The sequence below is a fragment of the Podarcis erhardii genome (genome assembly GCF_964252035.2).
Source record: "Podarcis erhardii genome assembly, chromosome: 5".
Classification (NCBI taxonomy): Eukaryota; Metazoa; Chordata; class Lepidosauria; order Squamata; family Lacertidae; genus Podarcis; species Podarcis erhardii.
This window is the reverse complement of record NC_138509.1, coordinates 76,054,507-76,126,595: the sequence shown is the minus strand read 5'-3', so window position 1 is coordinate 76,126,595 and position 72,089 is coordinate 76,054,507. Positions and strand designations below refer to the sequence as shown.

The 72,089-nt window shown below is 42.8% G+C and overlaps 1 long non-coding RNA gene across 1 annotated transcript; it reads right to left on the bottom strand.

Moving 5' to 3' along the window:
- Window positions 1–40,767: 40,767 nt before the first annotated feature.
- Window positions 40,768–42,770, bottom strand: LOC309342395. Its single transcript, XR_014156771.1, has 3 exons — window positions 42,671–42,770; window positions 42,354–42,413; window positions 40,768–40,909 (listed from the first exon to the last, which is right to left on the bottom strand). It is a non-coding gene; the product is annotated as an uncharacterized lncRNA (long non-coding RNA).
- Window positions 42,771–72,089: the final 29,319 nt, after the last annotated feature.

Sequence of the window (72,089 nt, the reverse complement as noted above, 5' to 3'; positions counted from 1 at the left end):
TTTTGAATCTGCAGATAAATGTGGGAAGCTACTGTCTTGGCAACTGAAAAAGAGACAAAAATTGAACACAGTGACATCACTCGAAGTAGATGGGAAGTCTATTAATAAACCAAATGAGATAAGTAATTGTTTTCAAAGTTTCTTTAAGAAATTATACAAACAAGGGCCAAAAAATGAACAGGAGATAGAAGAATTTATTGGAAAATACGGACTATCAAAAATCTCTGAAAACAACAGAAGGAGTTTAAACGAGAAAATTACAGACCAAGAAATAGAGAGTGCCATCCAGGATATGAAGCTGGGAAAATCACCAGGACCAGATGGACTAACTGCGAGATATTATAAAGTATTGAAGGATTGGTTAATACAACCATTGAAAGAAGTCTGCAACCAAATTTTGGAGGGGAAAAAGGCTCCCGAATCGTGGAAGGAAGCATTCATCTCACTTATACCAAAGACAGAAACTGAGAAACATCAAGTCAAGAATTACCGCCCTATATCACTCTTGAACGTGGATTATAAAATTTTTGCAGACATTCTAGCAAAAAGATTCAAAAAAGTGCTGTTAGAGGAGATTCACAGGGACCAAACAGGCTTTCTACCAGGCAGGCATTTGCCAGACAATGTGAGGAATATTATAGATATTCTAGAACTTTTGGAAACTGACATAAATAGAAAAGCTGTTTTGATTTTTGTGGATGCAGAGAAAGCCTTTGACAATATTTGTTGGAGTTTTATGAAGAGGAATCTCCAAGGAATGGGGGTAGGCAAGAACTTTGAAAATGGTATAAGTGCAATTTATTCTGAGCTAATTTTGCGGTTCTCCTACCAAGCAGTGTTCAGAAAAATGAATGCATCAGGGCAAAGTGTGCCCAAAGAAGAACATATTAGTGAAAATAACAGACAAAAATGAATTATATTAGGATAAGTTGCTTAGAAAAAAAATGTTTACACCAAAACTGCATACAGAAATATGTTTATTGGGAGAAAATAGTAGTAAAGTACTGAAGGCTTTTCTGAGGTTTTTTTCTTTTTTAATTGTTGATTGAACAGAAATTTGGAGAACTGAATTTATGATTGGAAAAATGAGAAACAGGAAACAAAAAGTGACAGGAAATTCCATCTCTCCTCCCCACCACACCTGGACAGGCCCAGGTACTTTAAATCCAATCAGTTTGAGCATAATCAGGCTCTTACTGAGTCTCAGGCCACAGAAGGAGTCCCACTGCCAGTCCATGAGCCTCTTTAGAGCCAAAGAGTAGTGGGTTGTGCTTCCTCACACTGCTTATTTGGATATAAAAGGTATGGACCAGTGGCGTAGGAAGAGGGATGTGGTGGGTGCGGTCCGCCCCGGGTGTCATCATGTGGACACGGGTGGCTCTGTGGGTTAAACCACAGAGCCTAAGGCTTGCCGATCAGAAGGTCGGCGGTTCAAATCCCCACGACGGGGTGAGCTCCCATTGCTCAGTCCCTGCTCCTGCCCACCTAGCAGTTCAAAAGCACGTCAAAGTGCAAGTAGATAAATAGGTACCGCTCTGGCGCGAAGGTAAACAGTGTTTCCGTGCGCTGCTCTGGTTCGCCAGAAGTGGCTTAGTCATTCTGGCCACATGATCCGGAAGCTGTCTGCGGACAAACGCCGGCTCCCTCGGCCAGTAAAGCGAGATGAGTGCCGCAACCCCAGAGTCGGCCACGACTGGACCTAATGGTCAGGGGTCCCTTTACCTTTATGTGGTGGTTCCCCCCCAAATGGGCTCGCAACACTTTTTTTGAAAAAATAACTCCTGCACCCACTGCACCCCCCATCCTATGCCACTGGTAGCTAGGTGAGGCAGGGGGCACTAGGCGTCACACTGTGGGGCCTGCAGCGTGCCTGAACCACATGTCTCTCCTGAGGGGGAGGCGGCGGGCGGGCTGCCTGCAAGTTCTGCACTGCTTTTTTGAACATTGCAGGGCTTGTGTCTGCCCACCACCTCAGCCACCCTACAGCTGAGGGGGAGGTTGCAGAGAGGCTCCGCACAGTGTGCCCTGCCTTGGCTCGCCCTGCCACCATGGCAGCTCGCCCCACCCCGGCTGCAGGACGTGCACGCCGCACTGGGCACTGGCATGAACTGCTTCCAATGTTAGTCCTACCCATTGAAAATAATGGACATGAGTAACTTAGGTCCATTAATTTCAACAGATCTACACTGAATGTAACTTTGAGGGATACTATCCTAGATATCTCTCTCCCTGCTTTATAACAAAATGAATCAGTGCAGATTTGATCATCTCATTTGATCCCTTCACCCCTGAATGTTCTACTTTAAGTGAATTCTGCACAGACAGAGAAAAACTTTGGGACATCAAACTGGAAGATCAAACAACTTCACCTTTGGAAATACAAACTTATAATCCCAGCAATTCTGTGTTAGAAAAGTACAGAGATTTTCTAACATTAGTCTCAAACTAACCTGGTAACTTAAGGCAATAGCCATGTAGAAAAAGGCACAGTTGCTTCCTGGTTGCCAGAATAATGGAAATAATAATAATAATAATAATAATAATAATAATAATAATAATAATAATAATCCTCTGTTTTAGTGTGTCCTGTTGTTTCATCAAGACAAAATATCAGTGTGTTTCATAGTTTGATAATAAGTGAATAGCTTAGAACAACACTGGGGAGCTGTGCCTCAGTGTGTGTTATCATTAAAAACAGCCGTGCCTCGGAGCAGTTCAGCAGTCTTGCTTTGTACAAACTGCTTCGAGTTGGAAAATGTGTCTCTTTAAGCTCGTCGAGTTCTCTGTGCGAGGGCTTGGTCCAGTTTTTTGCACTAGGTCAGCTAATAGTATTATAATCAAGTATTGAATATTTGCTTTCTTTGGAACGTAGTGTTACGAGGAGATAGATTTCAAACACATACTAAAACGGTTCACGTCCGAACTTACAAAGAGTAGTGAAGTAACCAAGAGTCCCCTGTTTTCCCCCCCACGCCTCCCGTTTTTAGAAACGTGTTCTTGTTTGGAAAAGGTTGATATAATTTCATTTTGACAGTGTTCCCTTGCCAGGAACATCTGAGGCACAGCTGAGGCAAATTAACAATGCAACTCCAAAGCTTTATTTTCAATTAGAGATGTATTTTCACTTCTAATAGGGTCCTTCTAATACCATCTTCCATGTGAGCCTCTCCTTTCATTTCAGTAAAAGGATAACACAAGATACCAGCTGATGAAAGAGCCTTTCAGATCCTCTTGAGGGTGTTCTGATGGAATGGCACATATTTGGTTACAATTAGTAAGGCAAACATTTTTTTCTTGTTATCTCCCCTGCACTTGCCCAAATGATATAAAGAGCTTGTTGGAGGGGTGGCAGTGATGGTGATGAACCAGTAAAGCAAATGCTGAAATGTCGTTCTTTGAGCCTCAGCTGACCAGTTACAGGAATCCTCTTTTGAATATGGTAAAATAGAACAACGGCAATGCAAGTCTTATGTGTGTACCAGAACATGGGAATAATAGCTATAAGGGGCAGCTAGTCCTCCTCTCTTACTGGATATCAACCTTACAAGGCATGGGTAAATGGCAATTCACATTAACTGGGACAACTGGGACCTGAAACTAAAAGTTGCTGTGTGAAGTGTTCCTAATTCAGGATACTCCATTCCATTCAATCCTCACACCTGGCTTTCCATTTAATTCCACATTATAGGCATGCCTGATATGAGATATCTGCAGGCTTGAAACCATTCTGTGCTTTGCAGAACAACATATTTTGGGTGGTGAAATCCTAAGAGGATAAATCTCTAAATGAGGACTGAGAGTATTCAGTGGCCACAGAATGTCAGGGTCAAACCAAGAAGAGAGGAGCCCAGGAAGGGAGTGTGTGTATATATATATATATATATATATATATATATATATATATTTGTTTTGTTTTTAAATGTATTTTTTATTAAAGATTTTCTTGATTTACCAAAGTGTGTGCAGTGTCTCTCTCTCGTATTTTTTTCCCCATGTAACATTTTTACAAATCAGTTTCATTTGTTGAAACATTAGGAAGAAAAGGGGGAAAGAGGTGGGGGGGTGGGAGGAAGGGAGTATATTGAAAAAAAGGAGATGGAACTCTGAAAAGGAAGATTCCATGCTGCAACATTTCCTTCCAGGCCCCATTAGTAGGACTGAGACTCCTTCCCTCACTAGCTGGGAGGAAGTAGCACCACACCTATTATTATTATTATTATTATTATTATTATTATTGTTATTGTTATTGTTATTGTTATTGTTATTGTTATTGTTATTGTTATTATTATTATGCCCTATTATTATTATTATTAGTGTTTGTTTGTTTGTTTGTTTGTTTGTTTGTTTAGTTCATGAAACACTTGGTTGTCAAAACAAAACAAAATCCTCAAAGTGGTTCAAAAGATGAACCACGTTGATGTAAATTTAATTATTATTATTTTTTACAAAAGTGAGCTAAAAGCACTTTGAGGCCACTATGAAGCATGTTACTATGTTATTTAAAAAAAGGAGAACATGGAAAAGAAAATATTAACAACGGTCTTTCTGTCTGAGTGGTAGTTTTTTTTAAAACAACAACAATAATAAACAACAATCTAAGTTGATTCTGTGAGTGTGATTTTGTGGGGAGACGGTTGGCTAGGACTGTGTTGGCCCAGGATCGTATCCCCACTCTGCCCTGATGTCATCGAGTGTCCCTGGGCCTGGAATTTCCTCGCAGTCCAATTACCTCACAGGATTATTTTGTGGAAATTATAGGAGGAAGAACAGTGTACGCTATTCTGAGATCCTTGGAGGAAGGGCAGGGTGAACATGTAATAAATAACGTTACTTTGCACTTCTTTCCAAAGGAACTCATATTAAAAACTAGGGATTAATTAAGCAGCAGATGGTAGATCAACAAAAGTGATTTAATTAGCTGGCAGTCCTACTAAAGTGAAGTTTGTAAACTTGAATTCATTCCTTTTCCTAAATTCTCCAGCAATTCCACTTCTGCTACCACGTGTTTTTGTCTTAAAGGAAATACTGACCAAGTGGGAGGAACCCACTTTTATTAAGTTGTAGGGTTCCTGTAGGTTTTCCTTTAAAGATGCGTCTCTATGTGCCCCACATCTGGAATCAAATGTCACATCAAGCTTGAGGCATTGGACTGCAGCTCCCATCAACCTGAGGCCTAGCTTGCTCTAGAGATTTTGGATAACTGCTCTTATCAGGGCTAGTCAGCACTGTTAACATCAACCCTTTTCGTTTTTCCAGAATGTCAAACAGAACTGCCCTGATTTGTTTAGACCATTTATATACAGTGGTGCCCCGCAAGACGAATGCCTCACAAGACGGAAAACCCGCTAGACGAAAGGGTTTTCCGTTTTGGTAGCGCTTTGCAAAACGAATTTCCCTATGGACTTGCTTTGCAAGACGAAAATGTCTTGCGAGTTCCTGTGGGTTTCCCCCCCCTTCCCCCCCTTTTCCTAAGCCCTAAGCCGCTTATCAGCTGATCCGCTAAAAGCCGCTAAACCGCTAACAGCGCTAATCCGCTAAGCTGTCAATGGGCTTGCTTCGCAAGACGAAAAAACCGCTATACGAAGAGCCTCACGGAACGGATTAATTTCGTCTTGTGAGGCACCACTGTAGTCCAAGGAAGATTAACCAGGAATTCTATTTACAAAATTTTCAGGTAATATGTGGGTATTGACCGTACTAACTACATGGATTGGGACACCACAAACCCTCCAACATTTCTCTAATGAAAATAGGGACATCCTATTCAATAATAATAATAATAATAATAATAATAATAATAATAATAATACTCCACCCATCTGAGTTGCCCTAGTCACTCTGGGTGGCTTCCAACATATATAAAAACATAAAAAACATTAAACATTAAAAAGTCCCCATGTCTTCTAAAGGTTGTACAGTTACTTATCTCCTTGGCTTGGGGGTCACATAACTCCATAATCCCTAGTATTTTTGCAATGAAAATGGGGACATCCTACCATACCCGCAAACATTCCTCTGATGATAAAAGGGACATCCTAAGGGAAAAGCAGGACATTCCGGCATCATATTATAAACCGGGACAGCTTCTGTAAATTCGGGACTGTCCCTGGAAGATAGGGGCACTCAAAGGATCTGACAACATAGGATAAGGTGGTTCATGTTGACTGTCTGTGGTATGGGGAAATAAGAATGTAACACATTGCTAGTTATAAAAGTAAGTGCTTTTCCATTGAAGTGCAGTCCTTCACCTTGCTGAAATAATAGCTCCTCATGGGAAAACACTCACTAACATGAAATGTGGGTGAATTCTCCCTCTTCCACCCAGAAAACGTAAAAATCTGTCATTAGCTTAATTTTAAAAACTACCTTCTGCCTCACTTAGCAGAATATATTTTGTTTTTCTCTTTTCCATTTAGATTTTAGCTATAATGCTTCATTTTTTTATTTTTATTTTACCCCATGCTGCAAATTATTGCTCATTATTTAGTTGGGAGATTGAAGTGGGCTAGGTGGTTTAAAGGTTCTTGAAACAGAAGAAAAGGAGTCCTTCAAAACTGTCACTGATTTAATTAACATTCAAGTCGGGAAACTTTTCAGCAACACAAGGGTGACTTTTTATGGTTATCAATATAAAATTACCTCTCTCAAGCTCCCGCTCCCCTGAAGAGGAGTGCAGTTATCGCTGGCACTATGGTAAATAAGTATTGGCAGAGTAATGTCTCAACACCACTCTCAGATCTCCCTCTCCCTACAGATACTTGCGAGTGCCTGTGGGAAGCAGGACATCTCAAAATCCATTAAAATATGCTGACCCAGTGAGCCCCTGGGCTGCTGATCTAAGGAAAGAGGTACAGATTCTCTGAAGGATGCCAAACATAGCAACTTCCTGGACTGTCATCCTAAGAAAAGAGGTGCTGACCTGCTGAAGAAGACCAAGTTACGCCACAGGTAGTGTACTGGGTTTTCCTGCAGAGAAAGCCATACTCAGTGCCTTAACTGATATTACTTCCCAAGATAAAGGGATATAGAGAAGCACATCATCATATAAACTGAAGTGGTAAGGAGGTTCATGTTAGGTGCATTTGGTTCAAGGTAATCATCAGCACTCGAGACCTAAAATCCTTTGTAGCTATGCCAGAATAAGTGCAACATTCTATGTGACGATGGCTACAGCCCCACTTAGCTGGGAGCAAGTGTCACTGAATTCAATGGGACTTACGTCTGGGTAGACACGGTTAGAATTGTGTTGTATGTCTTGTAGCCTGGTTCTTGTGGATGCCCAAATCAGCACAGAAACTTCTGAACATTTACATACAAAATTCAATAATGCAATTCTCTCAAAGCAAAGAGCAGATAAAGTCATTACAGAGCTCCCATTGCAATTCTACTGCGTTATATGTTTGGAAAGAATCTAGACATCCTTATTGCATTCCAGTTAATCCCTGATTATTGTTGAGTTTTTGTTCGAAACTGATCTTTTAAATGTTGAGCTTCCTTTCCCCACTCCGTACCCGTACGCGTCAGCTTTTATCTATACAGCACGTTGTTAGTAGCATTGCAGAAATAGAAGACATCTGACAATTTTCCAGCTTTCAGACGTAGAAGATGCTGGGTTCAACTGAAAGGGCTTCCAGTTCCCTCCCAGTTCAAAGAGATTTATTTGTTTTACATCGGAAATGTGTTTCTTGTTCTTAAGAAATTTGCAGCTGCTCTGTTTTTGATGCCATCATAAATATTCATGATAATACTTTCAGTCCTCTGCAAATATAAGGTGACCTTAGACAACAATTCAGGCATGGGTAGCAGCATGGACCAGCTGTTGCTTTCTCCCTCCTCTCTGGAAGCATTACAGAGGCATCTAATGATTCTGAGGTCAATCCACCAAGCACTGCCCTATGGGGATCTCATGCAAGCTTCACCAAAAATAATATCTGTGTATGCTTGGAATTAGGACCATGATGTAGCATCACCCTGGGGCATTGTGGGAAGTTGACAAAGGTGGGTGGCTCACAGCCGCCCATGGTTAAGTTAAGGTGGAGCCAAAGGGCACACACTGCAAGCAAGGCATGCTTAATTCTGTTTAGACCTTCACATGTTTGGCGCAAATGTCTGAGTAGTTTGTTTCATCTCAGCTGAATGGGCTTAGAAATTCCCCTTGCCTTTGGGAGCTATGTCTTATCAGGGTTCCTGTTCAACAGAACATTCTTAGCAATCTCCTTCAGAACTTTGTACCAAGCATGGGAAGGTCTAAACACAAGCCTGCGTACCTCTAATCTTTGTGGGCATCCCCCACATGCACAATTTTGAGTTTTTGTGTATTCAGGCAATACGGCTATTGTGACTTCAAAATGTAGGGCATTATTTCCCCCTTTGGCAGGAGAAATATACAATTTTTCAGTTTTTGGATATTTATCACAGTTGAGCTGCTTGAGCACCACTTAGTAACTATGGTATTAGGTGGTATCTAAATGAGCAAAATAAATAAATGTACATACATGCCAAAGCTTGATGTCTAGAAGGCTACCTTACCCATGTTGATAATTCCATTAATCACTGAGTCTTATTTATTGGAGGGCACATGTTGTGGTGAGATCACCTAAACTGCCTCCCTGTTGCGGGGTGGGGTAGCCACAACACCCCATTGGTTGCCCCTTTGTTGCTGGGGCAGAAATTTGATAAGTTGGGTTGGCTATTGGCTGCTGAGGGGCTACTTAAGCTGCTGCACCTTGCTGGGAGCTTTCTCTTTCCTGGGAAGTGCATTGGATCACCCGCCCTCCCACCCTCTATTTAGGGTTGGCCTTGCTATGCTTGTCTAGGGGTCATCTCTTTTGGAGCAGGGGCCCGGTAGGAATTTTGCCATTTGGCTGATTGGCTGATGCCAATTGGGTTTTGCCTACAATGTAACAAATCGTCACAACTTTGTAAGGTTGGCGGTTAGGCATTGGTTCAATGTTTTGGGGAGGGGACGTGGTTGTCTGTGCCTGGCCCTCCATTGCTGCTGCTAGATAATTCCATTAAAGGAATCCTTGCTTTTATCTGAATGCTGTCAAGGGGCTAGGGCCACGCCAGAGTCCCTGGGAGCATCTGGGGTGAGCTGTGAGATCAAAGGAGTTCTCACTTCCCCAGGATGCTTTCCCTTACTGACATATGGTGGTGCCCAGTGTCAGTCCTGTTCCTGCCACCATGCGGGTTCAGGTAGTTGGAACCAATGCCTAAGCAACCACTCACATGCTGTAATCAATAAAGTTGTGGCCAAAATTAATGCCAAAAACCTTAAACTAAATTCTGTGTCTAATGTGTCTTTATTTTGGGTGTGGATTTGGGGGTCTTCACACGCAAATACCTGCTGCATTCCCAAACACACTTACTGGGCAGTAAATTCATCTAAACACAGTAGGACTTCCTTCGAAGAAACCAGGCATAGAATCTGGGCCTGAGCAAGTGTGTGTTTATTGGAGCTGTGTCAGCTTCTCCAATCCAATTTGGGCCTGACCCAACCTGGGGCTGCCATACATCTGTTTCAAAGGCAGAACTGACATCCAGGGGTGGGGGTGGGGAGGTGGTGCTTTGTCCTGGATCTTATACAAGTAAATGGAGAGAAAAAAATGCTCAACAATTTTGGTGTCTTCCTAAAGAAAGTTCAACAACTTTCAGGGTGTCCTGTTTTTTTAAAAAAATAATAATGATATGGCAACCCTAATCCAGCCTAACCTGCATCTGGGGCGTGAAATGTACTGGGGGCCTCACACAGTATTTAATTGAGGTTTAAAACCCTAATGAAACATGCAGATAGGAAAGGGGAGGACACACACACACACTTTGTGTGACACCCCTGCCCATGTTTAATTAAGGTTTGAAACCCTGATTCAGCATGCAGTGGAGGGAGGGGGGCAGAAGGAGATGCATGCAGGTTCTCCCCTCTGCTTCCTTGCCACCCAACAGCTCTTCTTCTGACAGCCCAGGATCACTGCAGATGGATCCAACCTAACTTGGGGCAATCCAAAGCTATCACAATCTGCTTCAGCCAAATCCCTGGTCCATCTAACCTGGTCTAGTTTGTTTCAGGATTTCGGTTTTAGCTGGAGCCTCTGCACAGTTCTAGTGTTTATGTATGCATCTGTATCTATCTATCTATCTATCTATCTATCATCTATCTATCTATCTATCTATCTATCTATCTATCTATCTATCTATCATCTATCTATCTCTATCATCTATCTATTATCACATCATGTATACAGCTATGGTAAAGGTTTGTCCACAGACAAGTTTCAGGGTCATGTGACCAGCAGGACTAAACTGCTTCTGGCACATGGAGGACCGTGACAAGCGCCAGGGTGCACGGAAACACTGTTTAGGTAAAGGTAAAGGGACCCCTGACCATTAGGTCAAGTCATGGCTGACTCTGGGGTTGCAGTGCTCATCTTGCTTTACTGACCGAGGGAGCCGGCGTACAGCTTCCGGGACATGTGGCCAGCATGACTAAGCCACTTCTGGAAAACCAGAGCAGCACACGGAAATGCCATTTACCTTCCCGCCAGAGCGGTACCTATTTATCTACTTGCACTTTGATGTGCTTTCAAACTGCTAGGTTGGCAGGAGCAGGGACCGAGCAACGGGAGCTCACCCCGTCGCGGGGATTCAGACCGCTGACCTTCTGATCGGCAAGTCCTAGGCTCTGTGGTTAACCCACAGCGCCACACTGTTTATAGCTATATAAATAGCTCACTTGGTTAGAGCGTGGTCTTTATAATGCTAAGGTTGCAGGTTCGATCCCCATATGAGACAGTTGCATATTCCTGCATTGCAAGGGGTTGGACTAGATGATACTCAGGTTCCCTTCCTACGATTCTATAGTAGCTGTATGTGCAGGTCCTCCCCTGTCCTTTGCGTATGTGACAAAGGCGTGCTTATAACGATGTAGAGAAACAATGTAAAACGAAGCACTTGTCTTTTCTGCGTCTATGGGCTTCGAGAGTCTGATTAGGTTTACAAAGATCTGAACCTGAGTAATAGCTCCATTAGAGCTCTTTACCAAGAGTCAATTCCTGTGGTCTTACTGGGTCCAGCTGCTGCTGAGTCACAGAGGAAATGGCAGAGATTAGGGTGAGCGAGAGAGAGAGAGAGAAACCAACCCAGAACAACAGAGAAATAAAGCAAATCAACCAAGCATTACCTTTTTGTGCAAAGCAGAACAATGACTTAACTAGTAAGGTTTCAAATGATCCATCTTATTCCCCCTCATTTGTGCTGTTCCTGTTGCAAAGACCACCAGGAAACATGTGAACCACTGCAGAATACACACTGTAATCCATGGCACATCTCAATTAATATTCCCTCCTGACTACCGCTAGAACAATACATAGCATCAAGCAGTTTAATCTCCGGCAATAATGCCTTTTATATGGTTGAGAGGGTTTTCCCTTCAATTAGGATTTTAAGCAAGGATTTTCAAAATTAGTTAGGTATTCTATATTGTGTGAAGTGAGGGGCTCCAGGTTTCATAAGCACCAGCATATGGCTAGGTAAAATGCATAGAGACATGCTGGTTGCCATTAACAAACTTGCTATCAGGAAATTCTTCCTTGTAAATGTTAGCATTGGGCTCCCTTTAGAATTAAGTTAATCCTTCCACATGCTTGCTTAGGAGATAACAAGCCCCAAAGTGTACAGTATTTAAACCTCTGCTTTCAGTCTGATTTAATGCTGCCGTGTAAATTATGGATTGGACAATAAATTAATGAAATTGAAACAGGTGGCCTACAACAGGAAGGCTTACGAGGACAATGTTTGGCACTCCGTTGAGCTATTTGCATACAGTAATGGTTTTGGAGTGGCTGAAATCCAATTCATCTCTTCTGAGGTTCCAGTATGATGAAAGTGTAAAATGCACCAGATTAAGTTTTTGAGCAAGCCCCATTGAAATGAAGTATGGTTGCAGAAGGACAGAATTGCTCTTGAAGTAATGTGTTCTTGCAGAGTACTGTGGTTATTCTACACTTTCAGCTTCCAACATGAGGGCCTGTAGCGACAATTTGGCTCTCTTTATGTTCTTGGACTACAATTCCCATTACATCTGACTACTGGGGTGATGGGAGATGGAGTCCAAAAACATTTGGAGAGCTACAGATTACCCATCACTAGCCTATAGTGGCAGGAACACAAATTACACAACTGGAAACTAGGAGGAAGCTATGTCTGTTCCTATTGTGTAGTTAACGGTACACCATAAAATCGTGGTTGTTTTGCAGTCATTCTGTCTCTCTCTGCCCCTGCATGAACAAAGAAGAAAAGAGGGAAAGTATATTAAAAATCATGTTATTTAATAAACTAGACATATATACTAAATCAAAATATCAATGCATAGTAAACAACTTTGATCAATTGGCCAATATAACAGAATGGTGCATATATATCCTCAAAAAATGCAACCTCACTGGCAGCTTATTATAGACCCCAAACTAAAATAGGAAATGCCTGGTAGCATTTGGAGTAGCTGGAAAATATACGAAAATTATATATTCTTGCTCAAATCACTAACCATAATCGTACATGTTAAAGGAAATATACCACCTATATCAGGTTACCAGCTGTTAAGGAGGAACAAAACATTACATATATAGGAATCATTAATTACAAAGTCCTGGGCTGCCCAGATGATGATGCCTCTCTCAGCCTCACTGATGTGGTCCAAAGGAAAGCAGAGCAATACATTTGCACCAGTTTGACTGCAGGAGTTACTGGAAGGAGGCGTACAAGACACCATCTAACTGTCTTAGGGACTCCACTTCGGATTTGTGTGGCCTTTTCTTCTCCTGAAGTGATGCAGGTGGCGCTGTGGGTTAAACCACAGAGCCTAGGACTTGCCGATCAGAAGGTCGGCAGTTGGATTCCCCGCAACGGGGTGAGCTCCCATTGCTCGGTCCCTGCTCCTGCCAACCTACATACGCTTCAGGTTACATACGCTTCAGGTTACAGACTCTGCTCTGGCGGCACGACGGCAGCAGGAGGCCCCATTAGCTAAAGTGGTGCTTCAGGTTAAGAACAGTTTCAATTTAAGAACGGACCTCCGGAACGAATTAAGCACTTAACCTGATGTAGCACTGTACAGTAAGAATCCATAAACAGCAGCATACAAAATAAGACATTCATAGTCCCATTCTACACATCTTCACTCAGACATTTAAGTCTCTTTGAGTTCTGTGGGATTTGCTCCCAGTTAAGTGCATGCAGGTTGACAGCCTTAGGGTGCTTTCGTGTGGAAACCTTCTACCGATTTCTTTTTCTTCTCATTGTAGTTTTATCAGAATACAGCAGGGGTCCTCAGAGTTTCTTTCCCTAGGGCCCACTTGAGGTGTTTGGAAATTACCGAGGCCTGCCAGACACAAAACGATGGCAGGTAGAGGCAGAGTTTGGATATATCAGCTGGCAGTTACAGGCATCACTTTCTACTAATGTCTATTCCATTTTTAGAGATGGCTAAATCATTTCCGACTGTGTTTTCCTTGTGGCAAGGAGTTCCAAAGCTCAGCTTTCCTCAGAGTAAATCCAGACATTTGCTCTGGAAGCATTGTGTCTCAACCACCCCATTTGAGGCAGATTTTACTGATCCAGGACCCCTAAGTGGAGAAGGTTTTGTCTTTTATATTTTTTCCCTTCCCACCCAACATACTTTTCAAAATATCATTACTCATTTTCTGTCATTTCTTCTCCCATTCTCCTTTCACACCTTACCCCGCCCTCTCAAAAAACAACAAAACCTGCAAGTTTATTTCATCCCTCCTTCTTGGTTCCTCTTGCTTTTGTTTCTTCCTCAGATCTTTGATCTTACTTTCTACTTTTCTTCAACATCTCCTCTGGCCCTATACCTGCAGAAAAGGGAAGCCTGCCTTCCTTCCTTTCTTCTTTTCCCACTCCCCCAAATTTACCTGTCTCCAACTTTACGCAGTATGCAAGGAGTTGCCGGAGTTGGTCAAATTTTAATGATGAGATGACGATGATGATAATTGCAAATGTGGAAATGAAGAAAAATGAAAAACAGAGTAAGCAAAATTGACATGCATCCATCCCTATGACTGAACAGGGCTCTTGATTTTAGCTGGCATAGGAGGAGACTCCAAACCAGAATAGTTGACCCAAAGTTATTCCTTCCACTTGAGAAATGCTAGAAGGTGGTGAGCTGAATGTTGCTATCCTTGAAGACAAACACATGAAAGGCTTTCAGTAGGCACTCTTGGGTGAAAGGAATGCTGGGAATGAGCTCTGCTTCCCTGGAGAATTGCATAACTTTGTCCTTTCCCTTAATATATTCTTGCAGTTTAGTTACTACGTGCTCTGAGGATGTCACCTTCAAACATACAACACATGAGGATAAAAGCACAGTTAAGGAACCTCTAAAGCAAAATGGATGGGAAAAAAGGAGTCCTTAGTGGGAGAATTTAAAAACCACACTGTATTCAAGTGCTGCAATATTTTCTTGTTTTTGTTACCTCGTTCAGATTTAAATATGTTATCACAATAGACAGTAATTCATGATCCAAATGCTACTAAAACTGTAAAGTATGGCCCATTAACTCATTTGAAAAGTATCTAAAATTTATGTAGTATTTAAACAATAATATAAATTATATTAAGTATGTGCAGCAACGGGGGCTAATGTTCGCTGAACAGAAAGAATTTCCCCTTGGAGAGCTATGATTAGTTCATTTTTACTAATGAAGCTTTCATTATACCCAGAAGTTTTCCCCCCCTCTTAGTTATGAAGCAGTTTATGATTATTTTAGAAACTTGTGAGCTAATAGCCATTAAGTTTGGAATCTGTCTTTTGAATTGAACAGAACTGTCGCCTGGAAAACTCTGGGCAGGCATGAGTAAGCAAAAAGGCCTGCTCCTTTCACTGAAATCAATGGCACATTTGTCTGCTTTTGACAACTGCAATGGAAACCCCTATTAGGAGGAGTAATTGGCTGACCAGAACAACTTGTGAAAGACCCAGGTGGGACTGGAGAGTGGTCAGTGGCGTCTTTTGCTCCTCATGCATGACTAGCGGGAAAGAATATAAAACCTCTGAGTTCATTAGAAGAAAGAGGACAATGACGTGAGATGAGGGAAGATGATATTGGGAGATCCTGTGTGATTTAGGATATGTTGGCTGAATGGGTCTGTGCTTGACTGGTCACCTGTTTTCATGGCAGTGTGGCCATTTCTCCCCCACCTCACCCTGACAACCCTACATAAGGCCATTTGTTTAATTAGCACATTCGTATCCACTGTGAGCTTAGGGCAGAGCACTTGGGGCTATCATGTGGTAGCTCCTAAAGCTGATTAGGTTGAGAGAGAGAGAAGGTGTTTTCTTGCCCCTTCCACATGGTGGTGTTGTCGTTATTGTTTATATGCCACTTAATGCCAAAATAGACTTCTAAGCAGTTTGCAAGAATGAAAACCAATGACACAAACATTAGGATATGAACATCCATAATTCAAATATTGCCAGGGACTGGGCAGAGGAGGAATGGTGGAGACCACCTCCCCAGCCTGACCCTTCCAGAGAAGAAGAAGACAGTTCAGAATTACAACAGGGGTTTGAGAGAGGTCACAGCTCAGAGGAAGATGAGGGGGAAAGTTGGGAAATAATGGAGGAGGAGGAGGAGGAGGCAGAGCCAGAGTAGCTAGCTGACACGTTATCACTAGAAAGCATCCCAGACCTACCATCTCCCAGAACCCGGTGAGCCTTAAAAATAGGAGAGCAAAGGACTCAGAAGCAAAGGGCCCTCAGCACCAACCATAGAAGCGATGATGAATGAGGAAGTGGGAGAGAAGAGGAAGGGAGATTTACTCGGAGCAACACCATTATTCCGAGAGGCCACATTCTCAAGCCTCTCTATGTGACTATTGAATAAATGCAGATGGCAAAGACTTTCCCTTGTCTTGTCCATTCCTGGCAACCTGCCATGGGGCTTTGTTCCTCTGCTACCTGACAAATATTCAGTAAAACAATCCCATTAATATAATGCAGGCAGCTGAAGCAGGTGGTTCTCCCTTTTCTGCAGGGCGGTCCAACAGTGGCAGGGCAGGGATATCCCCAGAGAGACCAGTCAGTCCCTCCCCTGGATCCAGTTCACTCAATGTCTCCCAGTTCCCCTTCCCCTCCTACCAATCTTGTCAACAGGTTTCCCTGGTGCTTATGGCGGCATCAAGATTTTTCCATAAACCAGGATCCACCAACCTTTATGTGGGTCATGTTTCTGTTTCCGGGTGGGTGTGGTGAGCATTAAGCAATTCACTTCTGTTTTACATTCTTCATCCAGTTACATTGATTCATTCATCACTGCTTAGCCTTCAGGCTGGTTCTGCAGGGACTGCAAATTGGCCCCATTGAACACTGGTTTGGATTAATGCTTTGGTTTCTTCCCATGCCAGCTTTGCTCCTTCTAGGGGCCAATGATGCTGTTAGTATGGGAAGAAGGAACATCATTTGCCTGACCCAGAGGACTCTTCTTTTCTTTTGGTTGCTGGTCTGGTATGGAGCAGCACTGCTACCATGCTACACATGAATCAAGCCTTAGTGCACTGACAATATGTGACACACACACAAAAAGCCTGCTGGCAGTTGTACTGCTTTCAGTTTCCCTGGGGAAATGTGCTCATAGTTCCCTTCAGAATTTGCATAATGATGAAGTTCATCTTATCTTGGCATATTGCATTGTCTGTCAGACCTACACAGCTGCATGGGATTTGTAGTCCATCAAATAAAGATAACCTACTGTGGCGTGTATGTATGTCACAGTATGCTACAGTGCATGTTTGACTGAAGTCATGTGATACTCATAGCACTTGCTATGTGATTGGGACCTGCGGTAGTGCACAATGTTGTACCATGGAATGTAAAGACATCTCCTGTGATCTTGTCAAACACAGGTATGTTAATATATTATAATATAAGAATATAGGTATCACAGAATGGTCATTGGATTTGATGAAAGGCTGCCAAAATATCTTGATAAAATTCAGAATCGCCAGAATCTGATCCACATTCCACTGCTCTCAAAATTTGCATCTCCATGACCATTTGGGTTCTCTTGCATGGCGGAATTGGCTGAACCTTCTGCCATAATAATAATAATAATAATAATAATAATAATAATAATAATAATATCTTTATTGTCATTGCCCCCTCTCGGGGACAACGAAATTACTTGGCTGCTCCATCCACCCAGGTAGGGCACTCCACTCAAAATCAGAACAACTATAAAAACACTAATTAAAACAATATAGTATAATACAGCAAGGAAGATTAGATGACTTTCAAAGTCCAGGTTTCCCATTCAGGGCTGAGATCGCTCTGGAGAAGAAGCTGTTCTTGAGACGGCTCGTTCTTGTCTTCATCGTCCTGTATCTCCGTCCCGACGGCAGGAGCTCGAAGGCAATAGGCACCCGGATGAGGCTTCTTAATCGTCGAAGAGCTCCTGCCGTCGGGACGGAGATACAGGACGATGAAGACAAGAACGAGCTGTCTCAAGAACAACAACATTATGGCAACAAATGAGCACTAAGTGGAGAACAACCAGACCTATACTGGAAAAGAGTTCTCTAAATGGAATGCTGTCACCAGTGGTGATGTTGGTAGTAGTAACAGTATTGTGTATGTGTGTTCCTCTAAGTAAATATGCATATGATCATGCTGTATATTAGGAAAGTAAATACTTAAGAACATAAGAAAAGCCTTGCTAGATTAGACCAAGGGCCCATCTTGTCTGGTATCTTTTTGGTAACAATGGCCAGCTAGATACCTACAAGAGCCTCATCACTGTATGTCCATTTTAAAACATGTTGTTGGACACCATTGGCCTTTGAACTTGGGTGTCTTAGCAGAAGAATACAGGCAGTAGGAGGCAGCTTTTTCCTTTTCCTGGGAATGCAATAAGGGAATAACAAATAAAACTAGAGCATCTGCAAGGCAACCCAATTTCTGATCTACATGATTGCCTCCTTTTCTTCATCTCACATGGGAACTTGAGAGGAACGTGATAGCTACCGATAATGATGGGAAGCCCATGATTCAACACCAAATCATCAAGTCTTATTCTGGGCTTCATTGTGCCCAGTTGTCTGCAGCTGGATGTAAAACCCTAGCCTGGAGCTATTTACACCATGATCAGGCTAGTAATTAGCAAAATGTTTAATATAATATAGAAGCAATTAGGAGGTGATAACATGCAATTAAGATGTGTTTTCAGATTAAAGATTTTATAGTGCTCTCTTTCTTGAAAAGATAAAGTGCCTATCTCAAAATGTCAAACTGCAGTGATTTAATCTGAATTATTTTCAATTAATATGCATGCATTCTTGCGATGTGTTCACCGTTGTTATTGACATTGATAAATTAAGCTTATCCCAGCAGAATTTATCCTTGAGATGCTCTATATTTCCTGAATGTCAGCTCTTTATTTCTATTTTTTTTCTAAATGCCTACAAGCTGTGCACGATCTAACTTGCGAGTCCCAAGATTCATCCCCTGGATTACAGCGATGTGACAGTCTGGGTGGAACAATAATCTAAAAGGGCATTGTTATAAATAGTGTGTTAGAATATAATTGTTTGTCATGTCGTTTGTCCCCTTTAAATCCCTCTGAGTCCTGTTTAAGTAATTTAGACAGCTAGGTTGACAAGAGTCTTGAGACTTCCCTTATAGAGTTGTTGGACCAATCTTCAGCTTGCTTTGTCTTTAGGGACCACCTCAATTGCTGAGCAGGAAGTACAAACAGCGAATATACTGTGAGTTTATTATGAGATTTCAGCTCGGGCTTCAGCTGTCGCTACTGCTTCTTTGCTCTGTTTTACTGAACTATGTAAATGCCACTGATGTTAATTTGCTCAACTCCTCAATAGAATTGCTGAAACAATAGGCACCCGGATGAGGCTTCTTAATCGTCATTAAGGAGCAGTTATCCCAAAGCACATTAACATGGTTACAGCAGTTTGATGAAGAATTATAAATGGCTGGAACTGAAGCTTTGCCTGTCAAAATCTTTTGGACAAATTTGGCAACTAAAAGAGTAAAGTTTAGAAAACCTTTTGAAAAGTGTTCGGATGATTACTAATCATAGTATCATTGCACTGTTCAGTTTGTCAAAATTTGTGGTATTGAAGTTTTAAGAGAACCTAATAGATCACCAAAGTTAATGGTTTTTATTCTCTCTCTCTCTCTCTCTGCTTCATTTTGGCATTTTTCCTTTGCCTAAAATGCCTTCTTAATCACAACCATCTAATAGCTATTATCAATATGCAATTAGAAGTAAGTAAAATGTACAGGCTTATGTATGCTTTGCTCCAAATTTTTTTTTTCTACACCCCTTACCCCCCTCTAAACAACAACAACAACCATAAATAAACCATACTTTCAATTTTAACAATTTAACAGCACAATCCCAACCATGTATTATCATATGTAAATCCTAATGAATTCAGTCAGACATAGCCAGGATTTATTGGGGGACAGGGGCAGAATTGAGCTATCTGTGATTGGTCAGCTAGTTAAATATTTTTATTTATTTACTTGTTGGGGGGCAGCTGACCCCCTGCTCCACCTGACTATGCCCATGGGGCAAGGGCAAATATGCCTCCAAACCAGGGGTCGGCAAAATTTTTCAGCAGGGTCCCGGTCCACTGTCCCTCAGACCTTGGGGGGGGGGTTGGGCGGCGGAGGCAGCAGAGGAACGATGAGCGGTGCACAAAAGGGCTCTGGAGAGGGGCTGCTTTAAATGGCGGCCACTCGAGCGATCACGCTGCTGCTGCTGGCACCAATCAAAGCCTAGCCCCCTTCCTCTGCAGAGTGGGGAGAAGCCAGGGGTAGGGAGGGAGGAGGCACCACCGCGGTGTCTGTGTGTGTGTGGGGGGGGAATAGCGTAGCGCGAACAATCAGAATCAGATCCACACTGATCCACACAGTGATTTCCGGACAGTCCGCAGGCCGGATCCAGAAGGCAATTGGGCTGGATCTGGCCCCTGGGCTTTAGTTTGCCAACCCATGCTCCAAACCAAAGAGAGATTTAGACCAGCTTAGGAGTTGGTCTACAGTTATGTAAGCACCACACATTGAAAGCACATGACTTCCTCTGTACTTGGTTAAGGGTGCTGGGAATTATAGGCCTACGGGGGTAAACTCAGTGTAAACTGGTCCATTAGGGCAAATGAGGCAGTGCCCCACCTTAGCCAGCTACCACCCAACTTCCTCCTTAGCTTCAGGGCTGCTTTTTGTAGAACTCAGCAGGGTGGGGACAAACCTAGTTTTTGTTATAGTTACTGGTAGGTAGCTGTGTTGGTCTGCCATAGTTGAAACAAAATAAACAAATTCCTTCCAGTAGCACCTTAGAGACCAACTATGGTAAGTTTGTTATTGGTATGAGCTTTCGTGTATCTTAAGAAGTGTGCATGCACACGGAAGCTCATATCAATAACAAACTTAGTTGGTCTCTAAGGTGCTACAGGAATGAATTTTTTTATTTTGTTTCGACTAATCTTTGTTAGCTCCACAAGTCACTGGCTCTGGTTCTGTTGTGTGAACTCACTGATTTCCACCCCCCAATCCCAATGGGCACCAGCCACCACTGGATGAGCCAGTGTGGTGTAGTGGTTAAGAGCAGTGGACTTGTAATCTGGTGAACAGGGTTCGATTCCCCGCTCCTCCACATGCAGCTGCTGGGTGACCTTGGGCCAGTCACACTTCTTTGAAGTCTCTCAGCCTCACTCACCTCTCAGAGTGTTTGTTGTGGGGAAGGAAGGGAAAGGAGAATGTTAGCCGCTTTGAGACTCCTTCAGGTAGTGATAAAGCGGGATATCAAATCCAAACTCTTCTTCTTCCGGATAAAGTACAGTACCCAGGATTCCTTGGGATGAAAGTCAGGTGCTTTCAATGTATGGCGTGTATGCAGCCTCTGATTTACGTAGCTCCCTTTGTTCCAATGAAAGGGCATCCTTCCTTTTAGCTTTTTAAAATAAATCTTTCCCCTTTGGTTTCTTTAGAAGAAAGAAGGCTTCTTACGAACTGCTTTCAGGCACATAATTGGCAGCCTTCCCACACCTTCTGATGCTTACAGGAAAGCCCATCTGAAGACATCACAGAGTTTTTAGGAAGTGTGGGCACCCAGGAAAGCTGCAGAGTGCTGATGATTTGCAGAATGAAAAAAAAAGGACACTCACAAATACCCCTTGGCTACTTGGAAAGTAAGGTAACCTGCTCCCCACCCTTGAGAATTTCACTGAGGATTTTTTTATCCCCTTTTATATATTTTGGACACAATTTATTTACTCATTAATTGCTGGAGAATAGTTAGGGGGAGGACTCTGGGAAAAAATATGGCACAGTACTAGTTAATAATATTTGGTAACTGAGTCTCAGTTCATGGATGTTGAAAGCATCACGTGGAAAAGAAGCAGAAATAGGATTTTAAAAATTTGAGCATGGTTTGATAGAATATGATACATTCTAATGAATAAATCACTATTGGCAACTCGGTAGTGTTAATTCCACTGGCATATCAAGTAGGAAATGCTTTTTTAATGCAAGATTTGCTTTATTTGAAAGGAGATACGGGCCCATTTGTCCAATGTTTTTATTTGTCATGTTTTCCGTTACAGAGAGTTCTATCAAATTCCCGTACAGAGCTTAGTGAAAAATGCCAATTGCATATTTAATAAAGAATAATCCTTCCAGGAACCATTATGGCTTTAAGTGTGATTATAGAACAGCTCACCAGTAGTTTCTTTAACTTGTATAAACATCCATTTTGTAAAGCTGGAGGCTTAATTGTACTTTTGCATAGATCCATGCCATTTTCAGATAGGCCTCTAATGAATTCCCAACCCTGGAAATTAAAAAGTGATGTATGTTACAAAGCTCTGCTCTAATAAAATTTATACTCCTGTAACTGTTGGATTATTCTACAACTTATAAAATAATTGGTCTTCAATATTATGGTGAACTCTTACGGACTACATTATGGTCTCATGTGTTGACTTATTCTGGGTTTCTTCTAACCTGTTTGAAACAGTAATGCCCTATTTTTATATTGTTTTGACTCATTTGTCTTTAAACCATGTGCCTTTCTCTCTCTCCAGCATGTCAAAAAGATGAGCCTTGCTGGATCAGACCAAAGGCATATCTGTATAGCATTCTGTTTCCATAATGGCCAATCTGCTGTCCGTGGAAACCCACAAGCAAGATTCCCCTCTCTTGTTGTCATTCCTCAGCAGTTGGTATTAAAATGCATGCTGGTGTTGATCTTGAAAGGATCCTATAATCATTGTGATTAGTACCCTTATCCTCTCATGTAAGGTAAAGGTAAAGGGACCCCTGACCATTAGGTCCAGTCATGGCCAACTCTGGGGTTGCAGCGCTCATCTCGCTTTACTGGCCAAGGGAGCCAGCATACAGCTGGTCATGTGGCCAGCATGACTAAGCCGCTTCTGGCGAACCAGAGCAGCGCACGGAAACGCTGTTTACCTTCCCGCCGGAGTGGTACCTATTTATCTACTTGCACTTTGACGTGCTTTTGAACTGCTAGGTTGGCAGGAGCAGGGACCGAGCAACGGGAGCTCACCCCATTGCGGGGATTCGAACCGCCAACCTTCTGATCAGCAAGTCCTAGGCTCTGTGTACCTAACCTTATTTCAACCTAAGAGTGTAAGAAGAGCATGCTGGATCAGGTCAATGGCCCATCTAGTCCAGCATCCTGCTCTCACAGTGGCCAACTAAGTTGATGGCCACAATTTCTTGGGAGTGAGTTCCACAGTTTTACTAATTTCTGTGTGAAGTACTTGTCTATCTCCAACTCTTCAGCATATCTGAGAGAGCACTTTCACTTAATTATGGATTATCCACTTTCACCTAATGATGGATTATTTAATAATACAACTCCATCATGTCCTCTTTTACTCCCCTTTTTTCCTGAACTACAAAGCCCCCAGTGTTGCTGCAACCACCCCGCCCCACCTCGATAATTTTGGTTGCTCTTTTCTGCATCTTTTCCATCTCCATATCACCTTTTTTTAGTTATGAGTCAAGTACTCCCACCTACAAAATAAAATTTCCCTTAGCAGAAAAATGGACTAGACCAGCATCTAAACAGAATTGGCCAAAGGGTTGCCTTCACCTTTGACTGACCCTCAAGGGGTTAAATGCTAGTGGTGAGTGTGGCCAGACCATAATCTCACACACAAACACAGAGCCCCCCCCATCTCAGCTGACCTGTGCAGCTATGGATTCTAGTTTATTGGGCATGAGTTTAAGCGCTTCCTCTTGGCCCAGCCTTTTTCAGGTCTGTACACAGCTCAAGTACACAGAATAGTGTCATTCTCTTGCACCTTCTGTTGGTTTCTGTTTGTGCTACTGTGCAGCTGCTTAGATTCACAAGACTCTGTTTACAATCCAGAGACATTCCAGGCTGTTGGAAGCCTCACGGGAGACGGATGTGACGTTACTGGTTTCCTGTTCCTTTGTTTGTTTCAGTTGCTCTCTGCTCTCACAGAGAGAGGATGTTTCTTTTCTGTCTGCGTAGCAAGAAATAAAACTCTTTAGCCATGTAGCTCATACTATCTCGTCCTTCCGCATGCTGCTTTGATACTCTGCTGAATGGGGAATGTGCCTGGAGCCTTATCAAAGGCTCAGGTCATTAATCATCGTCAGAGGCGATTCCGGAGGAGCTCGGTCGATCGCAGGTTCCGAAACTTTCTAGGGTTGCCATATTTTGAAGAGCAAAGAAAAGGACACATTTGCTGACTTCTGCTTTTAACTATGGATCACTATGGTGGCTCTACCCATGAAAAAAGAGGACATGTCCCCGAACAAGAGGACATATGGCAACCCTCAATTTACTACACTGGGCTAGGAAGCCAGTAGTGGGGGCTCTGTGCCAGGGTCTCAGCTGGCTAGGGCTGAAAAGAATGGGAATAAACAACATCTGGAGGGCCACAGGTTCCCCATCCCTGGGACATGACAGTGCTCAGGAAAACCTTCATCATGTACACACAATACCTTTAAAGCACATGGAAAGCGTTTTCCCCACCCCCTCAAAGAATTCTGCCCCCTGTTGTAGTTTACCTTTGACAGAGTTACAATTCCTAGGAACCCTTAAGAAACTCTGGTGCCCAGAATTCTTTGAGGGGCAAAATGTCCCTCCTGTCTCAGGAGCGTCTGATAACTGGTTTGTTTGTTTTTTAACTCAATTTTATTAAAGATTTTCAACATTTAATGCAATAAATTCCAAACAAAGCTACTATCTGAAGAGAACAAAATAATAACAAAGAAAAGAAAATGGGGAGGAAAGCAAGGAAGAAAAAAGTAACACACAAAGACAAAGTTTTATATTCTGGTCTGGATGAGGTCAGTTCAAGGTCTGAGGATATGCTATAGGTAGACCTATTTTATAATTTATTGGATTTATATACTGCTCCTCATCAAAAGATCTTGGGGCAGTTCACATAATAAGGTCTCATTGTCATGGACTGGGTGCCCATGAAGAAGAGGACAAAATTGACTACCTTCCGGTTCTATGAATCTATGACTTCCAAGTGATTTGTTCTGAAACAGTAATTTCTTGTGCTTCTTCCTTTTGTTTGAACAGGTATTCAAAGGATATTTGAGCAGCAAAGGAAGCACAGATTTCGCACAGCCACCTTTGAACCGTCGTGCTGCTTTAAAAGATGAGTCGCGTCACTAACAAGCCACAGGTGTACACTACAGGAGCGGGTGAAATTGTAATTGAGGAGTATGATGGCAGTTAATTGTCTTTAATGTATTTATCCCAAGATGCACTTATGCATCTGCTATATGTCTAGGTGTTTGTTACCAGGAGCTTTCCCCAATACTTACGCAGTGGAGGATCTATATCTAAGAGACAATAAAGATGGTGAAAATGCTATCAAGGGACTCTGATGTGGCAGGACAAAGAAACTTAGCCTCCCTCTACGTCTTGGAAATAAATGGGCCTATTTATTTTGATGGGATTTTTTTATGCATTTCCCCATATTATGGTGTAAATACTAAACACTTGACAGCCATTTTCAGGCAGTAATCGTTCAGCTGAACTGCCGTACGCCGAAGTATTTTAGTGGGCAGATAGTTTGATATTTGCCTTTCTGTTAAGAGGTACTTCTCTCCGCCGTGGGCTTATTGCTCTAATAAAATAGCTTCATACTGTAGATTAAAATAATGTCTAGCCTGCCACTGACAATGGAGGATTTATGTGTGGGAGTAACCCACAATACTGCCTCCATGCATGCATGGAGAATAGATGTGATAATTAGTCATACACTGTCATTCATTTATGCAAGCAATACAGAAATGTAAGATGAGAACAACAGTGAGGCATTGCTGTGCAATAGTGCCCTGAATTCTAAATGTACTAAAACAGTGGGAGCGCAGAACTGATTATTAACCACGCTGTGGCCAAATTTTGCTCCTGTTTTTGTTCATGGTAGCTTTATCAATTTATCTGTTTTAAACGTGTAATCTGTCCTCCCTGTATTCCAGATTAGGGTGTGTGTGTGTGTGTGTGTGTGTGTGTGTGTGTGTGTGTGTTTAGATAATTACAAACTTCTTAGTCCTGGCAAATGAAAGCATGTGGTCTATGGTCTAAGGTCCTGTACTATGTATAAATACTGAACATAAGAAGACAGAAAATATATGTACAACATGTTTTAAATCAGGGATAGGGAACCTTTTTCAACCCAAGGGGCACATTCCTTTCTGGGCAGTCTTTTGGGAGAGGCACATGTCAAGGGCAAATGTGAACAGAGCAATGAATGCAAATTTTACACTCATTGTAGGCTAGTTAATGCATAAACTCTTTATGTTCCTCTCTATGCTCCATCCAGAGGGGAAAGAGGCATTATCCGTGTTCAAGGGCACATTCCAGACAGGGAAAGAGAAGACACTCAAGAAAAAGCAGGGTTAGTATGAGGTGCAGCTAGGGAGTGTGGCCTTGGGAGAGTCCCCAGGGCCAGAAAGACAGGGGCATTAGGATGCTCGAGATGGCTAGCAATGCCGTACCAAGACATTGTACTGCCTAAGGTACATCTAAATGCACACACAAACTCACAGAGACCTAGGATGAACACTTTTAAAATACTTGCCACACCTTTCGGGCACTTCAGGGTACCACCTGAAGCAGGGCCCACTCTAGCAGCTAAGAAAACCCCATTGACATCAGTGGTAGAAAAGAGTGCAAAGTAGGGAAAACAGAAAGGTCTGACCTTTCCCATCTGCTACTGACACTTGGTGTTGTAGAGAAGATGTGGCAAGGGATGAGAAGTGGTCTCTCCCTCTGTGTGCTTTCTAGAAGAGGGCACGGGAAGCCAATAAGATTCCAGCAGCCTCCCTCTTGCAGCAGGCATACACTGGGCTGGCCCAGCATATCTTGCTGCCTAATGCCAAAGATGGCAGCCTATTGTATGTACAGACGCCAACTGGACCGACGGTTGAATCATATTTCAACACTGGCAATGGGACTAGTCTTGGACATGGGACAACCAATCAGGAGTGGCTGCCTCTTGTCTTTCTTCCACTGTGGCTGAGCCGATGAGGAATCAACCCTGAGAGCAGAAATACATTAACATAAGAAGAGACTTGCTGGGTCCGACCAAAGCCCCATCAAGTCCACCTCCCTGATCTTTCAGTGGCTAACCAGATGTCTGTGGGAAGCTCATGAGGACGACATGAGAGCAACAGGACTCTCCAAATTATCGAGCCCCAACAACTGGTATTCAAAGGCATATTTCTTCTGAGCCTGGAGGTAACATGTAGACCATGGGTAGGCAAACTAAGGCCTGGGGGCCGGATCCGGCCCAATCGCCTTCTAAATCCAGCCCACGGACGGTCCAGGAATCAGCGTATTTTTACATGAGTAGAATGTGTCCCTTTATTTAAAATGAATCTCTGGGTTATTTGTGGGGTATAGGAATTCGTTCATCCCCCCCCCCCAAAAAAACCATAGTCCAGCCCCCCACAAGGTCTGAGGCACAGTGGACCGGCACCCTGCTGAAAAGTTTTGCTGACCCCTGATGTAGATATTGTAACTAATAGCCATTGATCTCATTCTCCGCCTCCATGAATCTGTCCAGTCTGCTTTTAAAGCAAACAAAGTTGGTCGCCATCCCATTGGCCCTATTGGCCGTATACATTTGAAGCAGTATCATCCTGCTTTAAACAGCCATGGCTTCTCACAAAGCATTCTGGGCGCTGCGGTTTGTTTGCTGAGAATAGTTAGGAGAGCCCTACTCCCCTCACAAGCTACAGTTCCCATACCTCACTGGGAAGAAGGGTTGACTGTTGAACCACTCTGAGAATTATAGCTCTGTGAGGGGAATAGGGCTCTCCTTAACAACTCACAAACTTCAGTTCCCAGGATCCTTTGGGGAAGACATGATTGCTCAAAATGGTACGATATTGTTTTAAATGTATAGTGCAAATGAGGCCTATATCTTTTAATGGAAAATGCCATTATGCTCTGTGTGAAGAAGTATTTTGTTGGGAGAGAACCTATCCTGAAATCCCAGAGAGCTACTCAGCTAATGAGGTACAAGGCACTTTTCTATGCTTCTGTACTAGATATCTCCTATCCATATTTTCACTGACACTCTCAACTCTACAAGGTTAGTCAGACCTCTTAAGGAGACAGTGCTGTTGAGTTCGATTCAATTAGAGTAGAAGGGCTGTGGGCTGAAAACCACACAAAAAACTTATTTGGGAGTTTTTAATAGCGGCTTTTCCAGAGGTCTAGAATTCTCCCCATGCTTACTTTTCATCAGAGAGTTAATTTCCTATATATTCAAGGCTACTTTGAAATTTTTATTCATTTGTACTAGATAACCTTCCACCAATTCCATAAGGCCTATGACAATTGCCCCAATTCTGCAACTTGCGTAAGGATGATAAGTGCAGCTCAGCAGTGCTACAAGAAAATGTAGAACCTTATATACTTTTGGGGACATTGTTGTTGTTGTTGTTGTTTTAAAAAATGGGGAATGAATATGTACTATTGATTTTCATATTTTAATTGTGTTATCAAAAACACAATTAATGGTTTTTCCCCCAAGAAAACAAGTACAACGCTATCTCTCTCTGTATATTGGAAGCATCGAAAGAGGGAGAAGAGGTGTTGTAAGAGCACTGCTATGTCTCTGAAATGTATTGCCTGTATCAGCTCTTTCTTGCAGGAATCGCCATGCAGAATTATGGCTGTCCTTCCAACGTGGATCCAAATTTATATCAGGCTGCTGCTCCCGCCATCTGATATAGAGCAAATATTAGCATTGTCTAGAAGCGCCTTCTGTCCCTTCTAGTAATCTGCTTCTCCCTCAGAGGAGCCTAATAAAAATGCGGTTGCTGTGGTAATTGTTATATTATGTTCAGAAAAGTGCCAAGAATATAATTACTTGCAAAATGACTTCACAGTTCAACTTTAATATACACGGTAGAACTGTTGGGTAGTAAAAGACAAGGAAAACCGGGTAAACAAGTCTATTTAGTGGTAGTGTCTTTATTAAATTAAACTTTTACAGTACATTAACTAGTCACAATTTTCAATGTTTGCCGTTAGTTTTGTTATATATATATATCCCAAGCCACCAGAAGATGGATTCCTTAAGAATGTTCTCCCAGGTATGTGCAGAATATTAATTAGGACTGTCTATTTCGGTCGGATAATAACAATGTCCAACAACTGAATGGAATCTGTGACCTGTGAAAGAACCATTCATATGCTTTAGACTGCTTTGGAGCATTATTTAACAAGTGAACATGGAACTTTTTCACAGTGATCCCAAACGTTTCAACTGTGTATTTCATGGTTTGGTTGTTGTTGTGTCTCCAAAAACACACACAGAGATTCCCTCTCCACCCCTACCTCCACGCTCTTGGGAAGGATTCCATGCTTGCTCTCACTTAAATAAATGCTTTTTAATGCTTTTTTATACGATCGTTTCTGCTATGATACCTATGGGCTTTCGACTGTAGTACTGGTAACCAGAGGATGTGTTCCAGCAATTGAATGTCTTCATCTTAAATCTTTAGGGCTGCACAACACCACCTTTAACAATCAGCCGTAATTAAAAAGCCACTGTTCAAATTGTGTAAGGGATAAGTAAATTTCATTTTAAATACTGTAGTCAGGATTAAGGGGTTTTCTCACTGGGAAGCCTGTGGGCTCCCCCCCCCCCGGTTCCTTCTCCTCCTCCTTGACTTCAGGCTGTATCATTTTTCAATGGAGAGCTAAGAATAATGGCCATTTACTGTAGCAATTTCTAGAAGTATTTCAGTTTATCAAAGATGCTTCTCACGACTGACAGAAGCATATGGTTCACTTGCAGTTCCTGTAAGCATCCCATGGGGCATGTTTCTCCATCCACAAAAGCACCATCAGAGGTCTAACTAGCTGATATTTGTCCTAACTAGCGGACAAGTCAAGTCCCCATAGGGAGTAGGGATTCAATGGACAGGGAGAATCAGCTGTCTCCAGCTATGTGGCATGGGCTCTCAAGGGCAGCTTAGCGAGATACAACAGGCACCAAAAATGACCCCCTGTCCTTGCCTTCTCAAATATGTTGTTCCATCTTTTACAATGTTACACTGAAATGAAATTCTGGGCACGGTGTGTGTGTTAATTTGCATTGGGAAGTACAGCAATTACTGGTTTTGGGGGCTTAATGGTCTTTCAGATCCCTCATCTTTAGATGGTAATATGCATAACTTTACAGTAGTACCTTGGGTTACAGATGCTTCAGCTTACAGACTCTGCTAACCCAGAAATAGTACCTCGGGTTAAGAACTTTGCTTCAGGATTAGAAAAGAAATCGCGTGGCAGCAGTGGGAGGCTCCATTAGCTAAAGTGGTACCTCAGGTTAAGAACAGTTTCAGGTTAAGAACGGACCTCCAGAACAAATTAAGTTCTTAACCCAAGGTACCACTGTACTTCCTTCAAAAGGGAACCCAGCCCTGCTGCCTTTGGAGAGGCCTACTCATTCTCTTGACCTCTGCCCACGGATGGGAAAAGTTTCCAGAGAACCATGCTGCCAAAAGGTATGTTTTGCTTCATTGTAAAAGACACGTTGAGCCCCTTTCAGATCTTCTTCTCAGCGTGTTCACTCTATGCATGGGGAACAGGACGCGGGTGGCGCTGTGGTCTAAACCACTGAGCCTCTTGGGCTTGCCGATCAGAAGGTCGGCGGTTCGAATCCCCATGATGGAATGAGCTCCCGTTGCTCTGTCCCAGCTCTTGCCAACCTAGCAGTTCGAAAGCACGTCAGTGCAAGTAGATAAATAGGTATGACTGTGGCGGGAAGGTAAACAGCATTTCTGTGCGCTCTGGCTTCTGTCACAGTGTTCCGTTGCGCTAGAAGAGGTTTAGTCATGCTGGCCACATGACCTGGAAAGCTGTCTGTAGATAAACACCGGTTCCCTTGGCCTGAAAGTTAGATGAGTGCCGCAACCCCATAGTCGCCTTTGACTGGACTTAACCATCCAGGGGTCCTTTACCTGATTGTGCCACCAATCCATAATGGCTGTGAGTCACTGTTAGAGCCTTCTACAGCTGTCATCCCCCTCATGGGATCATGAGGCACAAGCTAGCCCAGCACCCTCCATCGTACCCTCATTACCTGCCCCCGCTGCTCCCCACATATTGGGGGCTGCATGTTTGCTGTGAAGATCCTCAAGAACATAAGAAGAACCTGGTGGATCAGCCAATGGCCCACCTAGTCCAGCATCCTGTTCTCGCAGTGGCCAACCAGATGCCTGTGGGAAACCTGCAACTTCATTGGAATTCTAGTGCTCCAGCTGGGAGTCAGTAGCACATGAGACTCTTAATCTCAGGGTTGTGGGTTCGAGCCTCACGTTGGGCAAAAGATTCCTGCATTGAAGGGGGTTGGACTATAGATGACCCTCGTGGTCCCTTCCAACTCTACAATTCTATGATTCTGTGAGAGATAGAGAAAAACCTTTATCTGCTCCATGCCAGGCATCATTACTGTATATAATTTCTTTCATATCACCACTTGCTTTCCTTTTCTCTAAACTAAAAAGTCCCACATATTGCAACCTCTCCTCATAGGGGAGTTGCTCCATCTTCTTGGTCTTTTTGGTTGCTCTTTTCTGAAAACTTCTCAATATCCGTTTTGAGGTGAGGTGACCATATCTTCTCTGCTCATGTATTCTTCCTGTGCAGTTTAGAATCCTGATTATAATAATAATATAATAATAATTTATTATTTATACCCCACCCATCTGGCTGGGTTTCCCCAGCCACTCTGGGTGGCTTCCAACAGAATATTAAAATACAATAGTCTATTAACATTAAAAGCTTCCCTAAACAGGGCTGCCTTCAGATGTCTTCTAAAAGTCTGGTAGTTGTTCTTCTCTTTGACCTCTGGTGGGAGGGCGTTCCACAGGGCAGGTGCCACTACCGAGAAGGACCTCTGCCTGGTTCCCTGTAACTTGGCTTCTCGCAGCGAGGAAACCACCAGAAGGCCCTCGGCACTGGACCTCAGTGTCCAGGCAGAACAATGGGGGGTGATTGTATGGCAGGCTCCTGGCAGGAGACATTCACTCTACAATGTGTGGAGTGGGAACAGGAGACAAGGATGTGATGGAAGGGACAGGGTCAATGGCCTTGTCTCTTCCCGCCCCCCAACATGATTCTAATCTTGTGGCTTGTGAGCAACCAGTGTCTTGAAGACATGGAGTGGTTAGCATACATTTGTGAGTTTGCCCATGGATCTTCTCTTCTGGGATGACATTTGCTGGATCACTTTCAGCCTTTTTCCTAGTTCACATTTCCCCACTGTCACAAAGCAATAACAGCCACGCGATAGGCCGTTTCAACCCCCCTTTCCTTATTCTCGCTCCTGCTTTAAAAAACAGAAAACAAAAACAGCAACCATTGCCACTCTCTGTTCATTAAAGAAAATGTTGCAAACCCTGTGATTCTGCAGAAGAGGAACATATGAAAATATTTGTTATAGCGATCAGATTTGTTTTGGATTGCCTTGAGAACAGAAGGTCAGAGACATAAGGGTCTGTCTGATAATATTAGTTTGGAAAGTATTACAAAATTGCTGTGTATGTGTGTGTGTGTGTGAGAGAGAGAGAGACGGGAAGAGAGAGTGAAAGAGAGTCAATGCTGTTAACTCTGTGTTTTCCATGACATGTTAAAAAGGAAACTGTTGTATTGAAATGAAATAACTGACTCCAGGCAGGTCAACGCGGTCAATTTTGTCTCTCCACCATGCTCTCCAGGGATGCATCATGCAGAGAATGTTTCATATTAACCGAGCTTTCAATGGAGCCAGCTGCTACTTCTCAGGAATGATTCCTGTTATCACGGTGGCTGCAAATTGTGTTGCTGTGATTACAGAAATTGCCGCTAAAAAAGTGCAAGTGTTATCAGTCGAGATTCCAGTCCGTATGGGAGATTTGCTGTGTGTGAATGCATCCCCAGGGAACCTCAGGGAGCCTTTGCGTGGAGACAAAACTGACTGTGTGAACAAGCAACCCCTCGGTCTGTCTGACCCAATATCTTTGGTGTATATGCATAGGATTGACTGTGCACATAGAATAAGACTTTAGAAGCAACTGTGTTTCAGGAGACCTCTCTTTGCTAATTTGTTGCTTTTCACTAGGGAATGAAAAGTCTTTCCGGTCCACAAAGAATGATAATCAGTTGTTAATTCCCAAAGATTGATCCATGTATTCCAGATGAGAGTTGTGATGTGGTGCTGCTTGGTGCATCCCTCAGAGATGTACCTTGTTCTCCAGCTGCTGCAGCAACAGAAGATTCAGTTATGCTCTAAGATTTGGGGCTTTATTGCTGGAGCTGCCACTGAACCAGAAAGCAAGGAGCATGAGATTGTTTCCAGGCTGGTAGTTTTCTACATTTCTTCTCTAGCATCTGCAACTGACCATAAATGGAGATAGGATGGATCATGGGCTTGATCCAATTAACATGTTCTCATCATACAACCTAAGAAGAGCTGAACCCTTACGCTACTGCTTGCAAGATGTATATATTATTTTTTCTGAACTCTTTCAAGTTTCACCCCTCTTCTCTTCCTCACAAAGTCTGAAGGGCTAGGCTTATCCCTGATGCAACTGCTATTTTTATGTTGAAGCTGACCAGTACCTTGGCAAAGATAAATGCAGCCCTGTTGTATCTTTGTGTACTATTTCTTTGTCTCCATATAGATTCTCCGGATTTCTAATGGGAATATCTAACAGGGAATGCGTTTTGTTGACTGTGGCTCATAAAACATGTCCTTTCCTACCCCAGTTATTTTTGTCACTTGTGAAAGCTCATCGTGCAATAGATAAACTGTCAAAAATAATTAAGAAAAATGCTGATATACACCCATGGCAAAGAATTATACTTTTTGATGGTGGCTGTTTTCATCGTCCAGAGTCAGTCCCTTGGCAGATATAAATACAGGTGTTATCACCTCATTGCAGATGATGATGATGTTCTGAATCAATGCCGAGAAAGGCTGCTGTTTGGGAGACATTCAGTATGGAGGAAAGTGATATATATTAGGAAGGTGGGGAGAGGAATGCAGAACAGCATTGAAACAGGTCCATAAAACTTATGTATACTGTAGGGATTGCTGGTGTGTTTTTTTTAAGTGTAGACAATATTAAATTATCCAGTTTGCATAATATGCCCGTTGACAGTAAAACTGCACTGATGATGAAACCCTATAAAATGCCAAATTCTGTAAGTATGCGAACATACTTTATATTTTAGGCGATTTACAGTTTGAGGTTTAGTTTCTGAGCTAATAAACTGCCGCATGCAGACCTTAGTTGCTATTCAGATCATTGGGTTTCTGCGTTTTTGAAGTAAGCCCTTCCACCCATGAGGGTTTTTTTGTTTGTTTTTTTTAAACCCTACACAAATCTATACCATAAATTCTGAAAGGAAATGGGTTTTTGATTGGATTTATGGCATCAGATTACAGTAAATGGCTAAACAGTTATAGGATTATAGCCTTTTGCATTTGATAGGAAATACTGGAAGAGAACCCATAATTCCAAAGGGAAGCCTTGAGTCTTAGGGGCTTTAATCTCTTACCAAAGGATGTTAGAAAATTAAAAAGCCAATGGATTTACAGCTGGAATCCAAGAGCCACTGAACTGAGGCAGCGGTTTAGAGGAACGAGTGAAAAGAAAGGTTCATTTGGATGTGGGAAATACTGCGCTAGTGTCCTTGTGGCTATAACGCCAACACTGCGCTAGTGGCTATAACGCCAACACTTCTGTCCTGTTTCCCAATGTCCACTTGACACTGCTGAGTGACAATGACTGGCAGTGGCTCTCCGGGCGTTCAGGCAGGGGACACTCCCAGCCCAACCGGGAGCTCCCAAGGTTTGGATCACTGAGCTACAGCCCTTATTTGCTGCACCTTCTTGATAAAGGCTTCGTTGTTCTTTTACCTTCTTGATAAGGGCTTCCTTGTTCTTGATAAGGGCTTCTTTGTTCTTTCCACTGCAAGGAGCTCGTGGTATTGTACATGGTTCTGCCTCCAGCCTTTCACAACAGCTCCATGAGTTAGGTTGGGCGGACAGATAAGTGACTAGGGGTTGGGGTGGTGGTACCCAGGTTGAACCAGCGTGGGTCAACTTAATGTCACCTGTATTGTAGCCACAGGACATATAATGTTGTGTGTGTGTGTGTGTGTGTGTGTGTGTGTTCAGAGACTTTCTTATATTTTTACCCATTTTTATGATGCATTGAACACTTTAAAATACAGAACGATTGAATGTATAAAAAAGAAATAAGGAGTGATTTATATTATTATTATATTATATTATATTATATTATATTATATTATATTATATTAATAATGTGTAATATTATATATATTCTGATATATATGTGTATATATGTGTGTGTACACACACAGGAATATATATATATATATATGCACACACACATACATATACATATACACACAACTATAAATATACATATACAGTACATATAAATATACATATACATATACTTCACTTATTAGCACTCAGAACATTTGGGATGTACAGTTTTTCTCACTTCTCCTCCTTTCATTTTCGTATCATGAGCTTGTTTATTTTTGAAATGCACCCTTTGGTTGGAAAATGTGCAGACAATGAATGAAAGCATCTTGAGTTCAAAGTATTCTTGTTTTCATTTAAATCCTTCCTATCACCTGCTGTTTGTTGCTCTTTGCTTACGGCATGAATCCCCCTGGATTTCAGGAAACCTAACTGGTCCTCTATAAACTGCCATGACTATTCGTTTCCCATGTATTCTTCTGTCCCCATAGCTTCTGATGTGAAACAGATTTTACTTTTCTAGAGAGTAGAGGTCAACATGAAAGCTTCTTCTTTAAAAAAAGAAAAAAAGAAAAAAGAAATCACTCTGGCATTCAACTTTTCAGTTTGTTATGTTCTGCTTTCTACTATACTTTAGAATTATGTCACAAATATAAAGCAAAAATTCTGCATTAAGTTCTAAATTTCATTTTTGGGTGGGAATGTTGCAATTACCATGCCATTCAGGTGGTAAGTTTATGAGATTTTGAAGTTTATGAAGTTTATGAGATCTCATGAGATTTTGAGAAAATGTCATCTTTGATGTTCATCATAGCATTTTATAGAAACTAATTGGGAAACACAATCTCTTTGTAGACTTTCATTCATTCCTCTTCCACATTCCAAGGGACCACAGGGAGCTCTGATTGTGTGACCACTTTTGTCCTGCCTCTGAGGAAGTAAGTAATTTCACTTCTATTATCTGGTGGTGTGACTGTTTGTATAAATACCTGCTCATCTGGAGAAATAAGGATCTCACACTTTCTATTTGTAGAACTTTTTTACTGGACTATTTCTCTCTTTCTCCTTCTCTCCCCCCCCCCCATCTCTCTCACACAAAAAACAGGGTGTGATATAGGGCATTTATGTTGTACAATGTCAGTAGATAAGTTGTATTTGTCCCAAATTATCCACGAAAAATTAATGCAATTTTCCAGGGCATGGGGAATACCAGGCCCAGAGATGAAATGTGGCCCTCCAGTCTTCTCTACCTGGCCCTTGGGACACTCCCCAAACCACATCTCTTCTCATCCACACCCCCTCTTCCCAGGCCAGACTCTTAAACCAGACCTACTTCATAGAATCCTAGAATTGCAGAGTTTGAAGGAATCCAGAGGGTTATCTAGTCCATTTGCATGTGTTGCTGCACCCATATTTGGTCTAAGAAAAAGTTCCCCATCCCTGAAGCATACCATGTTTTCATTATTTCCTTACATTAGTTCATTCTTTATTTTTTCAGGACTCTTACTGCAGGCCTGTAAAAATATTTTGCAAGCAGGTATAAGTGGCTGATAGATAGAGGCAGACAAATATGTCAATTTTGATTGTTCTCCAATCAAAATTTTGTTATTTATTCCGAACTGAAGTTTGGTTCTACACCTTTCCACATCAAGTTTTGTGAAAATAAAAAGCTCACAAAAATTCACTAGCAGTTTACTGTGAATAATATACACATTTTGGCAAAGCAATTCCCGCCAATATAATGCATTCTTCTGTGTTATTTTTACTTATAGATGTGACATACACAGTTTCTTCTACTGCATTTTTGCACACATTACACTGTAAAAATTGGAGACATGCAAATTTCAATGTTTCAGTTTGCTAATTGTTTTGGAAAGTGAGAATTAGGTAAGAATACATTTAAATGCTAACTGATTTCTCTCTCGTCCCTTCTGATAATATTAGCAAGTGATATTAACAAGCCACAGGGTTGTTTCTGGGGACTTAAGACACTGAGACATAGGCCCATAATGCAGATTTCCATAGGAAAATTTATACATAGAGATGCTTCTGGTAAATGAAGATGGTGGCCGACTAGGGTCTCGCCAGGCTGCAAACTGAAGTGTGTCCAGCCACCTTAGAAGCAAAGAGGGGAGAAATAAGTTTCAAAAGGGGGGGAAGGGTCAAGTGATCTGTAGCCCACTGCAGATGACCCAGGGCTAGCTCTCTATTGTGTGTTTAAGATTGCAGCCCTAATCTCTTCCAGAAAACAAAACAAAACAAAAACACCACTTCTTGCCCTTCCACTGCTGCCTTTGTTGCACAAGTGACAAGGGAAGGTATTCAGCTAACTCATCCTCTTTCAAGGTTTCTAGTTAGCATGCAAAAGAAGGAAGTTGCACATCTTGTTCATGGGAAGATTATATGTTCCGGAAATGAGTACAGCACATAAAGGGCAGCGAGCGTTTACATTAAGCAGAAAGATGGTGAAGGCCCAGGTCACTTTGGTCAGTGCTTCTGCTGCAATACATGAAACTTCCTGAGCAAATGTTTAGCATGGAGCTGTTTCACAAATGACCTTAATGAAATGAATAATATTTTCATGCCCATAAATACATATACATATAATCTGAAATGAGCAATTAAGTGTTTTTTTGTGTCTCATCATGTTCCAAGGGAAACTTCATAATTTTCAAACCACATGTGAACCAGTGTGTGTGTGTGTGTGTGTACACACACACACTTATACACACACACACACATATACATACACACACACACACACACATATACACACACACACACTGGGTATATGTGTGTGTGTGTGTAAATATTTTTAATATATCTATATATCTATATATGGGACGCAGGTGGCGCTGTGGGTAAAACCTCAGCGCCTAGGACTTGCCGATCGCATGGTCGGCGGTTCGAATCCCTGCGGCGGGGTGAGCTCCCGTCGTTCGGCCCCAGCTCCTGCCCACCTAGCAGTTCGAAAGCACCCTTAAGTGCAAGTAGATAAATAGGTACCGCTTTATAGTGGGAAGGTAAACGGCGTTTCCGTGTGCTGCGCTGGTGCCGGCTCGCCAGAGCAGCTTCGTCACGCTGGCCACGTGACCCGGAAGTGTCTGCGGACAGCGCTGGCTCCCGGCCTCTAGAGTGAGATGAGCGCACAACCCTAGAGTCTGTCAGGACTGGCCCGAATGGGCAGGGGTACCTTTACCTTTACCTATATCTAGATATATCCCATAATTCGCCTTTGACTGGACTTAACCATCCAGGGGTCCTTCACCTTTACGTTTACCGTGTGTGTGTGTGTGTGTGTGTGTGTGTGTGTGTAAACTAACAGGACAAAACTTGCCTCTTTCTTTTGCTCTCTCTCACTCTCCCGCTTAACAAAAACACCACCATCAACACCAAAAACCTTGAGTCTAATTAAAATCCACCACATTAAGGCCCTTTGGTTATGAAGCAGACATGGCTGTCTGAAATTTGGGAGTCTTGATATGTTTTTCCAATGATGTGTCAAGCCCATTATAGTGGAATGAGCTACTAATGTGACATTACTGACATAATGTGATGCATCTAACCACCTGAATGATGCATCAGGCAGAAGGAATTTCCGAAGGAGGCTGCTCACTCTTGCAAAATGAAAAGGGGGAAAACAATCTGGAAGAAGTGGGACATAAATCCTTTTATATAGTTTAACACAAATTTAATTATCAAGTGTTTGTAAATGTTCAACCAATTAGGCAGCTTGATTGGCTGAAGACTCCTGGATTTATAGCTTTGAAGATAGATTATCTTGTGCGAGTGAAAGGTCTACATTAGACAGAGTGGTTTGCATGAGAAGCCGTTGGTTACAATGCTTGTATTAAGAGGATGAGCACTGCTCCTTTGCCTGACGAAAGGGTTTTGTGTTGTTGTTTTAAAGTCAAGTTCCCGCAAGTAGAAAATAAACAGAAGTACTACCGTCGTGTAGAAAATACATAATAACACATAATATATATATAATATAACTTAATAGGAAAGACAGATACAGATAGAGAGATACCTAGAGAGATCCGTTTTTCCATTTGAAATGGATTGTTATGGGTGCCGTCCAGCCCAAGTGAAGCTGAAGATCCCATTCAACAGAAACCAGTGGCTATTGGTTGAAATGGCTACATACTACCTCAATGTGATGGTTTTTCTTGATCCAAAGTATGGAGGATGCCTACCAAAGGAGGTGGCCTTTTCAGCAGTTACCCCCAATTGTGGAACACACACCCTAGAGAGGCTTGCTGGGCACCCACCTTTCAGCATAATGGAAAACCAAGATCCACTAGGATGAGATAATTTGGACTTGGGCCAATCTTGGGCTTTAAGTCCCCTCCCAAAGGGGTTTTTCATGGGATTGGTGAGGGTGACGGTCAAGGGAGACCTATTCCAAACCTATTCCAAACACCATTCAGCTGAGTACTGTGACCTAGGGCCCAGTCCTCAAAACTCCAGCCAATGCTCACCTGTCAGCGCAGGCTGAAGTAGCCCTTGCCAGAGGCTGCTGGAAGGAGTTTGGAATAGGGTAAATTATCCCAGCTTCTTATAGTTAGGATTGTTCTACCGTGACCTTTTCAGAACAAGGTAAAAGTGTGTTTCCCACCCAGCTCCCCGGGTCTTCTAATATCATTTGAAAATAATTTAATATTGTTTTGATATTAGTCTCTTCTAATTCATATTGCTTGGTTTTAGCTCCCATGAGATTTTAGCTCCTTTGAGATGCGGTTTTTAGTTTTCTTATGTGTTAAAATGTTTTGTTGCTACAGCTGGCGTTTTAGTCTTTTATGCTAGATGTGTTCATTGTATTTTTATTGTGTTTTAACCTTGTTTTAGTTTTTATGCATTTCACATCACCTACATATTAATTTATTCATTTTATTAAAAAGAGATAACAAATAATAAATGTGATGCTGTGGGCTTCCCAAAGAATGGTCCAACACTTGGGAAACAGGATACTGATGGACCTTTGGTCTGATCACACACACAGCTTTAGGGGGTACCAAATTTTGTCCTCGCTGAGGGTGCCATATTTGCTCACCCCACCACTTCTGCCGCCACCAGAGAAACAACCCAGGTAAGGGAGGCTGCAGCAGTGGCAGAATGGCATGGTATTCTGCTGCACAGCATTGCTTGCTGGTCTCCCCCACCTCCAGGGGTAAAGAGAGACCAGCAGCAAAGCCTCGCAGAACGGCCTCCTCTCACTGCAAGAGGGAGGTGTTTTGGTGTACAGCCTTGCTGCTGGTATTCCCTGCTCCTAGGGTGGACAGAGACCAATAGCAAAGCTAGCTTTGAGGAATGCCTCCCTCTCACAGAGACTCTTTCTTGCCTTAAGGAAAAGCCCTTCTGGATCCTTGCTACCCACCAGAAAAAGCAGGAGAAGCCTTTGCAGGGTTTGTACCCCACCCTGCCCCTGCATAATAGAGATATAATTAAGGTGCTGATGTATTTCTCAGGGTTATTTTTAAGCTGAGATGTGGCTGCCCCTTTAACTCGTACTTCCAACTTGTACCTATTCTGCGGTCTGAAAAGAAGTGCATGTGCTGGTACCCACCAAAAACCATCTGGAACTCTACACAATTGACGTTACCAGCCGTGCGGATACCAATACAGTGGTACCTCAGGTTAAGTACTTAATTCGTTCCGGAGGTCCGTTCTTAACCTGAAACTGTTCTTAACCTGAAGCACCACTTTTGCTAATGGGGCGTCCCACTGCCGCAGCACCGCTGGAGCACGATTTCTGTTCTCATCCTGAAGCAAAGTTCTTAACCTGAAGCACAATTTCTGGGTTAGCGGAGTCTGTAACCTGAAGTGTATGTAACCTGAGGTACCACTGTATGTGCATGCAGGTACACATTTTCAGATGTCCTGCTAAACAGCACACCAAAACAGTAAGTCTGGGTCCCAAAACCAGTCAAGAACAATTAGTTGGGTAAGGATAAAAAAGTAAACTTACTGCTGCAAAAATATTGTTTTCTTGTTGAGAGCTGAGTCACTGGGGCATAGTGATGCCTGTTGATGCTGGAAAAGATTTTCCCCGCCCCCTCTACACAGAGTAAGCAAGTGAAAGAAGCACACAGCTGAAGGATGTTTAGCGCCATAAAAATGATGTGTGGTTGCACCCTATGGTCTCTCAAAAAATAAGTATGCTCCGAGAAACTGAGAGAGTAGCATGCCATCAAAATGTGATCCTTCCAATCCTTGGGGCACCAATCTGACTCACACCTTCCTGGGTGTAAACCTCAATGACATGGTGTGACGTCCTTCTGGCCAAATGTGTATAACAGTCTTCCCCCAATCTGGTGCTACAAGTCCCAAAGCTGTGCTGGCTGGGACTGATGGGAATTACAACTGGAGGACACCAAACTGGGTGAAGCGAATGTATAGGCTTGTTCTGCAAGTTACTACGTATTTGCAAAAAGTTTTATTCTATCCAATTTTGAATTTCTGGCTCATCACGCTTGGTGGGGGGGGGAATAATTCTGTACAAGAGTGAGTTTTGTGCACAGCCCACAATAGAAGAACATGCAACACTAGCCAGTAAACACAATGGTCCTCATTGAAAAACACAAACAATAATTTGGCTGGCAGATGAATATTTTCTCTTGTACATGCATGTTGTATTTTCTTAATTCTATCATTTAATCTCTCTGCTTCCTTTGTTGTACTATATGGCAAATCGGAGGAAATGAACAAAAATCACTGGAGGTGAGGAGGGAAAAGAGAATTTGCATATCAAAGGGTATTATTTTCAAGTGAAAACATAAAAAAGTTTTTTTGGGGGGGTTGCGGTTGTGTGGGTAACTCCAATTGACTTCTGAGTGTACTTTAGATCAAGCCTAGTTTCTTTTGTGAAACTTCCCAGGGAGGATAGTAGAAAACCTGCCAGCCATCATCTCTGCATGAAAAAGATGCTTCTGAAATGCCTGAATCACAATCTGAAGCCAGTCATGGATTGATGGCAGTGTTCACCTGAAATATGGCAACCTCTTTCTAAACCAAATCTAACACCTTTTGCTAGACAGTCATTAAGCAATTGCAAAGGACTTAGCAATGTTATGGCTGGGCAACCATGAGTGACGTGGATCTGTTTGGAATATTACCTTTGAATCCTTGCAATTCCGTCAGACCCCAGACTAGCACTGTGCTTCATGACATGACGTTTTGCAGCAATAATTCTGTTTGCTGGTGGCTGGGATGCAGAATGGTGGCTGGGATGCAGACACATGGCACAACATGCAGAGCTTTAATACATTAGGAAGAGATGCCCCATCCTTTAGACCCAGTTAAGACTACACAATGCTAGGAAATAACAGTTGCAGGTCCAGTATATTGAGTGGGAAAATAAGGAAATCACACACACCCCACCCCCAGAATACATAGTCTTAATGAAATTGCCCCTGTTGGAGAATACAACACATATTTTCTATTTATTTATCTCTCTCTCTCTTGAGGAGATAAAAAAAGATAGCCATGTTAGTAACTGTCACCTGGGGAACAGAATCCTTTCCAGCTTTGAATATCAGAACATTCTCTCCAACATTTTGCACCTGGCATAAAAACAAAGAAAATAAAACATTACAACACATTCAGTTGCACTCCAAACTTTTCATTCATTCCATCAGCACTAGTCTTCCTATCTAGTGCCCAAACCTGCTCTTTGTATTCCAGTCCCTTTGTCTTAGAAAGAATATATTCCATGTTCATTTCAATGGCTCTCTCTCAGCATTACCTTAGCCTGCCTCCTTGACATTCTAGCTATCCCTCCACCTTTCCCTGAAACATCTGATATAAATATTAAGATTACCTTGGCTTTCTGTCAGCCCTGCCACTGCTCCTTGTGTCTTTTTATGTATGGGGAGGGAGATGCTGCAGAAAGCAGAGCTCTCGCCAAGGATGTCAGCTGTCTCTCAGATGCACCGCATGGGGAAAAAAACCTCGCTGTTGCAAGCTGCCTGCAGGAGCAGCAGAGAGTGCGAGACAAGCAGGCTTCAGTTGCTAGAGGTGTGTGCCACTGCGATCGAAGTATCCCTTTATGGAGCAAATCTGTTCCTGTATCCCCCAACAAATGAAACATTGGAAATGTTGTGCCTTCCTGCTCATGACTACAGCAAAATTGGTGAACTTTCCATTGATAATGGCAACAATTGGATTAAATAAATCCATGCGGGAGGCACGTTCGCAACCCGCAGCGTTCACAATCTGCAGCACCGCGCCTGTGCATGCGTGGGTTGTGCTTCAGCGCATGCGCAAAGCGCCGAAACCCAAAAGTAACCTGTTCCAGTACTTCCGGGTTCACCGCGGTGCGCAACCCGAAAACACACAACCTGAAGCGTCTGTAACCCGAGGTATGACTGTATCCATTTTCCTATCACCAAGAGGGCAGAGAAGACCCTATGCCTTCCCTTCAAGAAAAAGAGCCAGTTAATAAGGCAGTATGTCGCTCCTTCACAACACAACTGCCCAACAACTCCTGCTTCCAAGACATCAATTTAACCCAGGGGTCAGCAAACTTTTTCAGCAGGGGGCAGGTCCACTGTCCCTCAGACCTTGTGGGGGGCCAGACTATATTTTTTTTTGAGGGGGGGAGAACAAATAACCCAGAGATGCATTTTAAATAAAAGCACACATTTTACTCATGTAAAAACACGCTGATTCCCAGACCGTCCGCGGGCCGGATTGAGAAGGCGATTGGGCCGGCTCTGGCTCCCGGGCCTTAGTTTGCCTACTCATGATTTAACCCATATCTGTTCTATCAAGCCTGTGCTCATAGAAGAAGGTGCTCCTGTGTTCCTAATGTGTGAACAGATTATGGGTCACCTACAGACAAACCATCACAAAACTTGCCTTCCTTTCCTTTGCCTGTCCAGGGGCCTCTTCAGAAATTACCAATAAAGGTTAAATTTCCACATGAGCTGTGCTGGCATGCCAGAGACAAGCTTATTTATTTTATTGTTATTTATTAAATTTTTGTACTGCCCTTCATCCGAGGATCACAGGGCGCTTTACAGCAGAAAAAAACAAAACAAAAAACAAAAATGCATAACAGAATAACAAATGAAACAATACCCTGCCCTACACAGTTTAATTAGCCAAAGGCCTGGGAGAAGAGGAATGCTTTTGCCTGGCGCCTAAAGATGAAGATGCCCGGTGAACCTCCTCTGTTAGCTGCACCATCCTCTTCATCACCATTGTTGTTGCCCTCCAGTATGGAGAAATTTGATCTTCTAAAGCAAGGAACTTTCTGTATCAGTGGATACAGTCATTTTAGAATCCTGATTTTCTGTCTCTGCACCCAAATAGAATGTAGAATAGGAACAATTTACGCCAGTTTAATTTAAGCTGGCATATGTTATGTTGGCTTTCTATATTTAGGATTGCTGTTCAGAGGGTGAAGATGATAACCAGCTGGTGCATGTATCTGCCTTCTTGGTCTTCTTTTGAGGTATGGACTTTGGATAAGCAACTTCCAGGCCTCGCTCGTGTTTCTTATGATTTTCATCTTTAAACTGAACTTTATTTGTTAGATTACTGCCACACCTTTTCCCTTCAAGGAGCAAAAGGTGGCAGTGTGCATGGTTTTCCCTCTTTCAATTAATCCTCACAACACCCTGTGAAGTAGAATAGGCTAAGAGACAGTGACGGGCTCAAGGTCCAAGGTCACCTTGTGAGCTTCATGCCTGAGTTGGGGACTGAACCTTTTTGTCTCCAAGATCCAAGTCCAGCTGCCTAACCACTAAGCCACATTGGCTCTCAACTTGGACCAGACAACCCTTCAAATTTCAGTGCTGCCCTGTGCAGTGTCAAAAGTCTATGCCTCCTCTCGCCCTGCCTCTCCTCTCACCTTCCATTCTAAATCATTGCTGAAGTGCTCCCTGTGGTGACTTCTTGGCTCGGTGCCCAGTGTGGGCAAACCACTCACGCTCCCGTGAATCTGCTTCTGATGGCATAGAGGAAGATGGGCCAGATTTCCCCATCTAGTTGTCAGCCATCCTAAACTGTATCCTTGGGAGATCTAGCAGAAGATACATGAGGCCTTGCTTAGGGGAAATGGAGAGAGCTACTGAGCAATGTCCTTTGTCATGCCCTTTTCCAAGGAGTTCTCAGATCCGTTGCCACCTTTGTTCTGGCAAAATACTGGACAGGGTGGAGCAGGGTAGTTGGGAGAGGATTCCACCCCACCCCCATGATCTGGTGCTTCAATCCATTGCAGCTGAATAGGATGGCCTGTCTGGAATTTGTCACGCATGCGCACACACGTGTGCACACACATGAATTTGTAAATATGTCTGTGCTTGGCTACCCAGAGTTTAAATACATGACCTTTCACACAACCTTTCAAACACTTGCATTTGGAGATGATCCCTAACTTGGCAGAGAGAGAGAGAGAGAGAGAGAGAGAGAGAGAGAGAGAGAGAAGGAGAGAGAAGGAGAGAGAAGGAGAGCGATGATAGATGATAGATAGATAGATACAGTGGTACCTCAGGTTACATACGCTTCAGGTTACATATGCTTCAGGTTACAGACTCCGCTAACCCAGAAATAGTGCTTCAGGTTAAGAACTTTGCTTCAGAATGAGAACAGAAATCGTGCTCCCGCGGTGCGGCAGCAGCAGGAGGCCCCATTAGCTAAAGTGGTGCTTCAGGTTGAGAACAGTTTCAGGTTAAGTACGGACCTCCGGAACGAATTAAGTACTTAACCTGAGGTACCACTGTAGATGATAGATAGATAGATAGATAGATAGATAGATAGATAGATAGATAGATAGACAGACAGACAGATAGATAGATAGATAGATAGATAGATAGATATAGATAGATAGATAGATGATAGATAGATAGATAGATAGATAGATAGATAGATAGATAGATAGACAGACAGACAGACAGACAGACAGACAGATAAGACCTGAAATACTGGACAAAACTGTATCAATACAGGATGTAGCATTTTGCATTGAAATATGGGACAATCCTGTATTATACAGGACAGGTGGCAACCCTAAATCCTGACCTCTTTCTGTGCACACATTACCCTTGCTATGTCTACGCTCTGCCTCCACTGTCAGAGGCAGTAATGCTCCAGGATACAAGTTGCTGAAAGTCACAGGACAAGAGAGTACTCTTGTGTTTGGGTCCTGTTTCAGGTCGTAGGAGCCAACTCCTAGGGGCCAAGGTCCCTATAACCCTCCCATAAAATATTTGAGGGGTCAGGGGTTCCCCAGCGTTGATGGACATTTCCATTCAAATAGTGTTTGCACCACATCTTGTGATTGATCATGTGGGGTGGGGCTTACCTGCCCCCCACAATATTTTATCCACAATATTTTCCCACAGGCATCTGGGTGGTCAATGTGAAAGCAGGATGCTGGTCTAGATAGGCCACTGGCTCTTATGTTCTCATATTGCTTGGATTGAGGTGAATTTAATTCACTCTTATTTATTTATTCGCTACCAAATAAATATGTATTAAAGATTATATTAATGAAACAGTGATGTAGAAAAGCAGGCCTGTTATTCTTCTGTCCATTTTGCTTCTCTTTATCTTCCTGTGAGGTGGGCAGCGGGAGCTCAGCAGCTCTTTGTCCAGAAGTCTTTACAGAACGGGATTTAAGATACAGTAAGTTCATAACTCACCCATTACATAAATACTCCCTCTGCTAGAGAAATATACACATACACAATGTATGTTAATGCTAGAAAAATACACAGACCGGAGGCACTTCATGTGACTGCAAAGGTTTTGTGGTCAGCAGACCGATAAAATTCTATCAACCATTCTAGGGATGAGATCACTGATAAAAAAAGAGATGTTTTCACAGTTGCAAAAGTAAAATAAAAATAAGCTTGTCAGCCCTGCCTCTCAGAGCTGCTACCCTTTGCCCACATTACAATTCCTAATGCAGACAAACACAGCACAAACACAGCTCAGGAAAACTCAGGGAGCTTATATCATGCATTAGGTGACTTTGGAAAATTCTGTTACGATTCTGGAGTTCTTTAAACAACAGCTCTTAGCTAAGTAATAAGGACCCACAGAGCAGGGTCCTAACCAGGACTACTCAGAAGTGAGCTCTAGTAAATTTGATGGGGCTTACTCCGAGGCAAGATTGCACCCCGGTCACTATTATTCCCTTTGATCTGCCAAGTTTGGGGGTAGATCACCGAAATGCATTCAGTGTGGTGTGGGGATGTCCCTGAAAACGGTTTGGAAGCTGAAGATAGCACTGAATTCCCTTGACCGTACCTTGACCAGGTGGGACTCCAGAACCTCTCACATTGGTCATTAGGCAACTACACTGGCTACCATGATGCTTCTTCCCAGGTTTGGTTCCCAATGTCTTAAGATGTGTTCCCATTATTGTCAGCAGTGCAGTTGTTTTTTCAATGCATTTCGCAGTTCTTTCCTACGTCTCAGCTGTTCACATGAGCACAGCTTCAGTTCATTTCTGTTTGCATACACACCAGGAGGTGTGGATGAGGGGGGGGTTATGTATTTACCCTGTGCAAAGGTGTTCACAAACAAATTAGGAACAGCATTTTCTTCTCCCCTGCCATCTCCATTTTATCTTCACAATAACCCTCTTAGGTAGGCTTTGATAGTGAATTGCCCAAGATCACCCAGTGAGCTCAGCTTCATTAATGTGTGACCCCAAATTCTGGATCCCACTCCCAACTGATGCCAAAGTTTAGTGCTAGTTTAATGCCGTTTTGTGCCATGAACCCCACGTTTCACAATGTCCCTCCAAACCGAGTAACTGACACAGCAAATCGAGGTTAATGCCAAAAAAATCCAACCTTGTCTGATTCACTCCAGACAGGTGTCAAAGTTTTGTGCTAGTTTAGTGCCTTTTTCAGGGTCACATATAATGAAGCTCCATAGGTGGCTGAAGCTTTGAACCCAGATCTTCCCAGTCCAACACTTTAACCACTATACCACACTACACAACTCCACCACACAACTTTTGCTGTGATTTATATGCTGCTTTGCAGTGTTTTTGTCTGTCTGTCTGTCTTTCTGTCTGTCTGTCTCTCTTTCTCTCTCTGTGTGTTTTTAAACAGAGCTGTTGTTTTAAAAATCTGCCAAAGGTAAACCAGATTGGAGCAAAACCCCAATTATTCCCCATGTGCCTTCCTGAGCTTATAGACAATTGAGTTTAGTAGTTATTTTAATACATGGCTTGCTTGGAAGAATTGTTGCTGGCCTTTGGTGGGTGGGTGACTACATTGTACTATGGGTATCGTTTAATATTAATACTAATTGTAAACATAAATCAGAAAATGTACACACTAAATGAAACAGGCAGAGGTGGATCTGAGAGAGTGGCATTCAAGCACCACTTTCCCCCTGGATGTACATTGTGTGACCTCTGACAAGTCTCTCTGATGTAAAAAATGGAGTCTGGCTTCTGCTGCCCAACTCCCATGGGACTCTGAGTCCCCTAAGTCCATGATCGGTCAGAGAAGAATGGATGGAGGCAGGATACTTTATTTTTCTGTTGCAACAGAGTTCTCTCCCCTCCTCGCAAGCAGGGAGAGATCCAGAACAAAAGTGTGCAGGAACCATTAAAGACTTTTGACATCACATCTGTAAATGAAAACAACAAAGATTTATCTCAAGGGATGCTATGAGCACAAACACAACAGGGAATGCAAAGCACTTGCAAATTAACAGGACATTCCTACACAGGTTCACTTAAAAGAAAATCCCACTAAGTTCAATGAGTCTTACTCCCAAATCAGCATGCATAAAACTGCAGCCTAACAAGGCCATTCTATGCGTGTCTCTTCAGGAGTAAGTCCCTTGCATTCATTGGGAATTACTCCCAGGTACACATGCATAAGAATGCAGAACTTCGCTGCATCTGAGTTCCAGCTGAAAAAAAAGCCCTGTAAAAAGTACTTCGTAACTATAGTAATAGTACCAATTAATTGATACAAAAAAGATAAGATCTCCTTTAAAAAAAAATGGGGTGATGGAATACTGGTGATAATTCTGTGTACTGGAAATGGATTGGGCTTTCCTGTTCAAAGTATAACTAGCCCATTGAGGACAAAATTGTGCTGAGGTCATAGTTTCTACCATCACTGGAGTGAGCGCTAAGGGAGATAACTTACCAACAAAAAAATTAAAATGAAAAGTGTCACCAATATTTTCTACAGCAATACCCTGTGGCTATGCCACTTTGTCTCCCATTCACACATAACAAATATGGTTTTGAGTCAATTGTCCATGTGGCATAACCAATATAACCTCAAGTACAGCAAGCCTGATGCTTTATTATTTTCTTTTTGTGTTATTATAATACAAAGGGTACAGTTGGCTGACTTTCATGTAAAGGGAGAAGGGGAGCAAATAACCAGAGTAATTCAAGCATACAGTTTTTGATATTATTATTATTATTCAACTGAGCCCTTTACTTCAGATTAGGATCATGCCTTCACTACACGATGCACATTACTTTGAGTTCTTAGTTCAGTACTGAAAAACTAACACTTCTCGACATCCCTGACAAGTTAAAATAAAAAGCCATTAGACTCTCCTGAGCATAGATCTCACTAGGAAGCAAAGTTTTATGTAAATGCCTATCGTTGGTGTATATTTAATTCCTACAGGAAATCAACAACACAAGAGCTAGAAAAGCGAGCATGACAAAAGTAGCATTCAATAGTGGGCATTTTTTGCAGAATAAAAAGTAAATGTGTAATAGAGGGACATGATACTGAGAAAAGAGAAGTAGTCAAATGAATACAGTAAGGGAACAGAAGTAGCCCCGACAATGCAGAAGATGGGTGTAAATTAAGAGATTACTACTGCTGGAGACAATAGAGGCTCCAGGTAAGAAACTACACAGTTTTGACTGTATTCTTTTCATTATCTTCTGTATTTTTATAATGAATATCTTGTCTGTAAACATCAGGGTCGGTTCTAGCAATAAATGCAAAATGATCAAATATTTGGTTGTTTTAAATGACAGTAAGCGCTCATGATATCAGAACATTAGACAAACATATACTTGCACAAACGTACAGTGGTACCTCAGGTTAAGAACTTAACTCGTTCTGGAGGTTTGTTCTTAACCTGAGTTACCACTTTAGCTAATGGGGCCTTCTGCTGCCGCCGCGTGATTTCTGTTCTCATCCTGAAGCAAAGTTCTTAACCAGAGGTACTATTTCTGGGTTAGCAGAGTCTGTAACCTGAAGTGTTTGTAACCTGAAGCGACTGTAACCCGAGGTACGACTGTATGTGGTTTCATTTATTTTTTAAAGATTGTGTTTCGTTAGCGTCTCTCTTCTTCTTTTTTTACAAGTACTTAGAAAGAAATTCTTGGAAGCAAGCTTGAGTTATAGAGCAGCTTCTAGGGCAGTGAATATGTTGACTGGGGGAAAGAAGGGAAGAACAAAAGACGGCAATTAATAACCCCACAAGTGTTTGCAGTTATTTCCCCACCTCTGCCACTTTTGGCGGAGCGGTCGTCATTAATAAAGACAAATGTAACTTTTACCGGGCCTTAAGGGGCTGCGGAGGGAAATAAACAAGCCTAGGACCCATTGCATCTAAGTAAACAGAAAGGTTGTAAACCCTTCAACCTCAACTGTCAAGAGTGCTGCAAATTAACACCGTGCACAATAGGCCCTTTGGAAGCCAACTTAATCCACCCCCATGTATCTACATGAGGGCCATGCATAACAATGGAGGACTTTGGGCTTCCATTTAGAGTTGCCACTACAGGCTGTCAGTCGTTTGAAGAAATAACCATTTCCTAGGCATGACAGCTCCCCCCTCCCCCCCCAACAGAATGTTCCCACTGATGTGTAATAGAAGTGACTTTACTTTTCTTTTCTTTTTACATATGCCCCCTCCCCCTCTTCCACTCCTGCCCTCCTTTTCTTCTCCCTCCCCACACTCCCTTCATCTGAGATATGGCTTTGGGGAGAACGGAGGGGATGTACTTAGGCCACTGACCCCCTGCCAGTTTACTTTGTGTGGATTATCTATGCAGGTGTTAATATAATTGAAGGTGTGGTAGCAGATACAACCCCCTAATCGCTTTTCCTATATGGAGATTACCTAGGTAGAGAATGCTGAGCTGTACCTGAAGAATAGGCATGTGAGTGCCTTATTAACATATCACCATTCAGAGGCAGCTGCATATCTGGGAAGGGGGGGGGGCCTTTAAAGAGCCTATTCATCTATGTTAATGGGCCCATTGCACAGTACATTGTGTGGGAAATTAAGTCTCTGGCTGTGAACTTCCTGTGCTATGCAAGCTGCTTTGACTCCTCCCCCCTTCCTACATTTTATTATTGCTTCAGTCTTATTATCTCCTCCTGGAAATAAAAACATTCATGTTCTTACATTGGAGAAGCCAAAACGTTCTCAGATAACAAACTACTGATGCTGGTTGAAAAGTTCCTTTGGTTTCCGCTATTAAGTGGGGAAACAAACAAACGTGGGGGGGGGGGGATATGTTTGCAAATTAAAGCAAACCTGAAATTAACATCGCGGCCCATCAAATTAGCTGAGCTGTCATGTACATGACAGTGTGGAATCCTGACCCACCCATTCCTCATTTTCTTGTAAAATATGTACATTTTAAATTGGTTTTCCTATTTATCGTTCTTGCCTTGGAATTAATTCTCTCCCTACAACATTATTCTGCTGAGATATGATTATTGTTGTTGTTTACGATGTTGTTGTTGATTATGATGATGATGATAAGGCATGGGGATAGAACCGTTTTTCTGTGGAAAGCTGTTGAGTGAAAAAGAATAATTGGTTGATGCAGTAGAAAAGGTATACCTGTATGTAATGCATATCCCCCCCTCCCTTCTTTTAATGTATATACTACAGTGGGTGTCTGGAATTAAGTGACTATCATCATCCCTGAGTGGGAATCCCAGATGAATCTATGAAATTCATTCCCGACCTCTGATGTACCCCAGGATAAGTGGGCAGCTACCTAAATGCAAGCAAATCTGGCGAGGAGAGAGAAGGCGTACCTTTTGTGCACACTGATTTGAACTCAAATCATACGTACAGAAATGTCAGCCTTCACCAGTTCTAGGTGTTCATTATTCTATCGTAAACATCCGTGAAAATAAATAACTTGTTATTCACATGTGTGTGTGTGTGAAAGTAATTTTCACACATATACGCATCGACAAATGCATATTTCAATATAGATTCAGACACACGCATATGAGGATGAGGCTGGAACGCTCTTTACGCCCTTTTCTATATTGCTCAGGCCATATTCTGAAACAAGTAATTATCATCAAATATATTGTAACAAACCTTCATCTTTCCTTTATGACCCAAATGCTGAGCATTGAGTCATCACCATCACCGCTACTGCGGTCATTATCGTCATTACCATCATCAGGCTCATAAAAGAGAGCCTTTAATGATCAATACTAACTGATTACAACTCAATTAAGAGAGACCCTTCCAGAGTTTTTGTTTTTTTTTAATCTGGCCTTCCCTCACCCCCCCCAACCCTCCGCTATTTTCAAGTTACTATAATATGTCCCATTATTTAACATATTAAATGAATGTGTGAGAATGTACCACTGCCACTGTTCCATTTCCCACTAGCCTTCGGCATCTTTCTCCCTCCAGAGCTCTGTGCATGACCGAAAATGTACTTGATAGTGCTGGGAAAAAATTACGTGAAGGAGCAAATTGTCAAGCAGCGTGCAGTCCAGTGGTTACAACTGATTTCTCCCCCTGCTATTTTGCTAACTATTTTTGACCATTAAGCATCCGATCCCTGTGCAAAACCCTGTTTCCATGTACAACACACTCTCAGATAGATGAGGGAGATATTTCAGAGTGGGGGAAGGAATTAATGTAATGGTGGGAAGGGCGGAGTCTAGTTTTTCAGAGTGAATAATGTGAGTGCCTCCAGATTGTCAGTATTTTGCTGGAGGGGTTAAAGTGGGACATAAGAAGCTGCTCTATACAGAATCAGACCACTGGTCCAGCTAGCTCAGTATTGTTGACACTGGTGGCAGTGGCTCTCCATAGTTTCAGAAAGCATTTATTTTGGAGGAACTGAAACTGGGCCCTTCTGCATGCAAGGCAAATGCTCTGAACCTGAGGTATAGCCCGTCTCCTGGGATAGGGGATACCAGAACTTTAAAGGTAAAGGTAAAGGGACCCCTGACCATTAGGTCCAGTCGTGGCCAACTCTGGGGTTGTGGCGCTCATCTCACTTACTGGCCAAGGGAGCCAGCATACAGCTTCCGGGTCATGTGGCCAGCATGACTAAGCTGCTTCTGGCGAGCCAGGGCAGCACACGGAAACGCTGTTTACCTTCCCGCCAGATCGGTACCTATTTATCTACTTGCTCTTTGACATGCTTTTGAACTGCTAGGTTGGCAGGAGCAGGGACCAAGCAACAGGAGCTCACCCTGTCGCGGGGATTCAAACCACCGACCTTCTGATCGGCAAGTCCTAGGCTCTGTGGTTTAACCCACAGCGCCACCCGCGTCCCACCAGAACTTTAGATTTGCACATTTAGAATGGATTTAAGGGCTCTTTTGCACCAGCACAACAAGAAAGAAAGAATTTGTATTTTTGTGGTTTGGGAAGCAATGGGGAAATGCACTGAAAAGTTGGGGGTGTATGATGATTAATGGGAAAATGTATAAACACCATGCAAACTGGGAAAGGCTGTGGCAGAGACAACTCTGGTTTATATAAGTGCCCCTCATACAGGGGTGGGTGATCTGTAGTCCCAATTTTCAGGCAAGTGGGGTGAGTCCAGCAGGAGAGGAGGGTGGGGGGGAGGGGGAGGGCAGAAAACCCAAAGGGATGGAGCTATGGAAGGAAGAGAGGGGAGAAGGGACTTCTGCAAGCAATCCATTCATACTGCTAATAAGAGCAACCTGCCTTTCCCTGGCAACCCACTGGGCAGGGAGGAAGGGGTTGTGGGGAAGAGAGGAAAGGAGTTGCAGAAACAGCAAATACAGGTAGAATGAAGGCCCAATTTGGGATTCAACCTCCTCCATTGCAGGGTTCAGCACCATCTACCTCTGGCTGCTGCCCCAGGTGCCACCAGTTCTGACTCTCAACAAATTGCTCCCTCCCCAGTAAATGCGATCCCAGCTGGGGAGAAAAGGTCACCCATCCCTAACCCATTGAGTTTGTAGCTGAAGCAGCTTTTGAGCCATTCTTAGTTAATGCCCAAAGCTAGGATTATACCACAAAGCACACTAAAAGACTTCCTCAAAGTAAATTGCCAAAGAGGGAAGATGCATTTTCCCTGAGAGTTTGTGACATCCCACCTTACAATTGAGGGGGAGAGGGGGTTGGGAGAGAAGAATACCGAAGGGAATGTGTATATACATTGCAACAGTAGTTTGTATTATGCACATTGATACTTCAATCACAATGTTAGCAAATTCTGACTCTCTCTACTGTAAAAAATGGGTCTTGAATAAGAACAGAGACCTCTCTTGTTTTCAACCTTAGCTCATCCATAGGCAGATGAACTTGCAAAAAAAGCTAAGTTTTCTTTTTATCCCTCTTTCTCTCATCGACATTTCGTGCATTTATCAGCATTTATTTCTCACTAGCCACACTGTGATGTTTTTTGAAGTTGAAACGAGCCTTTGCAACTTCTTTCTGTCTCATACAGTTAACAATGAAAGCAACAAAAGGACCTCCAGAGAGCTTCATATTTCTCGACAAAAGATAGCTGATCTACATAGAAAAAAGGGCTGCTTGGGGGGGAGGAGAAAGCCATTCATATTTAAATGAAGCTTGCTTTAGCATTAAATTTCCATCTTTCATGTTACCTTGTCTGTTCTGTTTTTGTTGGTGTTTGTTTTCTGTGATCTGGCGGCAACCAAATCTGCATACTGAATATTCTTGGTGTTTTCTGACTTCCCAAAAAGAACGAGCAGGCACCTGAACAAAATCTGATATCCAAGATGGAAAGAGTTATCTCCTAAATGGTCAGTTGCCTCTGATAACACCGAAGCCTTTTTTCACAGGGGAAATATGTGGCCTTATTGTAACCTTTCACTCTGATAGAAGCTCCAAGTGTGAGCAAAGTTTCACAGATGCCATTCTTTCTTCCGTGGAAGGTGGGGAGACTGTATCCGCTGTGTGATTTGAAAGTATATAAATCATGCCGATATTACAGCATACGTATTCATGTTTGGAAGCTAATGCTCCCCATAAACACACATGAAATTTTCTCACATCATGTTCAAATCCCATCCCCCCCAAAAATTACACCCATGTTTGAAAAACACCATGTGTGAAGCAATCATAATTTCTTCCCTAAGTAAAGTTTGCAAGATGGAGCCCATCTGCCTCTTTCAAATGATGAGAGTTATAAGAGGAAACGTGAAGTCTTTACAGCTGCAGTGTATGGAATATTCTATTACTTCAGTGGCAAAACCATTAGAAAAAATATGTATTTTTAAATGCTCTGACAGCTTACTATTTTAACATTTCGGTGAGGAAGCTATGGTTATGTCTGTCTTTAAAATGTTTATCTGACACTGAGATAAGAGTCCTGGCCCAGGGTATTAGTAAGCGTAAAAGCTGCACCTTAGGTTAAAAAAAAATTGTAATTTTGTGTTATTCTTTTAAAGAAAACTTAACTAAGAGTCATGGAATCGGACTGAGACTGTTGTAAGCAAGGACAAGAGTTTAAAAATCCTTTCCTCCCATCCTGTGGTCCCAATGAAAATCACACACACACCCCCATTGCTATTTGCACCAGGAGGGAAGCTGCCAGTGGCATCTGTGTAAATGGTAACTAGGGAGCCATTTTTTATTAGCGCCACTCCGCAGGAGAAAGGGGGTTCACAACCCTCCACCCAGGTCCTGATTTCTGGTTGTTATCTGAAGCCAACAAACGATGCTCCACACTGAATGTAGCATGTAGTTTGGCCCCACATCTGTGACTGAGGCACCTCTGGAGTCCTCATTTCATACAGCTTGAGCCTAACATCAATGGGCCTGTTCCTCATATTCATTGAATTACAGAGCTGGGCCTGTTCCTCATATTCATTGAATTACAGAGCTGGGCCTGTTCCTCATATTCATTGAATTACAGAGCTGGGTACTCATCCTCTGCTCAATGCATGTTCTGCATTTCAGAACTCAAGCACAGTGTCTCTGTCAGGAGACTCTTCTGCCTCTGCTTCAATACCTCCAGCTCTCCTAATGTTTAACCAACATCTACTCTTCCCTGCAATTTGCAATTTGATTCCAGTCCTGCCCCCCCACCTCCCACCCCAAGCATCAAAAGGACTAGTTTCCTCCATCTACTTACCAATGGATGACTGCTGCAACACCATGTGATGACTTGCATGTCTGAATGGGCCATGGCACATAACAACAACACCGTGGTCCACTTTGCATTGGTCCAAACATGATGCTTTCCAGTGGAATCAGCTCATAGATTCAGCTGAATTGAGAAGAGATGCTGACTCTTACCATCTTTCATCATTTAGATGCAGTTCTACATATTACTTGATAGTATGCTAATAATAATAATAATAATAATAATAATAATAATAATAATAATAATAATTTACCGGTATTTATTTTCCCTGCCACTCTGTGCGGCTTCCAACAAAATATTAAAATACAATAGTCCGTCAAACATTAAAAGCTTCCCTAAACAGGGCTGCCTTCAGATGTCTTCTAAAATTCTGGTAGTTGTTTTTCTCTTTGACATCTGGTGGGAGGGCGTTCCACAGGGTGGGTGCCACTAATGAGAAAGCCCTCTGCCTGGTTCCCTGTAACTTGGCTTCTCGCAGCGAGGGAACCACCAGAAGGCATTGGACCTCAGTGTCCGGGCAGAATGATGAGGGTGGAGACACTCCTTCAGGTATACTGGGCCGAGGCCGTTTAAGGCTTTAAAGGTCAGCACCAACACTTTGAATTGTGCTCAGAAACGTACTGGGAGCCAATTTAGACCTTTCAAATATTACTTAATTGCATTTCTAGTCAAGGATACGTGGCTCTCTTCTTCCTCTTTCTAAACTCACAAAAAACCCTGTGAGGTAGGCTTGGGTGGTGACTGGCCCACAGTCTCCCAACAGACTACCATAGCTGAATTGGGCTTTGAACCAAGACCTCCCCAGTCCCAATTTGATGCTCCAATCAGTACAGCGACTACACCATACTTGAACTCAATCCATTGGGATGTTCCTCTGTGCAAACTCCACTGGCAGAAATGGAAGCTGCCCAAGAGCAAATAGAGAATGTTCAAGGCATGTTGTTTCCCCCTTCTATAATTAGAGCTGCCAGACCGAGGTTATTTCCAGGCTGTTGCTATTTTAGGGTGAGTTTCCAGCAGATTCATACTAGCAAATTCTGGTTGTGCAATTAACATTGATTTGGCACTTTTTTGCAACAAATATATTTCCCTCCTTCCCTAAAATAGGACTATTTGTGACAAAGAAAATGGGGAGGAAATGCATTGGAAAGTGTGGGGTACCAGTTGCTTGATATAATGTTGCATAACCTCCCACGAACAAATCAGGATAAATGCTCAATAAATATCCGATGGCGTCAAACCTCTACACAAACAAATCGGGATGGATGCACAATAAACAGGTCAACTGGAAGCAACCAGGCAGCAGCAGTAGTGGTAGTAGAAATACAGTACTATTACTATTGCTACTACTACTATTAATTTTCATTATATATTTTTAGGTGCCAGGTGAAAGCGTTCCTCTTTAACCAGGCCTTTGGTGGATGAATATCTTACAGTCTTTTAAATGGATCTGTGGGAAGGGGGAGGGTGTTGCTTTGTTGTTTTGGTTTAAATATTTACTGTGTCTTATCTTGTATTTTATTCCGTGAACTTCCCTGAGATCTTTTGATGAAGGGTGGTATGTATATAATTTTTAATGATGATGAACTTAAAAACAACAACTGGAGGCTCTCTAAAGAATTCAACCGAAAGCATCTGTCTGGTTATCTATTGGATCACCATTTAACTATCAATTTATAATGACCATGGTATTCCGCCCCTGCTAATCCTTCTTGCTTGTAAGAAAGTGGCTCTAAGCAGACAGGTAGGACAACTGGCATAACCACAACTCTCTCCAACCAGATGTTGTTGGGAGTGGTGACTGGGAGCGGCCACCGAGACCATATAACACCGGTTTTGAAAGACCTACATTGGCTCCCAGTACATTTCCGAGCACAATTCAAAGTGTTGGTGCTGACCTTTAAAGCCCTAAAAGGCCCCGGTCCAGTATATCTGAAGGAGCGTCTCCACCCCCATCATTCTACCCGGACACTGAGGTCCAGCACTGAGGGCCTTCTGGCAGTTCCCTCATTGCGAGAAGCCAAGTTACAGGGAAGCAGGTAGAGGGCCTTCTCGGTAGAGGCTCCCTCCCTGTGGAACGCCCTCCCACCAGATGTCAAAGAGAACAATAACTACCAGACTTTTAGAAGACATCTGAAGGCAGCCCTGTTTAGGGAAGCTTTTAAGGTTTGATGTATTGCAGTATTTTAATATTTTTTGGAAGCCGCCCAGAGTGGCTGGGGAAGCCCAGCCAGGTGGGCGGGGTATAAATAAATTATTATTATTATTATTATTACACGTCAAAACCTGGGCTTGACCACTCCTTGGCGCCAAGCATTTGGCACAGGTTCTTCCATTATGTGCCCATTGATCATTTCCCCTCTACTGAAGCCCAACGAAAGCAATGCCTCCCCTTGTTTCCTTGGCCGGCCTGCTTCATCCCCCTCTCTCATTACCCCGGGCGACTGCGACTAGCGTTCTCACCATGCGTGTGGGTGCAACGACTTGTTGTGTCACTAAGGACAGCACTAACAGCAGCTTCATTAGTTCTTTTTACAACAAAAGCTAGAGGGTTGGGTCTCCCCCCTTTCTCTGCCTTCTCTTTCTTCCCCTTAGTTGGCATGCGGGTTGAATTTTCCTTGGACCCCCTGCTTGACTTTTTTTTACAGCTCCTTTTGAACAGCGAGGCAGCGTGAACAACTAAGAATTGTAACTGATAGACTGTTTGCATGAGAACCCATGAAAGTCCCCTTTGTTCCTTTCACGTCAGCCAGGTTTAAGCAGACCCTCCCCCCCCCAACCCCTCGGCTAAAGAGGAGGAAAAAGGAAATCCACTTTTAATTATACATTGATGGAAATCGCTGCATAGTGAAGTTACATCAAGTGGAGAATGGCCAGTTTATACTCTTTTATCTCAGCAGCCCAAAGAGGCGCTGTCTTCAAAATAGATATGTCAGCACAGAATGCCAGTTCCCAATATGTGGACAGCCTTGCCTAATTTAAATCAGATTACCAGCTTCATTTATAATCATGAAAACATTTTCAGAAGCGCAGCCATATTACTAATGGACTGGTTGACACCTTGAGCCGGCAAGCACTTACTTATGTACATGAGCAAGCTTGACTCAGATGGGGCGCAATGAATAGGACTGCAACGTAAACTGGGAAGTCAAATGATGGACAAAAATATGCTCCACTGTTTGTCATTAAGAAAACAAAAAGGTGGGAAGTAGGGGCCTTTGCTGATGGCAGTCAATGACTTATTTTTGTATGCTGCAAGATATAGATAAGATAATTTACAAATCAGCCGTCTTGCTTGAGTAAAATGTTGGCAATCCCCGATAAAGTGGAGCAAGGCTTTTGCAGTGGGTTGATCTAGTGAGGCCAGTCACTAATGGGGGTTCTTGCCTTCTGTATTATCAGAACTGCACACAGAATTGTTATCTGATATTTTTAAAGGTTTGATATTGCCATGGTTTTAAGATCCTGATTTGTTGTGCACATTTTATGTGCATTGAAGGAATTCAATCAGTAAATATGTCCATATGTTTATGTCAATTTTAAATAAATGATAAATACTGTACTTGTTGGATGATTGGGAAAACCATTTCTGTGTTATCTGAGTTCTTGGATCAAATATGAAATCTGTGAGTGGGTGAATAGGTGCATGTGTGTCTGATGATTTTTAGTAAAAAAAATAAAGTTTGTGGTAGGTTGTTATGAGGAATGCTGATGTTCAAGCATTTTGCTTTTTCTCCCTGATTTTCAGAGTTGTCCAGGGCTGGGTGAGTTCCATGATCTCATGTCAGAAGCTATAGGATCTGGCTGCAAAATCCAGGAACCTAGGAAGCATGCATTATGAGGTAATAAACTTTTATTCAGAAGTAAGAAGAAGAAGAAGAGTTTGGATTTGATATCCTGCTTTATCACTACCCTAAGGAGTCTCAAAGCGGCTCACAATCTCCTTTCCCTTCCTCCCCCACAACAAACACTCTGTGAGGTGAGTGAGGCTGAGAGACTTCACAGAAGTGTCACTAGCCCAAGGTCACCCAGCAGCTGCATGTGGAGGAGCAGGGATGCGAACCCGGTTCCCCAGATTACGAGTCTACTCAATATGATTTTCAGGTCTAACCCCCAAATTATAGAGCAGTTCTAACCAGTGGCCAGGGATGATCAGAATGGCAGAGACACCACCATATCTGAAGCCTTGCCAGCTTGTGCTAGTTTTCTGGGGGGTTTTTTAGTATTTTTTAAAAAAACTTTGCTAGCTCCAGGCTGATGCAGTCAAGGGGCTGAGTAGTTAGTCCCTCGGGGATCCAAAGGGGATTGGATCTCTGCCACTACCAGCAGGAGAACCACCAGTAGCAGTTTTCTACCCATCATGGCAGAGCCCCTCCCCATCACTGGCAGAGGCCAGCACAGAGAGGTGCCAACATGCTAGATTGAAATGCTGGATCAGAGCTTGGACGAAGTGATAGGCTGGATGTGAGCCAATCAACTGAAGCTGAATCTTGGAACAGGTACTCCTGGATCCAACACTGTCACTGGAGGATCAGGTAGCCTTGGTGGCCAGGAGTGCCTTTTTCCATCTCTGCCCCCCCCCCCCTTGGGAAAATATGACTTGGCCACCGTACTCCACACTCTCCCAACCTCCAGATTGGACTATAGCAAATGCACTCTACTTGGAGCTGTCTCTGAAGACGATTTGGAAACTTAAACTGATCCAAAATGTAGGGGCCTAATTACTGGACAAGGTTCCATTCAGACCTCATACAACCCCTGTTTTAAAATAGCTGTATTGACTGGTTGTCAGTCTGTTTCCAATTCAAGTTGTTCATGTTAGTGTTTAAAGCCCTATATGACTTAGGCACCAAATATCTGATACACTGCCTCCATCCCCACCAACCTGTTAAGATATGCAGAGGTGGCTCTCTTGATAAGTGTCGCCACCCTCAGAAGTGCTGGTTTTTGGAGTCATTCACTTACGTGAACTGTGTGAATGGTGTGTGTGTTTTACAAAAGGGCCATAGTTATGTTTGGGGGGGGGGGAGAACGTGACTCTATACAGAGATGCTCACGAAACGATCACTTGTGCATGAGCAAGGAGCAGTGGGATTCAGTTTTAACTTTGCTACTTGCCTGTAAGATGGTGAGACATCTGTTGGAACTTGGGCTGAGCTGGTAGTAATAATAGGAATAAATATTCCTTTGCGTCAGGATGTGCTGAATCACTCAGAGGAGCCTTAAGTGACAGACTAGTCTGGAACAATTGACACACAGCAGGGGCAACTGGAAGTGGTCCCGCCCAACCCGTTGAGAAGAAATCTTTCAAGGGGAAGAAAATGAGAATTAAACCGACTTGAGTAATGGGTGGAACAGACCGAGAGAACTAGGACAAGGGGAAACAATATGCACATGTACAAATCTTTTAATTTTGTTTGCTTTTTTAAAGTATTTATGGCAGCTGTGCATAACACACCCTTATTTATTTTAACAGGCCTGTGTGCATCAGAATGTTTGCATAAGAAAAATCTTGAGTAAAAACGAGATTACCATCTGAGAAAAATCAGAAGATGTAGGCAACTAATGTGATAACAACATGGTTATTTATTTGTTATGTGGCATTTGGGTATCGTGGACTAAACTTAAGGTTAGTAACTGAAAGGCCCTGGAAGAAATCTGACCCACTGACTCTCAAGTTACCAACATAGATGAAGAAGGAATTTGGATAAAGTTGCATATGTGGCAATAAGAGCTGTTCAACAGTGGAGTGGGCTTCACCACTCTGGCGAGACAGTCTGCAGGCAGATAGGGTCTCAGCCTACGTACCAGATGAAGCTGGTAAACAGCTGCCCTGGATACAGATTTGACCTGTGCCTCCATGGACAGCTGTGAGTCCAAAATGACTCCCAGGCTGCGCACCTGGTCCTTCAGGGGCACAGTTACCCCATTCAGGACCAGGGAATCCTCCATACCTGCCCACCTCCTGTCCCCCAAAAACAGTACTTCTGTCTTGTCAGGATTCAACCTCAATCTGTTAGCCGCCATCCATCCTCCAACCGCCTCCAAACACTCACACAGGACCTTCACCGCCTTCACTGGTTCTGATTTAAAAGAGAGGTAGAGCTGGGTATCATCCGCATACTGATGAACACCCAGCCCAAACCTCCTGATGATCTCTCCCAGCGGCTGCATGTAAATGTTGAAAAGCATGGGGGAGAGGACAGAACCCTGAGGCACCCCACAAGTGAGAGCCCAGGGGTCTGAACACTCATCCCCCACCACCACTTTCTGAACACGGCCCAGGAGGAAGGAGCGGAACCACTGTATAACAGTGCCCCCAACTCCCAGCCCCTCAAGACGGTCTAGAAGGATGTTATGGTCGGTGGTATCAAACGCCGCTGAGAGATCCAGAACTAGGAAACAACTCTCACCTCTGTCCCTAGCCCGCCGGAGATCATCAACCAGTGCGACCAAGGCAGTTTCAGTCCCATGATGAGGCCTGAATCCCGACTGGAAGGGATCCAAATGGTCCGCTTCTTCCAGGCATGCCTGGAGTTGTTCAGCAACCACTCGCTCAATCACCTTGCCCAAGAATGGAAGATTTGAGACTGGGCGATAATTGGCCATCGTGGCCGCATCTAAAGATGGTTTTTTAAGAAGTGGTTTAATAACCGCCTCTTTCAGCGGGTCTGGGAAGGCTCCCTCACGGAGGGAAGCATTCACCACCCCACGAAGCCCATCGCCCAGTCCTTCCCGGCTAGCTTTTATAAGCCAGGATGGGCAAGGATCCAGGAGACAGGTGGTTGGCTTCACTCGTCCAAGCAGCCTGTCCACATCCTCGGAGGTAACAGATTGGAATTGATCCCACACAACTTGACTAGACAGGACTCTAGCACTTTCCCGCCCCGGCCCTGCTCCCACAGTGGAGTCTACCTCTTCCCGAATCTGAGCGATTTCATCTGCAAAAAACTTTGCGAAATCATTGCAGGAGATCATGTGGCCCGTACTGGGCCCCGATGTCGCAGGTGGTTCTGCTAAATTGTGAACCACCTGAAAAAGTCTCCTGCTGCTGTTTTCTGCAGATGCAATAGAGGCGGCGAAGAAAGTCTTCTTCGCTGTCGCTATCGCCACTTGGTAGGCTCGATGTTGAGCTCTAACCTGTGTCCGGTCAGATTCGGAATGAGTTATCCGCCACCGGCGCTCTAGCCGTCTCAACGATTGTTTCATTGCCCTCAGATCCGTGGAAAACCACGGGGCTGCCCGGGCTCCATGCAATCGGAGAGGGCGCTTCGGAGCCAAACAGTCAATAGCCCTGGTTAACTCCACATTCCAGCGGGCCACCAGGGAATCGGCTGAAAGGCCATCAACATGGGATAAAGCATCCCCTACCACTCTCTGGAAACCATTTGGATCCATTAAGTGGCGGGGGCGGACCATCCGAATCGGTCCCACCTCCCTGCAGAGGGGATGGGTCATCTATCTATCATCTATCATCTATCTATCTATCATCTATCTATCTATCTATCATCTATCTATCTATCTATCTATCTCTATCTATCATCTATCTAATCTATCATCTATCTAATCTATCTAATCTATCTATCATCTATCTATCTATCTATCTATCATCTATCATCTATCATCTATCTATCATCTATCTATCATCTATCATCTATCTATCATCTATCTATCTATCATCTATCTATCTATCTATCTATCTATCTATCTATCTATCTATCTATCTATCTTCTATCTATCTATCATCTATCATCTATATCTATCATCTATCTATCTATCTATCTATCTATCATCTATCTATCTACCATACAGATGATCTTGTGCTGAGAATCAGTGGCATCTCCATAGGATCTCTGCCCAGAAACCCAGCACCAATCAGAGCAGACAACCCACATGTGGCTTGAGCACCAAGTTGTCTTCAGCCTAATTTCTTTTGGAGTTGGAGAATATTGGGGAAAGGAGGTAGCAGAGAAAGGCAGTGCTCAGCCTACCACTGGCTTCAGCCCTGCCCATCATGTCAAGTGGCCTCCATCAGATTATCATTGCGTGAATGTGGCCCTTGACAGAAAAAGGGTCCCCTCCTCCTTGGGTATTTTAACAAATAGCATGACCAGGTACAAGGCTGCTGCCTGTGCTTCTCCCTCTTCACAACCTTTCTTTCTCTATCTCTCTCTCTCATATATATATATACCGTATTTTTCCCTCTATAACACGCAGATTTTTTCTCCTAAAAAGGAAGGGGAAATGTCTGTGCGTGTTATAAAGCGAATGTGTGGTCCCTGGAGCCGAAAAATCAAGCAAAAATCACATCGCGGCGCTTCACGGAGAAAGGAAAGCTGAAAAGAGGAAGCGGCTGCTTTCCTGCATTCTGCCTCAGGGTCTTACTGCCCACCCATCTCTGTTTCGTTGCTGTGTTTGCTGAAACGGAACAAAGAGCAGGGAAAGCCCCTCCCTTCCAGGCAGGCAGAGGGGAATTCCTCCAGGCAAGCAGAGGGGAGAGAGAGGGGGGAAGGGAGAGAGAGGGGAGAGGGGGGAGAGAGAGAGGGGGAGGGAGGGAGAGGGAGAGAGAGAGAGAGAGAGAGAGAGAGAGAGAGAGAGAGAGCTGGCTTGGCTGGGGGGAAACTTTTGCCTTTCTTTCCTCCCTCCCGTTAAATCCCTCTCCTGCATTCTTAGCCAGCTGCTTCTCTGCACACCCCTCTCATGTCCCTTATTTGTTTTTCCTTCGCTCCCCACTTAAAATGTGGTTACAAAGCATAGATCCACATGGATCCTCAGGATCTTTGCATTGGGTCACCCCAAATTCACCGTCAGATCACATAGCATGTCCATGGCTACAGCCTGCCCCCCCAAAATCATGCACCCACTGTTGCCTGGGGCTGCAATGGTGCAAAAACGTGGTTAAAAAGCATGGATCCACATGGATCCTCAGGATCTTTGCATTGGGTCACCCCAAATTCACCATCAGATCACATGTCTGTGGCCACAGCATGAAGCCCAAAAATGATACATCTACTGTTTCATTCAGAATGTTTTTTCCCTTGTTTTCCTCCTCTAAAAACGATGTGCGTGTTATGGTCAGGTGCGTGTTATAGAGTGAAAAATACGGGATATATATATATATATATATATATATATATATATATATATATAACATATATAAAACATATATATAAAACATATATTTATATATATATATATTTATATATATATATATAAAACAGGGACAGATTCTAAAGATTTTAGAGGTATTTGTTCCGTTAATTCCCTGCTGGTTCGTTCTTTGCCCACTTCATGCTGGTTCCCTGATCTATTATAGTCAACTTACCTTTAAAATAGCCTTTTCTTTTAAAAAATAGTTTTTAAATATTTGGCAGAAGTCTCTCTGTGTCTGTCTCTGCAGCACTTCATGAAATACAAATGAATCTCTATCAGCAAAAGCGATTCCTGTGAACATTTATCAATTGAGATCACTGGGCTAATCAAATATGAAGGCGAATACTCCACCCCAGAATGCAGACAGAGGTTCGTTCTCAGTAGGGGTAGGCATGTCACAAGCAGCTTGTCCCAATTAAAAGGATTCTGCTACCACAAAATTCCAGGATTTGGAAAAAAAAAAAAAAGATTAGGGATGAGCAGATTTCCTCACACCATTTCCTAATTGTTTTGTGGGTGCTCTTTGGACAGTGCTCCCTTCCTTCTGTACAGTACTCCCCTCCCCTGAAGGCTTTCTGATAACAATTTAACAGGTTTTTGAACTGATGCACATGTAATTTGCTGCAGTTCTCATTTCTTTGGGGAGCAGTCGCTACTGATGAAGAAAAATGACCTCCCCAATTCATGGCTTTGCTGGCTGAGGCTGAAGAGTGCAAAAGCACCTGAAGGGCACCAGATTGGCAAAGTTTGCGCTAGGTGGCAGTGAATGGGAGAGGGTGTTTAGGTGCTCAGGAAGGTCTCGTTTTTAAGTTTGCAGAATCTTACCATTTGGTGGAGCAGCAGTATGGCAGACTCCACCCACCCCTTTTAAAAAACAAAACAATGATTGGTAGTCACTTCCTTCCTTCCCTGCTGGGCCCAAATACACGAATTCTTGTAAACTGCAGGGGGCAGGGGATGGTGGCCATTTTTCTTGTTTTGACCATCATTTTCCCCATTTTGCCTGGACCTTCTCAGGGGAAACTAGTGGCTTCTGCTTGATGGCCTCTAAAAGAAAACTGCCACAGACAAAAGTGATGGAGCAAAAGTAATTTTCATATAGGGATTTTCATACTGTTGCTTCCACAGGTGCCCTGTATTATTCAATAAAATCTCCATTCCAATTCCCCCTTCCCTGATAACATTTTTTTATTATTATTGTGAACACATTCATTAAAACAAGGTGTGTGTGGGGGGGGGAGAATCTCAATACAAATTGCAGAATTTCATAAAGAATTTTGTTCTGTACTGTGGTTCAATCAAATATGAAGGGGAATAAGCAAAATGGATTAAGATGCAATGAGATGACTGTTTTATTGGTAGGCTGGTGGCTGGGTTGCATGGCACATATATGTTTCTGTACATCAGTAACCAGCAGAGGGGGTGAGGATACCTGAACTAAACACCACAGCAAACAGTCAAGCTCAGTAGATTGCACAAAGTCTGGAAATAAAAAAAAAAGAAATGGCTAATGCATTTGTGTTGCTCCACAAACAATATCATATAATTCAGAACCTCCAAAACTTTGGGTATTTTGGTGAAAAGATTGTAATATGCATGTAATAAAGACATAATCGACATGGAAAAGTTATTAAGATGCGTATCTAAAGGCCAAGCTAGGTGAGATGTTGGGAGATCCATGGTCAAATTTCACATGGCAAGCCGGAGTTAAAAACAGGCATGGGGTGCAGAACAGAATCAGATCAGAGCTACAAAACTGGGGAGATTAACACTTCTCCCATATTTTCCCCCTCCCAAATCTACTGTATTTCTAGGAGCTGATATTTTCCCTAAAGAGTAAAACATACAGGTACCATATAACACCAGTTATTAGGGCTGCGTATGGACCCTCTCTACCTGAATTGTGGCCCTGATTTGTAAATCTGAATCAGACCTAATAAGTTCAATCCAGACTCGTCTGATCCAACTCAGATCTAAACTGCAATCCTCAAATCCCATTGACAGGACTGAAGTTCAGGGACCTCACATAAGACCTTCTAGAATGTGGCAGATGGCAGAAGCAAAGAGCATTCTGGTGCTTCCACAGTGGGAAGGTAGTTGGCCAGGTGTGTAGATGTTTAGAGATGTTCGTTTTATTAATTTTACTTTAGAAATATACCGTCCATCTCTACAACCAGCTGGTGCTCATTCACAAGTAAACGTGTCCAGCGTCAGGGCAGGAGCAGCAAATAGCATTTCATTCCTATAGCCACAATGGTCTCATGATTTGAGTGAGTTTTTAAAATAAGAAATGCTCAGAGTACTTCTTTTAAAAAATCAGACTCACCACTAGTTAGGTCAGAAGGACAATCTAGGAGGCTTGTAGTTCCTCTCTATCTACTCTCTCCCATACAGACACACTAGCCTTTGGAGCAAGCTAAGTTTAGATCCCATCACTTCCAACACCTTACTTGTGGTTTTACTCTAACAGAAGGATGAGGAAACTATGCCCCGCTCCCACCAGTTGTTCCTGGACTCCAGTTTCCACAAGACTTAGCTGCATAGGCTAAAGTCAGGAATGATGGGAGCTGGACAAAGTTGTCCTTCTCAGTTCTAACATATTAGTCATGTAGAAACAGCTTTAAAGCACAGAATGGTGGCAATAGGGTCGAGGACAGAGGGAGTAGATAAATGTTAACTGTGTGCTTTACAACTGAAGTTCTAATAATGCACATGACCCACTAGGGTTGGGGGAGAGGCCATAGGACCATTAAGTTCAGGGTCTAAAATTAACTAGTTGCACCACTGGGGAGAGAGAGAGAGAGAGAGAGAGAGAGAGAGAGAGAGAGATTCAAAAATAGAATAACTTGAGCAGGTGATCTTTAAACACTCTCTCAACAGTCCCAAATTCGGCAGGATTTCTCATGGCTATTTTTGTAAAGAAAAAGATGTGGCGAGTTCTAGTCATGAGAGACCATTACACTATGCCAACTGTTGCTATGCCAACAGCCATCTTATCCCAGGAATCCTTGGGAGTCCAGAAAGGGGGTAGCTCCATCTGCACCATTTGTCATCCTTTATCAAAGCGTCCGTTGTTATCTGCGATATGCACTAGCTAAGAAGCTTCCCTGTTCTGAACAGGTACACTGTATAATAACTGGTGGAGAGAGACAGGCATGCAACAGATATCTCATCAACCTCTCATTCCTGTTTCTCAAAATGTATTGGTTGTTGAAGAATTTCAGATCCAAACTTTAAAACTGATTAGTTTGTCAGTCAAAGAGTTACAGTTCCTTCGGAAAGGTTTACAGCAATCAACATCTGAGCATAGGCAAAGATGGCATCAAATGATGCTGAAAAGTGCAGAACACACACAAGCGAAAACTAGAGATGGACTTGTAATCAATTTTGGTTTGAATTAATGAAAATATTTAAATTAATTAGAGAAGTGGGCTCAGCACACATCCGATAATTTTTTAACGTAACAGATTCAACCTGTGGACTGACCAATTTCAAATTTCGGCAACATCACTAATAGAATTCACATTTTTTATCTACTGCAGGGGAAAACTAATATTCAATTTATTAGCACTGGAGCTGCTGCCAACAATGTCTAGAAGCCCTGTAAGGTGTAAATTACCTTAGCCAATTCTGGGACAGGATGTGTGTCTGTGAAAATGAATTACTTACAGATCACAAAGGGAACCACCTTTTCGGAATCATTACAGATTGACTAATTATCTGCAAAAATGCAAGGGATGGGTTTGGCACTGTTCACATTTGTTAATATCCACCCAAAATGCTTTTGGCATTCTTTGAATGCGCAGCAGGAAAATCAGTGTGGAACTGGGTCTTGTTGTTAATAAAACTTGAAAAGAGCAGCTTACGGTCTTTGATGAACTATAAATGGCTTACACTACTCAGGTCTACCACACACTTTTGTAGGAGGAGAACATATGGAAAGAAACAAGGAAATTCAATGCAAAGCTCATGTCCATTCATGTTCTTGAGATTATCTGAAGAAGTGTGCATGCACACGAAAGCTCATACCAAGAACTGATTTAGTTGGTCTTTAAGGTGCTACTGGAAGGAATTTGTTTTGTTTTGACTTGAGATTATTAATTAGGGATGAGCTGCAAAGATGCAAAACCTGACCTATTTCATGGACTTCAAAGAATTACAACAGAAGGAATACTCAGTCAGGTCAAATATTTATGCTCCTTGCCCATGCAATTTTCTCTTTTGCAGTGAAATTGAAGTTTTGTTATCAACAGGATAAATACATAACATGTATGTTATATGCCTGGCTTCCAGATCCGCAAACCTTAACTCTATGTTCAGCAAAGATTTTCCACCACCACCATGCCATCTCCATAATTAATTAACTGCATAATCAATTTAAGATTCATAAATAGTGACCATGCTTTGAAAATATACAATTGCTTTTCAAGGGTTCTTCGCTTGATGACACTTGCAGAGTGAGGGGTTTCAATATTGCTTAAAAAAATGGTTAGGGGTCAACCTAGTACAGGGATGGGGAACCTGTGCCCACCCCATATGTTGTTGTACTCCAGCTCCCATCATCCACAGCTAGCATGGCCAATGGTAAGGGATTATGGGAGTTGCAGTCCAACAATACCTGGAGGGCCACAGGCTCTCCATCCCTGATCAACAGCACCCCTGTTATGTACTGAGTTGAATAGGATCCAAAATGCAGCAGTCTGATTGGTCCTAGAACAATAGGATTCAGAATGCAGCAGTCTGGTTGGTCCTAGAACAATGCAGCAGTATGATTGGTCTGCAGGAGCCACCCAATCCAGCTCCAGGTGGAAGTGAATCCACAACCTGATTGGCCTACAGGAGAATCCCGGAATTAGCCAATCACGTCCAGCCCATTGTGTAAATAATGTAACTTCCATTCCTCCTCACCACTATGAGCTGAATAAAGAGCATGAAATCCACTCTCAACTCTGAGTATATTTCAACCCCAAATGTGTGCTTGCAGAAGTTGCTGCACATGGAAAGGGAAAGGATGTGATGAGTGACTGCATTAGTCCCCTTAGCTCACCCCTTCCTTCCTTGCTTGCTTGCTTCAAATGGTGGTGGTGGGAAATTGGGAAACTGAGCACCCTGGAGAAACTGTGGCTGGGTGGTGGTGGTGGTGGTGGACAACTTTGGAGAAGTGCTGCAGATCAGTGGCAGAGCAACTGCTTTGCTTGCAGAAGGTCCCAGGGTGAATCCCTGGCATCAGCAGGTAGCGATGGGAGGGTCGTTTCTCTGAATTCCTGTAGAGCTGCCATCAGACAACACTGAGTTACATGGACCAGTCACCTGACTCAGTACAAGGCAGCTTCCTATGTTCTCATGTACAGTTTTCCTAGCTGAAGTCAAATGCATACTCTGAAGCTCCTGTTTGCCCCATGAAGCAAATAACAGTTTGAAATGAGTGATGAAACAACTGGAATGTCCATACCACATTTTTACCCAAATTGTGTGTTTTAAAAATTCAAAGCAGTGTACAGTAATAACATGGCACAGAGTAGAAATGTTAAGAAAAAAACAATCTTGCAATCACTGTGATCTTTAAAATAAATGGAGGTAGATACAGATTCCCTGTATCACATCCAGTTTGGCCCTTAATTTCCTATTGCAGGGTTCATCAGGAAATCCACTGTATGAAGGGCATGGCCCAACTTGATAGAATAATAAATGAATAATATTCATAAATAACAGTACAATGAAATATGAGAAAATAAGTATGTTTTAGGCATTCTTGGTTTGTTCAGATCTCTGTTCTGAGCAGCCACAGAAGTCAAAGAAATGCAGGGTTTTGATTCCTGACCATAGAAACCTATAAAAATGCACCCTGACATTAGCATAGAAATTAAGTATAGTGACAAAAAGCCTCAACTATATCCTCCTTTGATCCCTTTCTTGTTTCTCGTGGTACAAAGAAATTTAATATTTTTTTAGCACTGGACAAATGGCCAACTTTGTCTAGAAGCCCTGGAAAATCTAAAAGGCTTTAGCTGGTTCTAGAACAGGAGATGCATCTATGGAAATTAATTGCCTATGGATCATAATGTTATGGATCAGCAACGTTAAATATTGGCTAATTAGAGCCCCTCCAGGTAGGTGGTTTTGGGCCGGTGTGTTCTGCAGCGTGTCATTAGTGATGGCTTTATAGTATTCATACATCATTCCATGCTATTGGTTCTGTAATGCTTCCCCAATGTTACCACATTATTGCCATCAGAAGGGCCACTCTTGCACAATAGTTCAACAGAAGTGGAACACACAGAACATTAAAGGATTTCACCCAAAAGCTATAGGGCATGAACCGATTGGAAACGAAGCAGTATGAGAAGAGTGCAATGGTATGATTCCCAGTGATTCAGAGCATACTGCTCTTCTGCTAATAGAGGTAGAACATGGTCATCATGGCTTGTAGCCATTCCTAATTTTAACTTCCATGAAATTGTCGAATCCTCTTTTAGAGCAATCCAAGTTGCTTCAACAATTCAGCTGTGCACTGTAAATCCTGCATTAAGACTAGAGGGCACCATTGTTTTCTGAACACCCAATTTGCTTGCAGAGAACTTCCCTCATCATGTTTCCTAGTTTGGGTTACATGCTGCTTTCCCCCCACCTCTGCCCCTCCCTCCCCCTGCCCGCTTTCCTCCATCTGGCATTAGTATTTAAATATCTAAATTGGCATCTGAATGAGTTGAATGATTGCTGGCCACTTTCTATACCTAACAAAACCATTCCTTGACATTTCAAA